A 70,575-nucleotide genomic window follows, 5' to 3' on the forward strand; every position below is an offset into this window, starting at 1 on the left:
AGCCACCGAACCACCAAGTGAGCGGTCGATACAATGGGGACTAGCGTGTTGGCAAACACGTGAACCTTGGGAGAAAAATTATCGTGTCAACCTTGTTCTTCCCATTGGTTTGCATCCCCATTACACAAGCTTGCAATTACATTTATACATATTAAGCTTGTGTAGTTGCTCTTATAATTAGTTAGCTTGTGTAGCTTACTAGTTACCTTCTTGCTTGTGTAGCATAGAAGTAGCTCCCTTACGTGGCTAATTTGGTTTGCGTAACCTTGTTAGTCACATTGCTTAGTTTATGTAGCTAAGTAATTGCGCTCTCTAATTTAGCATTGGTTGCCTTGTTATTGAGCATTGCTAGTGAGCTTAGTTGGCTTTGTGCTTCTGCTTACTAGAATGTATAGGAGCTCCTTTGTTGCTTAAAGTACTAGTGGCATAGGTTTGTGTGACCTTGCTTATAGAATTGGTTAGGAGAGCTCTAGCTAGCTCGGCACCTTTATTGCTAATTAGTATCTTTGAAAGGTGCTAGTGAATATAGATAGAGGGGTGTAGTCTTGGCTAGACCGATAGTTATAATTTCGCACTTGTTTCGGTTAGCCGACGAGATTAAGTTTTAGAAAAGACTATTCACCCCCCTCTAGTCGCCATCTCGACCCTTTCAATTGGTATCAGAGCGAGGTCTCTCATTTGTGGTCTTCATCGACCCGAGAGGATGGCATCTAATGGGCTAGATGTTTGTGAGGCACATATTTTTTATGGCACAAACTTTGCACTTTGGAAAAATCACATGCTTGATCATTTTCGTGCAAAAGGACCAAAATTTTGGTGGGTTGTCACAAGTGGTCCCACCCATGTCTTGGACCATAGAAATCTCACCAAAGCTCAAAGAGTTCTCTATGAATTTGATGCACATGCTTGTTGTTTTCTAATGGATGCTTTAAGCTTTGATTTGATGAAACAAGTAAACATCAAGTGAACCGCTCGTGAGATATGAGAGTCCATCAAGGAAACCTTCGATGATTCCTCCATATGGGATGATGGCAAATTCAAGAAGGAGGATGAGCCCAAGAAGGAGGTGCATGAGTGTGTTGAGCATAACCACAATTTGATGATTGTGGAAGATTGCTCCACCTCATGGTCAAGTGATGATGATCGATCTACTACAAGTTCACTTGACAAGGTTGATGATGATGCCATAAGTGTTGCAAGTGATGATGCTACCCCATGCACACTTGATGGTAATGATGGTTCATGCTCAAGCCATGATGAAGATGCTACTACAGCACTCCAACCACACCACATTGTCTCATGTCATAAGGTGACACCAAGGTATCAAATGATAATGTGGTCGATCATGTTGATTCATATGATAAGCTTGTTAGTAGACTTGCTAGCATGACCATGTCTTTTGAAAATGAGAAAGCTAAAACATTGAAATTAGAAAATGAAAACTCATTTCTAAAGAACTCTTGTGAAGAACATAAGAAATTACTTGATGCTTATAAATCTTCACATGATGAGCTAAAATTGAATCATGAGACACTACTTGCATCTCATGATGAATTATTAGAACAACATGCTTCTCTCATTAAAATGTTTACCAATAAACTTAAAAATAATGAGATTTCATCACATGGGTCAATTAATCAATCACATATTATTGCTAACCCTTGTGATGTAGGCAAGAAGCATGTATCCACCTCTTGTGATGATTTATTAGATATGCCATGCTCTTCATATATAGATGCTTGTTCTACTTCTATGTCTTATGAGACTAACCTTTTGAAGGAGAACAATGAGCTTAATGAACAAGTGAAGAAATTGAGCAACAAGTTAGAGAGGTGCTACAACTCTAAAGTCACCTTTGAGCACATGTTGAAGACTCAAAGAAACTATGGTGATAAGTGTGGCCTTGGCTTCAAGAAGAAGATGACAAAGGGCGAAAGAAAGAGAGAAAGAAAGATGAAGAAGCTACAACAAAGAAAGCTTTCTCATACCATGTGCTACCGGTGTCATAAAGCGGGACACCTTGCATATGGTTGCCCTAACATTGAGAAGCTCAAGAAGATAAAAGAAGATGAGAGGCTCAAGCATGTCAAGTGCTTCAAGTGCCGTACTTGGGGTCATCTTACCTCAATGTGCCCAACCAAGCAATTGGTGAAGTAACAAGTGAAGTCTCAACCAAAGCCACAAGTTGAGCAAGAGAAGACACCCTAAGTTCAAATCAAGATCAACCATGAAGATGGTGGTGTTTTGATGATAAAGAAGAAGAAAACAAGAAGGGGTGGAAAGGCAAGGCATCTAGTGCAAACTCAAGATACCAAGATGATGAGCAAGAATGAAGATAAGAAGAAAGATCATGCTCACATCAAGTGCTTCAAGTGTGGAAGTGTGGGACACTTTACCTCTAAGTGTCCTACCAAGCTTGAGAAGAAGGCTCAAGCAATCCATGAGAGGTAAGGCAATGAGAAGCACCACATGAGCAAGAAAGAGAAGGCTCAATCAAAGAGAAAGTGCTACTCATGCCAGGAAAGGAGACACATGGCACATTCATGTCCCCTAGGTAACACTCCTAAGCCTATCTCAATTGATGATGATTCTATGCTTAGAAAGGATGGTAATGGTACCTCATTGGTTGTAATTGCAAAACATCCCGCTATTCATACTAAGGCTATGCCTAAGTATGTTGCTCCTAACTTGAGAGGACCTAAACTTATTTGGGTACCATCAAAAAGTGGATAATTGTTTGTAGGTACCATTGGCATTGTATACTCGATTCAATTGATCTCACATTGTTCATCATATGTTGAATCAAGTTATGAAGCTTAGTGCACATCCGAACCCAATGCCAAGAGAAAATTGAGTGAAGTCTAAACGCTATCAACATACAAGTGCTATAATTCAAGTTGTTGGTGATTCATTAGATATATTTAATGACATGCAAATAATTGAGTTAAAGCTTGCTAGTTGGATGATCATAAGCTAACCAAGATATATCTCTTGTTGATCATTTTTATTTGGGTGCATGTGAGTTGATTGAATTGGATAAATATACAATGTTGCTTGCTATGAGATGATTGAATGGATAATTGATTAGTAGTCAAGGTTGGATTGATTTGTGTTGGATAAATTCATGAGATGACTTTTAGTAAGTGGTTTGAATGGATATATGTCTTATGAAAGTATTCAAACAAGTTAGTTTCAAGTTTGATTCATATTCGATGAAGTATAGCTCAAGTGATTAAAATCTGTCCTATATTAAAAATCTAAGTGAGCTATGATCTTAGCCATGTTTGAGTGATCAAAACTTATTGGATTGGCATGAAAATTGGTGTACATGCTCTAGACTTATGGTATGAGATTCTGTAGAAATTTTATGAGAATTGGATAAGAAATGCTTCGGTTTTGGAGTGGTTCTTGTCAGCTATAGTGCAGCAGTTTTCAGCATATAGCAGTGGTGGAAGAATTGAAATCGGGTAGTAATCTAGAAGTCAAATGAAGCTCAAATTTTTACAGCTACTAGATAACTTAGTAAAGCACATCTTCACCAAATTTAGTGATATTTGGATTTGTACTTTGGGAGATATGTTTATTTCTTTGAAGGGTACAAAATCTATCAGAAAAGTGATAAATGTTGGATTGATCTAGAGTCACTTTGATTGAAAGGTCCTCAAGTTGGAAATATGTTTACAAGTGTTTGAGGTACCTAAGTTTGGTTTTAAGATGATCTAGAAGCATGATAAGCAAAGAGTACAAGGCTATTTGATTGTGGAGTGTACTTTACACACATTCGGTACTCAAATTGAAAGATCAAGATCAAACTCAAGATGAAGTTGAAGTTTAAGTTCTAGTGACTATTGGAAATCATTTGGTAGAAAGAAAAGGACTTAAACAAGAAGAAAGAAAAGGACTTAAAGAAGGAATTAAGGTTACTCACCAAGTTAAGTCCATCACTTAGATCAATCAATCAAGTCATTTCAAGTGAGTATCAAGAATGATTCTTGGAGAGATGTCACTTCTCCCTAGTGTAGGGGCTTACCGCCTATGTATAGGTGAACCAAGTGTGGTACTTGGAAGGCTAACATGGAAGTGATGATCCGAGGAACATTTGAAATGCTTAGTTGAAGCAATCAAAAGGGTTGATCAAGAAAAGCAAGCAACACCTAAAAGAGAGCTAGTCATAATATTTCAAGTGATATTCTCACGTTGATGCTCTCATGCAAGTATTGATCAAAAGATGAAGCAAGCCAACCACAACAAGAAAGTGCACTTGATCATAAGTGGTATTCATTTCATATGGGTGAAGAATAGAATTCAACATGGTATCTATTGGTCTTCACCAAGCTTATAATGGGACTTCACATTGCTATTGGAGTAATGAATTGAAATCTATGTGACTATCCTCTACTCCAACATAGCAAAGGTATCATTATAATGTGCATGATCATTTCATCCCTTACTAGTATGCGGTTAGTGCATATAGTACATGCTTCATAGGATCATGCATAACAAATGAAATGCTTAAATTCATAGCCTACCACTATTGTTTGAATGATTACTTGATCTAGTGATTAGTACATGAATTTATTCATGAGCTAGTGAACCCAAGTACTTGACTCAATCTGGATTGCTAATAAGTGACAAGTACAACATTGGCAAGATAACCCTTGCAAGAGGTGTGAAGAAGCTTGTCATTAGTTCAAACCGGACTTGGAAGCTTAGGCAAATCAATTTAGCTCAAGTAAATCATAGAAGATCATGATAGTGATAAGAGTACAAGCACAAGACAACAATGCAAATGGATATCTAGTTTGTTTGTTTCAAATAGTATCTAGACCTAAGTATTTCATCAAGAATCTACAAATAATGTCTAGATCAACTCACAAGTGATATCCTATAAGTGGTACTCATAAAGATAGCAAATATTCAAGAAATATTTTTTATTGATAAATCCAACAAGTGGCTCCATACTAGAAAATTCCTTCAAGTGATATCATATCTACACATGGCATCAATCATGCAAGACGATGGTTCCATAAGTGATCATCAACTTTAAGTGATCATCAAATGAAGAATGCATCCCTCGCCTATAAGAGCTCAAGTGTATCAAATAGATGACCCATGCTATCACATAGGGGGAGGTGTACCACAAATTGATATCTAGATAAAAAAATCTTATGTGTGGTATCTCAAGAAGCCCTACACAAGATACAAGTGGTACAAGTTACAAGTGGTATTTACAAATGGTGTCATTCCAACAATCAAATGATGTCCATAAAAAAAGCAAGATTCAAGCCTCAACCATCTACCCCAAATGCATACCTTTGCATCAATGAGAAGCACACCTTTTATGGAAATTAATGACAAAGGAGGAGAGATTGCACAAAGATATGAAAGCTTTGAGATTGAGATTATACAAGGGGGAAAGATAAGATAGAAAAGCTCAAAGAAGTAGAGGTTGGACATAGATATGGACAAAGAGGGAGCAACATTGGAGAAAAGAGATGGATCAAAATTTTTGGACAAGAGAAGCACACAAGTAGAGGGAGCAAGCTCATAAACTTTGATTGATTGCATTTGATATGTGCATATTCATATGCTTGCTTGCATTGCATAAGCTTTCAAATTCAATATGCATGCTTGTGTGGTGTATGCTAGTTGTAGAACTTGAATAATGATTTGATAACTAGCATGCATAGGATGATAGCTAGACACTTGGTATGCTTTTCAAGTAATGCTAGTACCTTGCTTTTAATGTTGATCTCATAAGGTATCTAATGTTTTTATTTCCAAGTGATATCTAGCTAACCATGGTGCTAAGGATGAACTTAAAGGTGCAACTCCGATTGGTACATGCTTCAAAGGTTTATTCTATACACCTTAGCATCATTTTGTAGTAATTACTCTCCCACAATTTTAATCTATGTATATGTGCGGGCTTCAAAACAAACACTCTAGCATATATGTAGGGGGAGCTAATACTACTATTTTGGGTTTGTGGTACTTGTCCAAAATCATTTTCACATGGTAAAATTGCTTGGGCAAGCAACATGAATCCAAAAGAGCTTAATTTCCATATCTTTGTAGAGTTGTTATTAATTACCAAAAAGGGAGAGATTGAAAGGTCCTTGTGTGGTTTTGGTAATTGAGTGACAACCTAGGTGGACTAATTGTGTTTATGTGAGATGCACAGGTGATTAGTCCACAGGTACATATGTATGAGCAACATATGCCATGAAGCTGAAAATAGCTTATAGATGTTGCAAAGCTCACATATGTGATGATGAAGGAGCTTATTGCACATGGGACATGACATTGAGTCATGTGATCAAGGTGGAGAAGATCAAGACAAGACTTGGCTTGATGGATCGGTTGCAAGCGTGAAGGGCAGTCGGAGGCTTTGGAGCGATGGACCGCGTGGCGGTGAAGCTTGAGCAAGACTTAGCGCCGATGGACGAAGGCAATGGTGAAAAGCAAGTGATGTCAAGATCGATGAACCAATATGATCACGTGATAATATGAAGTGGATCATATTATTGTTGATCATGTTGGTGCATGTATTGCATCAACATTGGAGGAGATGGAATGGAATGCGCAAGGCAAAGGTATAACCTAGGGCATTTCATTTCACTAGTCATAGGTGTGTAGAGAAGTTTATGACCGGGTGAAAGGTCCTTGTTTGGTTTTGGTAATTGAGTGACAACCTAGGTGGACTAATTGTGTTTATGTGAGATACACAGGTGATTAGTCCACAGGTACATGTGTGTGAGCAACATATGCCATGAAGGTGAAAATGGCTTGGAGATGTTGCAAAGCTCACACATGTGATGATGAAGGAGCTTAAATGCACATGAGACATGACATTGAGTCATGTGATCAAGGTGGAGAAGATCAAGACAAGACTTGGCTTGATGGACCGGTTGCAAGCGTGAAGGGCAAGTCGAAGGCTTTGGAGTGATGGACCACGTGGCAGTGAAGCTTGAGCAAGACTTGGCGCCGATGGACAATGGCAACGGTGAAGAGCAAGTAAAGTCAAGATCGATGAACCAATATGATCATGTGATGATATGAAGTGGATCATATCATTGTTGATCATGTTGGTGCATGTGTTGCATCGACATTGAAGGAGATGGAATGGAATGCGCAAGGCAAAGGTATAACCTAGGGCATTTCATTTCACCGGTCATATGTGTGTAGAGAAGTTTATGACCGGGTTTAGGATAGATGGTCGTACTATCAAGAGGGGCAAACTTGTTTGCATATCGGTCATCTAGTGCCACTCGAGTGATCTAACTTTGCATTATCGCTAGGATCGAGTGGCGTGGCAAGTTGCGTGGCTAACATCCTTTGGGAAATGATTGTGAAAATGCTAACACACATACATATGGTGATGTACACTTGGTGGTGTTGGCACATTTACAAAGGAGGTGGTGTTTTCGGGAAAATGGAATGTCTATTTTCTATTGCGCCGGATGAAAATTCTGGTGGTTAGCTCATTGGAGCAAGGTGAAGAAGTTAGAAGTGAAAACGTGTTGGTCGCGAAGATGCTGGCATTGGTTAACTAACCGGACGCTGGATCTGAATGCACCGGACGCTGGAAGGCTGCGTCCGGTCAGGCTGACGTACGGTGACGCAGTAGCTGGAGTGTGACCGGACGCTGGCTGCGTCCGATCGCGTTCGACCGGACGCATCCGGTCATGCTCGGGAGCTTACTGGAAATGACCGGACGCTGGGGGTTCAGCGTCCGGTCAGGTCAAGTGACCATTGGAATCGGGACACGTGGTCGTCTGTGGGCGACCGGACGCTGAGGTCCAGCGTCCGGTCAACACGACCGGAGCGTCCGGTCGGCCCGACCGTTGCCCAGTGAAGGGGTAACGGCTAGTTTAGCCCTTGGGGCTATAAATAGAAGTGGCCCTCGGCCATGGCTGGTGTTGAGCACCTCAAGGGACTTAGTGTCTATGCTTGTGAGTGCTTGGGAGCCCTCCATCACACATATACTTGATAGTGATCATTCGATTATGTGAGTGAGCGATTCTAGTGCGGTTGCATCGTGAGGTTGCATTGAGTGGCACTAGGTGATCGAGTTGCAAGCCGGTAGTGCTTGTTACTCTTGGAGGTTGCCACCTCCTAGACGGCTTGGTGGTGGTCTCCGTCGAAGCGCGCAAGAAGCTTGTGCGGCGCTCCGGAGAAGTGCTTTGTGAGGGGCATTGTGCTCGCCCCGTGGGAGTCGCGAAGAGCAACTTTAGTAAAGCGTGTCATTGAGCTACCCTCACTCAAGGGGTAGGTTCTTGCGGCGCCCGACGTGCGGGCTTAGCGGGTGATGCTAATTAGCTGCCGAACCACCAAGTGAGCGGTCGACACAACGGAGACTAGCGTGTTGGCAAACACGTGAACCTCGAGAGAAAAATCATCGTGTCAACCTTATTCTTCCTGTTGGTTTGCATCCCCATTACACAAGCTTGCAATTACTTTTATACATATTAAGCTTGTGTAGTTGCTCTTGTAATTAGATAGCTTGTGTAGCTTGCTAATTACCTTCTTGCTTGTGTAGCTTAGAAGTAGCTCACTTGCGTGGCTAATTTGGTTTTAGTAACTTTGTTAGTCACATTGCTTAGTTTGTGTAGCTAAGTATTTGCGCTCTCTAATTAGGCATTGGTTGCCTTGTTATTGAGCATTGCTAGTGAGCTTAGTTAGCTTTGTGCTTTTGCTTACTAGCATGTGTAGGAGATCCCTTGTTGCTTAAAGTACTAGTGGCATAGGTTTGTGTAACCTTGCTCCTAGAATTGTTTAGGAGAGCTCTAACTAGCCCTGCACCTTTGTTGCATAATTGTTATCTTTGTAAGGTGCTAGTGAACATATATAGTGGGGTATAGTCTTGGCTAGACCAATAGTTTTAATTCCGCATTTGTATCGGTTAGCCGACGCGATTAAGTTTTAGAAAAGACTATTCACCCCCCCTCTAGTCGCCATCTCGACCCTTTACCGGGTTTAGGATAGATGGCCATACTATCAAGAGGGACAAACTTGTTTGCATATCGATCATCTAGTGCCACTCGAGTGATCTAACTTTGCATCGTCGCTAGGATCGAGTGGCGTGGCAAGTTGAGTGGCTAACACCCTTGAAAATGTTTGTGAAAATATGCTAACACATGTGCATAAGGTAATACACTTGGTGGTTGGCATATTTGAGCAAGGGTGAAGAAGATAGAGTTGAAAACGAGTTAGTCGCGCTGGTTACAGAGTGACTGGACGCGTCCGGTATGGTGATCGGACACGTCTGGTATTTGGTGACGTACTCAGTGACTGGACGCGTCCGGTCGCCACACCGGACGCGTTCGGTGTGAATCAGAAAAAGCAGTGTTTGGCAGAGCAGTCGATCGGACGTAGGCAGCGTCAGGTCCGGTGTGACCAGACGCGTCCGGTCGTCCGTGGGTGCTTACTGTACTCGACCGGACGCTGAGCTCAGTGTCCGGTCAGTTTCTAACTGTCACGTCTGATTGGCCCTGGAGGCTTACTAGACTCGACCGGACGCAGCGGCTGAGCGTCCGGTCGTCTTGTCAGAGAGCCGTTGGAGGCAACAGTGGGACACATGGCTGTCTGGCAGCTACCGGACACGTTCAGTATAGCGACCGGACACGTCTGGTATTCACGATCAGTGCGTCCGGTGCAGCGTTCGGTGCTACGTCCGGTCGACCCGAAAAACGCCCAGTGAAGGGGTAACGGCTAGTTTAGCCCATGGGGCTATAAATAGAAGTGGTGGTCGGCCTTTAGCCTAGAGCTTGGACAAGCTGAGCACACTAGAGCCTTGGTGGCTTGTGTAGTTGTGCTTGGGAGCCCTCCATCTCACATATACTTGATAGTGATCATTCGATTGTGTGTGATTCTAGTGCGATTGCATCATAAGGTTGCATCGAGTGGCACTAGGTGATCGAGTTGCAAGCTAATGGTGCTTGTTACTCTTAGAGGTTGCCACCTCCTAGATGGCTTGGTGGTGGTCTCCGTTGAAGCCCGCAAGAAGCTTGTGCGGCGCTCCGAAGAAGTGCTTTGTGAGGGGCATTGTGCTCGCCCCGCGGGAGCCGCGAAGAGCAACTTTAGTAAAGCGTGTCATTGAGCTACCCTCACCTTCGGAGTAGGTTCTTACGGTGCCCGACGTGCGGGCTTAGAGGGTGATGCTAATTAGCCACCGAACCACCAAGTGAGCGGTCGACACAATGGGGACTAGCGTGTTGGCAAACACGTGAACCTCGGGAGAAAAATCATCGTATCAACCTTGTTCTTCCCATTGGTTTGCATCCCCATTACACAAGCTTGCAATTACTTTTATACATATTAAGCTTGTGTAGTTGCTCTTGTAATTAGTTAGCTTGTGTAGCTTACTAGTTACCTTCTTGCTTGTGTAGCATAGAAGTAGCTCCCTTGCGTGGCTAATTTGGTTTGCGTAACCTTGTTAGTCATATTGCTTAGTTTATGTAGCTAAGTAATTGCGCTCTCTAATTTGGCATTGGTTGCCTTGTTATTGAGCATTGCTAATGAGCTTAGTTGATTTTGTGCTTTTGCTTACTAGCATGTGTAGGAGCTCCCTTATCGCTTAAAGTATTAGTGGCATAGGTTTATGTGACCTTGCTTATAGAATTGGTTTGGAGAGCTCTAGCTAGCCCGGCACCTTTGTTGCTATTTAGTATCTTTGAAAGGTGCTAGTGAATATAGATAGAGGGGTGTAGTCTTGGCTAGACCGATAGTTATAATTCCGCACTTGTTTCGATTAGCCGACGAGATTAAGTTTTAAAAAAGACTATTCACCCCCCTCTAGTCGCCATCTCAACCCTTTCAACGGGGGCGTAGCGTGTTGACAAGCACGTGAACCTCGGAAGAAAATCACCGTGTTAACATTGTCTTCATCATCTTCTCGGTGGTTTGCTTTCCACGCAACATAAGCTTGTATTACTTTCATATATATTCTATTTGTGTAGTTGCTCTTGTAATTAGTTAGCTTATGTCGCTTGCTAGTTACCATTTAGCTTATGTAGCATAGAAGTAGCTGCCTTGCGTGGCTAATTTGGTGTGTATAATCTTGTTAGTCACATTGCTTAGTTTGTGTAACTAAGTAACTTGCGCTCTATAATTTGGCTTGTGTAGCATTGTTATTGAGCATTGCTAATAAGCTTAGGTGGCTTTGTGCTTTTGCTTACTAGCATGTGTAGGAGCTCCATCGTTGCTTGAAGTACTAGTGGCATAGGTTTGTGTGACCTTGCTTCTAGAATTGATTAGGTGAGCTCTAGCTAGCCCGACACCTTAATTGTTTAATTTCGTATTTGTTTCGGTAAGTCGACACAATTAATTTTAGAAAAAACTATTTATCCTCCTCTAGTCCGTCATCTCGACCCTACATTAGTTCAGAAGAACAATATTCTAGATATAGAAGAATAAAATATTAGGTTCATGTGAATTATATTAAAAATTGATGAAACTTACAAATGCTATGAAATGCATAAAAAAAGTTATAATAACTTAAATAGAAGGACAAAATTAATAAAAAATAGAACAAAACATAAGAGAAAATATATAAATAATACAAAGGAAAAAGGCACTTAACAGATTAATATAAAAAATACATCAAACGAATACTACTCAAACAATTTGAAATGTACTATAGAGCATCTTACTGATACTATGTAAATAATAAAAAATATATAAATAGAAAAAATTAATAAAAGATAGAATAAAGAATAAGAAAAAACAAAAAATTAAAAAATAAGCCACATAATAGAAGGAAAAAACAAAAACAACATCACATGATATTATTTGAACAACTTATAATACGGAACAACATATAAAAATAACATCATAAAAACACATCGAACATCATATGAATATTACTATAACAACCTAAAATATACCGTAGAGTATAATGTGAATATTCAAAGATAACTATGGAACATCCCATTTGTATTGTGGACATCACAAAATAAATCATAGAACATTACATATATACTACAAGAACATCACAACAAAGCATTTGGAGAAACACAAATAATAAAAAATATATAATAAAGGTATATAAAAAATAACATTACATAAATACTACTTGAACAACCTAAAATATATCGCAGAACATTTTTAAGTATTAGTGAATATTCAAAGATAATCATGAAACATTTCATTTTATACTATGTGAACATATCAAACACATCGTAGAACATCACATAAATACTAAGCGAACATCAAATGTATCTCATAGAATATATAGAATTAAAAACTAAAAATGCAATTGAGAGAAGAAAATAATATACTAATCACACTAATAAAATATAGATAAGAAGAAAAGGAAAATAAAAAGGATAAAGAAAATGAAAAAAATCCAAATAAAACAGGAAGGAAAAAGAAACAGAAGAAAGAAAAAAGAGATTAAAAGGTACCATCATCTCATGGAATAAATAAATAAAAAGAAATAAAAAATAAAAAACAAAGAGAGGAAAATGAAACTAATAAAAAATAAAGTAAAAATAAAAAACCACAAATGAAAAGAAAAAGACTTAGCTGAACATAATTAATTAGTGTTAAAAGTTGATTTAAACAAGTTTTTAGATTACACAGTCTCGAGATTGATGAATGACGAAATAACCATAGGTGTCTCGTTGTTGATGAGGAGGTCGCCTATCACTGAAAATCCTGTAAAATTCGTTCATGGGAGTCGAACCTATGCTACTTAGACTCCTTTCGTGATTTTTGTTTTGGATCGACCTGATGGTCCAGAGTAATTAGAACTTCGGTCTAGCAAACTCACGGGCAAAACAACTGTCACGGGAACACAAGTGTCATCAAGTCAAGGGCCAAGAAGTATGGGCCGTGGGCCTAGGATTGAGAAGTTGATACCAGCCTAATGAAGGGCCTGTCTAGAGAATGGGCCAAGCTGAGATGCCTGAGCGACGCCTTCCTCCAAACAAACTTGTAATAGAGGGTGTTCGGCTGGCTGGCTGGCCAGCCAACTCACGGAAGCACTGTTTATGTGAACAGTGCTTTCAGACAGAATAGTATTTTTCTCTCACAATAATCAGCCGGAAAAGTATTTTAGCTTATTTTTTAGTCCTGCCAAATACCCTCAAGGCCCCCTTTGCATCATAGGATAGGAAACATGCAGAGATAGAAAAAACATAGGAATTGATGTGCTAGATTCCTCCAATCCTAGGGTTCAAAAACACAGGAAAGCAAATAAGGAGCTCTTTGGCAACACCAAAGGAAAAAACACAGGAATTCTGAACAGGTTTGAGAAGCTAGACTGTACACGTTTGAGAAGCTCTTTGGCTAGCCATTGCATTCACAACAGAAAACTTGCCGTTACATGTGCTTATACATATATGCAACAGCATACAAACACAGCCTTCTCATTTGCATCCTGAAGAGACCAACAACTAGCTCATCCCTAAATCTGCTCAGATCAGTCACAAAGCATTGCAACAAAACCTTCTTGACATACAGCTAGCTCCTCCCCAAATCTGCTTAGTCATCGTCAGCATCATCAAGCATATGCAGTTGAGTAGTACCACGGCATCTTTCCCAAATCAAAGATAGAACATACATTCTCAGATTGGAAAAAAAGGAAAGTGCATGGCTCAGATGGGAAAAAGAAAGTGTGCGGAAGATACAGAAGAAGCTTACAGATAACTTGCAAGATGTGGATCCGTGATTGACGATGTGGATTCGGGAGGGTGCCGTGGAACTGATGTCGCGTGGCCGGCGTAGGGAGGGTCGCTGGCGTTGAGGAGGCTCGCGTCGTCTCGCCGGTGGGTGGATGTCATGCGGTCGGCGGCAGGGCGTCACTTGGCTAGCGATGGGGGCGATCCCGTCTCCCTGTGCGAGGACGGCAGCGACCCCCTCTCCCTCTGTTCTTGTTGTTTTGGTTCTCTAGAAGCCGCGCAAGGCAAAAAAAAAAAAAAAAATTTGCACGAACAGACGCGGAAGAGCGCGCGAGTGGTTTCGTTTCGCGCCAAGAAACTTTCTATAAAGTCCGAGCTCTTATTTACTTTCCTGTGAAACTGAACCATAGGAATCCAATCCTGAATATTTCCTTTGTATTTCCTGTGAACCAAAGACAAGTGTACGAAAAAATCCAAAGGAATCCAAATCCTACAAAATTCCTTTACCAATTCTACCCTCTAAAGGGCCTAAAGATCGTACCCCCTACTCTGTGACGATCCAACAACATTTTTTTTGACGCGAGGAATCTCCCCATTTCCATTGCAACAACGACGATCCAACAACATGACCTTCAGAAGTTCAGATCAGTATATCACTCAGTCCTAAGAAGAACCTGCACGAAATGTAAGGATCCACTCGAAGCATGAAAAAACTAGAGGCCCTTCTGCTTGGAGCCACTCCATCATGGCATCATGCATCCATGCACGTTGGTGGTAGATATCAGGAGCAAACTTACAAGCAAGGTAAAGGCAGCTCGATCAGCTCCAGGTCGGCGAAGGGAAAAGTTCACCTATTCTTTTTTTCTTTGAATGAAAAAAAGAGTTCACCTATGAGCTGCAGAGGAAAGGAAACCCGTTGCTTACTGCAAATGCAAAGGGATCGATCGACCGGATCTCAACGCAAGGACACGGCAGGCGGCAGGCGCCTGCTCTGCTCATCGGATGATGATGATGACGTGACGATTGCGACCGACGATAAGGAGATATCACATGCATGCACGCATGGCCCTGGGCCCCGGACCCTCCGGTTGGTGGGGCGGGCGGAGAGCCGGAGACGGAGGAGGGTTCCCAGACGGAGAACCCCTGGTACGGTGATGGCCTGATGGGCAAACCCTACGTGCCCTACCAGATTTCAGGGAATCCAAGTAGCGCGGCAAAAGCGACAAGGCCCTAACCGTAGGCGAACGTGCGTGCTCGTGGGCCGCGGCCGATGACGCACGCGTTTTTCCACGCGATGGCGACGACGCTTCCATTCAAGCAAGTACCTGTTGTACCCTCCATGGATAAGTGGAGCCGACGAGCCGTGCTTTCGTACTCCTCCTAAAATAAAGGAGAGGCGGGCGGGCCGGCACCGGTTGGTTGCAGTGCGCAGGAACCAGCAGCAGCACTGCTCACGGCTGAGCCGAGCATCAGCTGGCACGTGTGGCCGCGGCGACGTACGGGCGGAGCGAGCCGCCGGCCGATCGAGCAGGGGAGGGGGCGGACGCAACGCGAACGAACAAGCCGCCCGCCGGCCGCGTGCGTGCGAGTGCGGTGGAAGTGTAATGTAACCGCAGCGGAAAGCAGGCGGCTCACATGCCCGATGCGGGAGCCTGGGGGCAACAACGCACACGCACTCGATCGCACGACGCGACGCACACGTACGAGACCCCAGCCTCGGGGGTGCCGGCGCCTGGCGGGCGACGCACGCGGGCAACTGGGCAACGGCATCGGCAAAGCCAGCCGGCGGGCCGGCAGCCGAGCGAGTCACCGAGCGAGACGGTCGTTTTCTCCGGTCGTCGCGGGGGCAAAACGCGCGCGCGGTCAAAACTGGATAGGCCGCGGATTGCCCTTGGGCGATTCCGCGAAGTGGAGTGGGTGCGTGCGTTTCCGAAAGAGAAAGGAAGCAGCCGTTGTTGTGATATTGCCGTTCCGTGCAGCCGTGGTGACGGCCGAGAGCGACGCCCGCCGACCGCCCCGCGTGCGCACCGGATGCCACAAGCCCAGAGCCCAGTGCCGGTGCGGTGCTTGCTCCGCTCCGTTTTGCTCGCTGGCAAATAGCCGCCCCCGCCCCGCTGCCGCGTGCCCGCGCGTGCGCTCGCCTCGGCTGCCGCTGTCTCCTCCCACTCCCCCACCCGCACCGCACCCGGGCCGGGTCTCCGCAATAAAAATAGCAAGGCCACGACGCCAGTGCTCTCTCTCTCGTCTTGCTCTCGCCCGCTAGCTCCACCCCGCCTGCCTGCCCCAACCTTCCCCTCTCCGCTCTCCGCGCGGCGCCAGATCTGCGGCGGCCGCGCGTGCCGGCGACGCTGACGGTGAGTGGCGCTCCACTGCCCAGTCCCCGCGCTCGCGCGGTTCGAATTCGAATTCCGACCGCAGCTCACGCTCACGCCCCGTCCTTGTCTCTTGCGCGTGCAGTGAGGCGGATCCTGCCCGGCCGTGCCAGCCCGGTGATGAGAGCGTAGGCGGGCGGCGGACGACCGCACGCGCGCCCCCCTGCCCCCTGCCCACAGCCCCCGAGGTACCTACCAGCTGCGCCTGCCTCTGTTGCCGCGTTCGGTTCTCGGCCCGGCCGATCCGCCGCTTCTGCACGCTGCCAGAGCGCGCGGCGAGCGGCGGCGGAAGGGAGGGACGGGTGGCGATCGGAGCTTCCAATCTCCTTCATTTTCTTTCTTTTTTTCTTTCTTTATTATTATCGGTGGCGGTGCTCCATGCTCCGCCTCCGCGTCGGACGATCTTAGCTCGGGGAGTCGCGTCCGATTATGCCGGAGTCCAATCGAGGCTGCCATGGGAATTGGCGCTCCAGCCACGTTGGGAGTGGATTAGGAGTGCGTCTGTCGTGGTCAAATGCATGCTCCCTCGCACATGCACCCAGCACCCCCGAACAAAAACTGATTTGTTAGACACACAAGACAGACTCTATGGCCAAATGGATTAGGGATGCCTCTGTTTTCGTTTTAAGTTGTTCTTGAGAGTTTGGGGGTTACAATATGTTATCAAAGTGGGACGCCTAGGAAGTATGCTTTTCAAAAAGTCCAACGAGTCAAAAAAACACAGCAATATTTTTTCGTCCCAATTTCTTCGTTGCATCAATTGCAAAGATCATACTTCTTTCTTTTTGCGATGAGCAAAGTCACGCTACCAACAAAAATAAGAAATCTGCACTACTTCACTCGGTTAATCGGTTTGTAGGACTTGACTGGGTGTGCACTGTGTATAGTAGTATTAGGAAAGTTACTGGAACTTTGCCTTTTGGTTTCTTATAATTTTATCTCCCACTAAATTATTGGCATGTGCTCCTTGGCAGAAAATGGCAATGATGGTGGATCCCCCCAATGGCATGGCGAGTCAAGGAAAGCATTACTATACTATGTGGCAGACACTATTTGAGATCGACACCAAGTATGTGCCAATCAAGCCCATCGGAAGAGGAGCTTACGGAATCGTTTGCTCATCTGTTAACCGTGAGACCAATGAAAAAGTTGCAATAAAAAAGATAAACAACGTCTTTGACAACCGTGTGGATGCGCTAAGGACGCTGAGGGAGCTGAAGCTTCTTCGGCACCTAAGGCATGAGAATGTTATCGCTCTCAAGGATATAATGATGCCAGCGCATAGAAGGAGCTTCAAGGATGTTTACTTGGTTTATGAGCTCATGGACACTGATCTGCATCAGATAATTAAGTCATCTCAACCACTTTCCAATGATCACTGCCAGTATTTCCTTTTTCAGGTAAGTTTTGCAAGGGTCCTGTTTTCAGATAGTTATGTCCTTACTCTTGTAGCTTTATTGATGACTCCAGCATGAACAGAAACACAACAATATTTTGCCACCTTGACATAGGATGTTTGTCATAAAAGGTAGCCACTAAGTAACCCAATGCTTGCACTTGTTTGTCTGCGCCTTATGCTCTATCTTGATGCCATGCTTAGGAATTGCTGGCATATCCTATCGAAATATGAGATGCTTGTCCTTATGCAGATCAGAAAATAGGGTCGAGAATTTGCAGCCTTGTCATAAGCTATGCTAGTCATAAATGGTATACACAATCTGCCAGTGGTGTGCTAGATACTGTTTAATTTAATTATTCTGTTTGGCTAGTTTACCAGAAGTACATATGTGGTTGGGCAGTATTGGTTTCCTTAGTCTGATTCGGGTCTGCAACCATTTAATGGATCAAACATCTTTTTCATCGATGTACTTTGGCTGATATGAGAAGGACAGGCGCTTGACACAGTGGCAGAGTCTCTCCACTTGTGGCCTGGAGGTCCTGGGTTTGAACCAGCATTTTTGCAAAATTAAGCAAGGGTTAAGGTTGTCTAGAAATTCAAATTCCCTTCTCCTGATCCCACCTTTGCTGGAGCTTTTAGCACTAGGTATGCTCTTATCAGTTATCACTTTGGCTGATACGAGGTTATTCTTGTTGAGTTCAACTCATTAGATTGGCATTTCAGGACAAACCAAATATGGGCATGGCCGCATGGGAATCTGTTCCATTCACCGTTTCTCTTTCTGGTTAAGGTGGGAATGAGTCATGTTGGCTTTTCAGCATGATGTTTTTATGGTCATTGGGAAGGTACCAAGATACCGAAATTGGTACCTCCCTAGTCCCTAGTCTCTAGTTATAATTGGTGGCATCTCTTGGTACTTCTTCAAGGAGGATTAAAAAGCTCTTTCAACTCAGTCAGTAGTCATTTGGCTGGTCAGCTTTCCTGGTTCAGACAAAGGCACAAGTGGGCCAATATCCATTTGAAAGCGCAGCTTTTAGAACTTTTGACTTTTGAGATATCATCACCTGTTGCCTTGTTAATACATCAGCCATGCTCTAATTTCATACTGTCTTCCAGAGTTCTATTATTTCTTAGTAGTTTGTCTTACTTATGTGTAAAACTGCACAGAATTTATAATTCTAGACTAGTGGACTGACAATTGAGCATGCGGTTACATTTTTCTGAAATTCTGAAGTGAACTTGTATTTACATTTCCAGAACATTAACCATCTCAGAAGTTTGGCCCAAATTAGACATGGCAGCATTTGAAACTGCTGTCTTTTTCTTCTTCTCAAATACGGAGAGCTGAGTATCATTTCATTAAACAGAAAAAAGAACCAAGTACAGCCCCACCACCACACCACACCTGATAGGATTTCGGATCCTACCGGCGATTGGACGGAGGTTGTAAGGATGAGAGATCTGGAATCAAGGCTTAAACCGCGATGGAGCACGGCGGGGCGCCGTGATCTCGCGAAGGGAGATGGTGGCGGCGCTACAGTACCGGCGCTACAGTACCGCGGTACTGTTCACGGAGAGAGAGAAGGCGGCTAGGGTTTCTCCCGGCTCCCTGAGGAAGCCGGAAACAATAATATGTTTCTGCTTACCAAAATAGTCCCTGATCACAAGTATTTATCTCGTCTATTGAAATATGAAAATAACCCCCTGATTCTATAGAAATTATCTAGACTTAGCCACTAATACCCTTTCGCCGGCCATAATGCACGCCGGTCATAACATCTCTCCCCGCCTGCGCAAACAGCTCGTCCTCGAGCTGAAAGTCGGGGAAGTGAACACGGAAATCCTCCAAGGGCTCCCAAGTAGCGTCGTCGTCCGGAAGCCCACGCCACTTGATCAACACATGCCAGACTCCACGGCGCTGCTGCGCCCGTAACGCCCGAGCCGGCTCCGGAGACAGCCGGCCATCGGCGGTCGGCGGCAGCGCGCCTGGCAGTGCTGGTGGCTCCCCCCGATGGCGCTTTAGGAGGCTCACATGAAAGACATTGTGGAGCCGCGCACCCTCAGGAAGCTCCAGGCGGTACGCAACAGCGCCCACGCGTTCCAGGACCCGGAACGGCCCGGCGTAACGCGGCCCGAGCTTGTGCTTGGCGCGGGGGTCCAGCGACTGCGTAGTGCGGTGAAGTAGGCGCAGCCAGACCCAATCGTCGACGGCGAACTCGATATCGCGGTGGCCAGCGTCGTAGTACCGCTTGGCGAGCTGCTGGGCCTGTAGTAGACGTTGACGAACCTCCGCGAGAATCTCGTCGCGGCCACGGAGGAGGGCGTCAGCAACCTCCGTGCGCGCCGTCCCCGGCTGGTACGGCACCATGGGTGGTGGCGGTCGGCCGTAGACGACCTCGAACGGCGACGCGCGAAGGGCGGTGTGGAAGGAAGTATTATAACAATACTCCGCCCACGAGAGCCAGTCCACCCATGCGCGAGGACGATCACCTGTAACACAGCGCAAGTACATAGCAATCACCTTGTTAACCACCTCGGACTGGCCGTCGGTCTGCGGGTGGAACGCCGTGCTGAGGCGCAGCTTGACGCCCGCCATCCGGAATAGATCACGCCAGACATGCCCGGTAAACACCGGATCCCGATCACTGACGATGGATATGGGAAACCCGTGCAACCGGACGATGCCGTCGAAGAATGCCCGAGCGACGGAGGTGGCCGTATATGGGTGGCCCAGCGCAATGAAATGCGCATACTTCGAGAAGCGATCCACCACCGTCAAGATGACCGACTTGCCGCCCACCTTGGGGAGGCCCTCGATGAAATCCATGGAGACGTCCGCCCACACTTGGGACGGCACCTCCAAGGGCTGCAGCAGCCCGGCAGGCCGTAGAGACTCCGTCTTGTTGCGCTGGCACACCTCACAGGACCGCACCCAGTCTTGCACCAGGGTGCGATCGCCGGGAACGAAGAAGTCGGAGCGAAGGCGATGGAGAGTCTTCTGGACGCCCTCGTGGCCAGCGGAGTGGGCCAGCGAGAGCACCTGGTGGCGCAGATCACCGTGGTCGGGCACGAAGATGCGGCGCCCGTGGAGAAGCAGCCCGGCGTCCGAGCGCCAGGGCGCCTGCAGCTCGCCGGCCGCCAACTGCTGTTTGCAGCAGCTGCGCATCAGCCGCCGTCACAGTCACGCGGCGGATGTCATCGATGAAAGCGAAGGAGGGGCCCGAGATGGCGCACGCACTGGCGCCCCCTTCCCCGTCCGAATCGGCCACTGACTCGGTGTCGCGGCGGGACAGGGCGTCAGCCACCGTGTTCAGCCGGCCAGGGCGGTATTCGACTGTGAAGTCGAACCCAAACAGCTTGCTGATCCATTGGTGCTGGGGTACCGTCGACAGGCGCTGGTCCAACAAAAACTTCAAACTGTAATGGTCAGTGCGGATGAGAAAATGACGACCCCAGAGGTACGGCCGCCAGTGGCGCACCGCTTGCACCAAACCAATCAATTCGCGCTCATACGCCGCCAGCTTTGGAATTCTGTTTACTCACTTTAAATTGAGTATCCGTTTCCCTCCTTTTCCCGCTAGGACCGGAAATCCTGTATTTTCCATATCCATACGATCGAGTCCTTAGGTTTCCGAAATAGTGTAATGGAAAAAGAAGTGCTTCGAATCATTGCTATTTGACTCGGACCTGTTCTGAAAAAGTCGAGGTATTTCGAATTGTTTGTTGACACGGACAAAGTAAGGGAAAACCTCTAAAAGAATTTCCAGGGCTTGACATGCCGCGAATCCTCTTGAAAGAGAGGGGTGCCCTCGGGAACGCGGACACAGGTGGTGCATGGCTGTCGTCAGCTCGTGCCGTAAGGTGTTGGGTTAAGTCTCGCAACGAGCGCAACCCTCGTGTTTAGTTGCCACTATGAGTTTGGAACCCTGAACCACCGCCGCCCATATTGCCGTACAAGCCGGGGACGGCTCGCACCGAGGCCGCCGCCGACATACTCCGCAGCCGCGATGAGATGCTCGCTGAGGTCCGTCAGCGGCTCCTTCAAGCCCAGCAGCTCTCCAAACGCTACTACGACGCCAACCACAGGGATGTGGAGTTCGAGGTGGGGTCGTGGGTCTGGCTGCGTCTCCTTCACCGCACCACGCAGCAGTCCCTCGACCCTCGCTCCAAGCGCAAGTTGGGGCCGCGCTAGGCGGGACCGTTTCGCGTGCTTGAGCGCATCGGTTGCGTCGCCTACCGCCTCCAGCTGCCCGATGACGCCCACATCCACGATGTTTTCCATGTGGGCCTCCTGAAGCAGCACCGCAGCGATCCCCCCACCGCCGCCGGCGTCCTACCACCGGCTTTGGATGGCCGGGTCCTGCCAGGTCCGGAACGCGCCCTGCGCGCTCAGCAGCGCCGGGGTGTTTGGAAGCTCTTGATCAAGTGGCGCGGTCTACCAGCAGATGATGCCACGTGGGAGTCACTCGAGGATTTCCGCGCCGAGCACCCCGATTTCCAGCTCGAGGACGAGCTGTTTTTGCAGGCGGGGAGAGATGTTATGACCGGCATCCCCTACAGCCGTCGCAGTCCAGCTAGGGGCTAGGAGGGGAGCCGGCCATCAAAGGGCTATGGCCCATATAATTGTCGCAATTATAGTATTTCTAGAGGGTTATTTTATAATTATCGCTATTAGAGAGACATATAAATATTTGTAAGACTCTATTTGGGAAATTAAGCAGAAACATATTATTGTTTCCGGCTTCCTCAGGGAGCCGGGAGAAACCCTAGCCGCCTCTACTGTTCACGCGTGGGTTAGGGCTACAGCCGCCGCCGCCCATCCTCCACCACGGCGTCCAGCCGCCAGCAGCGAGGTTCCCAGCCTGCTCCACCTCCCTCTCACCCCTACAGACTCCGTGATCTACGCGGTAGGATCCGTAATTCTATCGCCGGCCATAATGCACGCCGGTCATAACAACACCACACTAAAACAGCATTTGAAACTACTATCTGAAGCTGAGCTGTTGGAAAATGATACTATACGGTCCTAACAGGAGAGATCATATGAAAAAATGTAGGCAGGCTTCAAACTTGGACAACAAATCTTAGGGGAGTGGTTGAGAGAAGATATGATTTGTTAGCAACCCAGACAAGTTATTATTTGGGGACAAGAATAAACTTGGACCACATATCACCAGAGGCTAGGAAATAATATTATTTAGTTGGTCTTGATTGGGATGTGCTGGACAGGTTCTTGTTTTTCCTCTGAAATAGCATGTTTGTTATTCGAAAAGACGCAAAGTGAACCTTAGCATGGCAAGTGGAAGCTTCTATTACTGCATAGAGGTTCCTTTTGCTGGAAACATCTCAGCATGGCAAATAGATTTGCATAGATGTGAATTATTTGAGGAGAACTTCTCTAGGTGAATTGTAACTTAGGCATCTGATGGTGGACCAAGAACTTAGTGTTCACTATGTTTCCAGATCCCTTTTTTTTTGTTGCTGTCAGTTCTTGAGGTTCCTTTTGCTGAAGTATATATATATATATATATAGATAGATAGATAGATATATATTTTGCCAGTCAGATAATATCTAAGCTGCCACTTTTCTCTTGATTGTAGCTGCTCCGAGGCCTGAAGTACCTTCATTCAGCTGGGATACTCCATAGAGACCTAAAGCCAGGGAACCTCCTGGTTAATGCAAATTGTGATCTGAAGATATGTGATTTTGGGCTTGCCCGCACAAACAACACCAAAGGTCAGTTTATGACAGAATATGTTGTCACCCGCTGGTACAGGGCCCCTGAGCTGCTGCTATGCTGTGACAACTACGGTACCTCCATAGATGTCTGGTCAGTTGGCTGCATATTTGCAGAGCTACTTGGCCGCAAGCCGATTTTTCCAGGAACTGAGTGCCTCAATCAACTTAAGCTCATTGTCAATGTTCTTGGCACCATGAGCGAGGCTGACCTTGAGTTCATTGACAACCCGAAAGCCCGCAAGTATATCAAGTCCCTTCCATACACCCCAGGCATTCCCCTCACCAGCATGTACCCACAAGTGCACCCTCTTGCCATCGACCTGTTGCAGAAGATGCTTGTCTTTGATCCCTCCAAAAGAATTAGCGTCACTGAGGCTTTGGAGCACCCGTACATGTCTCCGCTCTACGATCCGAGTGCAAACCCACCTGCTCAAGTGCCAATCGATCTTGACATAGATGAAAATCTCGGCGTAGATATGATCCGGGAAATTATGTGGCAGGAGACGATCCACTACCACCCCGAGGTCCTCACAAGAATGACCATGTGATAGGCAGCAATGAACATGTGGCAGAGGTCTGCTGCACCAGGATCATATCATGTTCACCTTTCTTATGAGCTTACTGTGATTACAGCACGAGTCAAGTTATCACTATATGTATCGGACCGTGATCTCTTGTGTAAATATGCGCTCAATAAGATGTGTGCCAATCTCTTGTTTTTGTAGTACATGGACTACGTTGTTGTATGAGTATGTGAAGTGGAACTCGGTACTTAAGACTTGTAATTTAGACCCTAATCTGTTGTATGGAAATCTCAAGGCCTTGATTCTATCTATTTGGTTTCTGAGATATGCGTAAGTGCAGTTTCCTATTACATTTGTTTCCATTTACATTTTTTAGGACTGTAGAACTGCATTATGGATATTGTTTGCCCGTCTCCCATCAATTGGCACTTACAATGACATATGCTGAAAATGGGTACTGCTGCAAAGTTAGTTTCAAGTTCTCAGATGCCATTACAAGACAGCTGATTGTACTGAAAAAATGAAGTTCAATGAAATTTGGAATCAGGTACATGCTGGCACTGCTAGTGCTTTCAGTTGAAACCCTGAAATAAAGCTCATAACCTAGTGTCTCGTACTCAAGCGGAATTTCCATGGGGCAATGACGGAGGTGCAGGTGATACACATGATCAACTTTTATTGATGTACTGATGATATGTATTGGCGGACTGAGCTGGATGATTGGACGCAGCAACCATCGTCTTCAATTCTGCTGGAGTTGTCTTAGAATGTGGATCCGTTGAAGCCAAAGTTGGATCTCTATAGCACAGACAAAGTTAAGTGTTAGGAATACAGAATTAATCCTTATTAAGACATGTAAATGTAATGGTGAGCACTGGATGCTGGATTTTGAGGCAGTGCAAGCAGCTAAGGCAACTAAGCAGTGTAATGGCTGAAGCCATTAAACATAAAAGCACACTAAAACTGCAGGAAACTAAGCTCAGAGAGCACTGGATGCTGGATCTTGACACAGCAACACAGGTCAGGCGAGCTGAAGCCTGAAGCACATGGTAAGGTTGTGGGTAGGAGTACCTGCACGTCATCGAATTTGATGTAGAATCTGGACCTGCTGACGGAGAGCTTGGTCTCGAGGACCTCAGCGAAGGCGGCGCTCAGCTTCCCGTTGACGCCGGGGCCGATGCCGCCGATGGACACGAGCTCGCCGTACGCCGCCGGCTCTTCACTGGCCGCGAACGACATGGGCACCGACCCGTTGATCGACACCATGACATACTGCAGCGCAGCACGGCGGGGGGAAATGTTTCACTCATCAGGACACTGAACCAACCAAACTGCCCAAGGCGCTCCAGTCCAGCGACCAGGAGCCTGCATTAATAAAGAGAAGGAACGGGCGACCGAGGCATTGCGCCGAACGGGTGGGGTGCGTGACGTACGGATTCAGGCTTGCCGATGATCCTGGCGACGGCCTTGGAGCAGTCCTTGAGGATGTCGGCGGCGACCACCGCGTCCACCGGCACGTTTGTGCTCAGGTTCAGCGTCGGCATCCTGGTCGCGCTGCGGTTGGTCGGCCTCGCTTCCGCTGCGCTGCTGCGGTGGCTCGCTCGTGGCGTGGATAGGGGAAAGGGCGAGCGGGTGGAGGAGGCTGGCAAGTACAGTAGCAAGGGAAGAGGGAGAGCCCGCGCCGCGCGTACGGACAGACGGGCTCAGAGGCCGGACGATGGGGCGGAGGCCCTTAGGATCCGGGGTTGCCGGGCGCTGCTGGGCCTTTCAGCCTGAGAATGGAGCTCGATGACGCCACGTCAGCCCATAACTCCAAGGCCACAACTCATCATGCAGCCCATAATCATAAAACTCGAGTGCTGAAGCCCCATCAGTACCATGCCAGGCTCCCCTCCAAAAAAAAAAGTACCATATCAGGCACAAATGAGAAGGAACGGGCACAGATTATATGCGCCATTACGTTCTATGTAAGTACAAGTCATTAAGATGATGAACAGAACTTGACCATAATCCCGTGCAGAACTACTCAGCAAAAGAGCATCGACAGGCAGCGTTTGACGTGAAGGGAAGACCCAGAATTCAGACTCTTTGCTTCATGTTACAAAAACTCTTGCTGCACTTATAGCACAGTACTCGTACTAACTAAGGGTTTGTTTGGATGCACTCGGATCCACCTAAATCCATGAGTGTCGGAGTGAACCCACATGGATTGAGGTTTATACGGGTGCCAAACAAGGCCTAAGAATATCCACAAGAAAACATCGTGTGAATACATAGATAAAAAAATTGGAAAATTTAAGAAAAGGAACTAATAAGTTAGAGAAACACGCAATGTGAGTTCATAGGCATCCTCCTCTAATCCACCATCATGGCATCAGGCTAGTCTCTACATTAAGGTTAATAATGAATTGCATACAGGCAAGTATTATCTTTTAGGTTAGTGAACCTCATAGTGCAAAATCATGGGCAAACGTTTAGGGTTGAAAATGAACATGACAAATCTCGTACTGACCGATATCGTATTTTATATCATGATATCATTTATGATCGTTATTCAATTTAGCAAAATATAAAACTTGTCGTTTTCAACTGGTTTCACAACCGTTTCCGATTGTTTATTAGCTCCTGAGATTATGAACATCTGAAAGAGATTATGAACATTCGAAGCAGTCGATATGTCTACCTCTGTATTTAGGCTTCTATTGAACGTATGGAACAATTTCTGGCATGCAATCCATATGAAATAAACCTTTTGTTCAAAAGGTTGGACACTTGGACCAAACAAAAAAAGGACACATGCACACCAAAAAGTTGCATCACTATGTTCAAAAGATCCACACTAAGTCACTAACATAGGAGGAATGGAAAAAATCCATAAAGAAACCTTTTGTTCAAAAGGTTGGAGCAAAGTAGAAAAGGACACATGCACACCAAAAAGTTGCATCAGTATGTTCAAAAGATCCACACTAACATAAGAGGAATGAAACAAAAATGCCAGTGTACTAGTATTTTTTACAACTTAGTGAACTTACAAATACATAAGTCAATGTTTTTGATGTTGAATTGGGTTTGGAGGGTGAAGGCAACTATACAACAGGGCGTGGTAGTATGTTACATGCTGAATTGGGTTTGGAGGGTGAAGGCAACTATACAACAGGGCGTGGTAGTATGTTACATGCATGGTTTTACCTTGCCATTCTGTATCCGAAAAATCCATACATTCCAATGCCTGCAAAATGATGAGAGCTGCTAGGCAGATCCTTGAATTGAGAGAAACTGGAAAAGCTACTCTCTATCCTGATGGGTTCCACCCCTTTTGAAGGGCGAGGACCCAGAGTAGTTAGATCTACTACAGAACCATAAGCCTTACATGCCTCCAGTACAGTGTCATATGACTTTGCAGGAAGTTGAAGACCTTGGCTGCAGGCCTTCATGTACATCTCATAAGCAAGTCTTGGTTTGCCATCTTGCACAAGGGCTTCAATCAACATCTGGTATGTAATTTCATTCGGCTCAATGCCCTTCATTTTCATCCTGTGAAACCACTCAAAGGCATTTCCACCCATATTGTTCCTCACGCAAGCGCTGATTATTGCATTGAATGTGACAACAGTCGGCTTGATCTGTTTCGATAGCATGTCATGAAGTACAGCATCCACCATAGCATGGTTGCCCTTGCCGATGTAAATCGACACCAAGATCGTATACGCGTAGAGGTTCGGTTTGATGCCAACCTTGCACATGTGTTCCCAGACCCTCAATGCCTCATCATACAGCTTGCCTTTCTCAAGTGCACTCAGCAATGCTCCATAGGAAACCACATCTGGCTTCAGCCCTTCATCTACCATCTTCTTGAAGATATCCACCGCCGCCGATGCTTTGGATGCCTTTGAACACGCGAGGAGGACAGCGTTCCACTCCTTGCTTCCGGGCTTCAATCCCTTCTCCTGCATCTTGTTGAGCAGCCTAACACCCCACCTCCAAATTCCCCTTCTCTTGGCAGCATCCAGCAGAATGTTGAAGTGTGACATGATCAGCTCATGAGACAGATTGTTCGGCTTGGGACCTTTGTCCAGCAAATCCTCATAGATCTCGAGAGCCGCCCACCATTTCTTCGCCTTGCCCATCAGCCAAATCAGATGGTTGCAGACGGACAGGCTGATCTCGCCCCCATCGCCAATCTCACGAATCCTCTGGTACAGCTCCTTGCCAATGGCGTAATGCTCCTCCCCCGTGCACGCCCAGACGAGCCGCTCGTAGTCGCTCCTCTCCGGCCGGACACCGGCTTCGTCCATGGCGAGGAGGACCTTCAGCACCTCGCCAACCGGATTCTTCCCCCCGACAAGTGACCGCCGCATCGACATGTAGCACGCCCGGACAGTCAGCTTCTCGAACTTGACGAACTCCTGCTCCCAGTCACCACGGCTCCCCATCACCAGCTCCCCGTTCCCGTACCTGCCCCTGAGCATGGCGAAGAACTCGATGGCCGCGAACGCGTCCCCCGCCTTCTTGTAGGCGGACATCACCGTGGAGTTGGTCGCGGCGGTCGGCACGAGCCCGCGCTCCTGGACGTCGGCGTACACCCTGAGGACGTCCTCGACCCTGCCCTGCTGCACGTAGATCGACATCAGCGTGTTGAAGGTGACGATGTTCGGGGACACCCCCTGCGCCTCCATGTCGTCGAGGGCGGCCTGGATCCGGCCGAACTCGCCGCAGCTCTTGACGGCGCCGAGGAGGCAGTTGTACACGAACTGGTTCAGCACGGCCCCTCTCCGCTTGAGGTGCTCGACGACGGCGAACGCGGCGTCCGGGCGGTTGTCCTTCCCGAGCCCACGGATGACGCATGTGTACACCTGGAGGGGCAGGAGCCGGGCCTCGCCGCCGCCGCCGTCGTCGTTGTCGTGGTTCAAGAAGGCATTTATCGAGGACTCCACGTCGTCGGCCGTTCTGGCGTCGCGCAGCGCCGCGGCGACCGCGGCGACGTCAATGCCCACTCCTCGCCTCGCCCTGCCACCGCCGGCGGACGTGCCAGCCCCGCCGGTCGCGAACTGCGAGGTTCTAGAACGGGACGCGTCACAACACTCCGAAGTAAAAGTAAAGTAAAGGCTGTTTTTTTTAGTGGAGCACGCGCGTACAAAATCCGAACGTGCGTACCTCGGCGGCGACCCAGCGGGAGCGGCGGCGGAGCGGCAGGCGGAGGAGGGAGGAGGCGCGCGTGAGGGCGGCAGTCCTCTGACGTCGAGGGTGTGGGAGATGGCTGGCGGCAGGGGAGTGGAGGGCGGCCAGGGAGGGAGCCATGGCGGCGAGGCCGGGGCGCGAGCGTCCAGGCGCTGGTGGCCTCCGAAAATGAAAGAGACGAAGGTTATCTGTTTGTGGCGTTGATTGCTTTGCTGAGGAGCTGCCACGGCCCACGAGCGAGACCAGCAGCTTGTGGCTGCCGGCATCCTTGCCTCCGTGGCTCCCTGGCAAGCATTCCAGGCCTTGTTTAGATCACCTCCAAATTTCAAGTTTTTTCACTCTCTCTTCGTCACATCAATTTTTAGACATATGTATGAAGTATTAAATATAGGTAAAAAAAACTAATTACACAGTTTGGTTGTAAATCACGAGACGAATCTTTTGAGCCTAGTTAGCCCATGATCAAATAAAATTTATCAAATACAAACGAAACGTGCTATAGTGTTCAGATTATAAAAATTTACGATCTAAACAAGGCCCCAGAGGAAAAAACCGTACGTATAAGCGCCCGTGGAGTCTATCTCAGCGGCAGTGGTTCTCTCGATATCTGCGCCGGTCCCGCATCTGCATGACACTTTTGGTTTGTTTATTCAGATGGGCCCGACGTTGGTCAACTCTACCAGGCCTCACGTGGTTCTCGGTTCGATTTCTCGGTTTTTAAAGAAATTCGGTTCTTATAAAATAGGAATCGATCCGCTCTAAAAAAAAATTCTCGAAACCGGCCATTTTAATTTTCGGTTATTTCAGTTTAGTTTCGGTTCTAATCGAATTAACAGAATTTTTTGAGAAGACCTTAAGACAACAATAAATATACTTGTTGCAAGACAAATTTATGCAACACTATATTAATTTTTAATAATAATAATTTATAAGAAAACAATAGCAATATAGTAACACAAATATATAGCAGGTCAAATATAAAACACCACACATAAACCAAATATAATCTTACAAAATACAAGTAATTGAAGTATAATTCATGTAATTCGTTTTTTCGGTTAATTTGGTTACCCGAGAGTAGGAACCAAATTTTCTTCGGTTATTTTGGTTCCTTAATATCAGGAACCGAATAAGGACCGAATTTTTCGGTTCCGGTTCTTTCGATTTCTGTTTCGGTTATTATGGTTTGGTTTTCGGTTCAGTTAATTTTGCCCAAGGCTACTCACCTGAATCTGAAAATGCCAGGATGCCTCCGTTGTGCCTAATGTCCCAGGCAGTTTTTTTTTGTCTGCTTCATGTCTTCGCCTGCGAGGATTTGAAACGCACGCGAGCTCGTTTCAACACTTCTGCTCCAAATCCGATGCTCAAGCCAAAGGTTATTTGTTCAAAAGCTTCTGATGTTTGCATTAGATCGAGACAGGCATCATGTCCCCTAAGTTTGTTTGCATGATGATCTAAATTATTTAATTGCTCGTATGATTGAAGGTCTAGTTTTCTTTAACTTTACTGAAAATGCACATTATTGAATTATTGCTTATTTTACTGAAATGTAAACTGAAGCTGTGATCATGGTGTCTTCTGGTTGGTTACATGTATCGTGTATGTGTCACTGATATATACTTGAGATGAAAAATACCACTATATATCCTAAATCTTGAAACTAAAAATAGTAACGGCATCGCAATCCAAAACGAAGCCTGATTACTTTAGCTATCATCATAAAGCAGACGATGAAAAAGATTGGTGCTAGTATAGACTATAATACCCTGTTCGGTTTACCCTATATTCGGCTTGTTCGGCTTCTTTTTTTAGCCGGAACAGTGTTTTTCTCTCACAACAATTCAGCCGGAACCGTGTTTTTCAGCCAGTTTCAGCCAAGTTTCAGACCAGCGAACGGAGCGGTGCTAGTACAGATGCAGCTAGCAAGCATATCCAACGCACTCAGGTGTGGAGTCCCTGTTACAAAAGCGATTTAATTCAGACACGTCCAGGCAGGCTAAGGTTTTAGTTGTACTCTAGTTACATCATTTCACATGTGATCGGGTGGATTAGGGGTGAGAAATTCATTGAGTTTTCTTTCACCCTAATTCACCTTAATGCATGTACCAAATTGAAATGGATACATGTGTACCTAAATAAGGTTTAATTGAGATCACTTGTGCATTTACTCTAATATTGAGCAACCCTTAAATTTTCATGTAATAAATTATCCAATTATGTCTTTTATATAAAAATAATTTAAGTAACCCCTAAAATTTGCATCCAAATTAGTCACATATACTATTATTAAAAACAATTTGAATATCCTCTCAAATCTACATTTAAATTATCAGCATCTACTATCTCAAAAAAAACCATGAAATATGCCTAATTATGTTTCAAAGGATCGAAAGGGTCAAATCCACACAAAAAATTAGGAGCGATTATTATTAAAATATTAAATAAAAAAAGATTAAAACTAAAAAAATGGGGCTGGTGCACGATTCACGGTCTTCCAAATGAGGCTTACACTAAAAATTGGCGAGCTTATTTAGGAAAGGAAGGAATCGGCCGCGTGCATACGTGGTATTTCGGACAGCTGCCGAAACAAACAAGAGAATTACCAGGCGATTTTCTTGATATATTCTGCGGAGATCAAAATAGGAAGTTGTACAGCGTCAAACTAAAGAGTAAAGAGTATGAATCCAGCAAGAGTCCAAGCAAAGCATGATGTTGATCAATGGTCAAAGAAGCAAAGAAGGAGACAGAAAAGAAAATATATTTTAATTGACCAGGCTACACAAGGTGTATCATCTACGTGCAAGGGAGGAAAGGAAATATTCTGTATATTTTGGGACAAACGCTTGACGTCTAGGAAGCTCTTCACCTGAGAAGCCTCATGTCCAAGAATTCTTCACGTAAAGATAAGGAAAAAGTGAAGGAAAGCTAGAAGATTAGAGATATGCCTGCACACGTGAATACTAAACTTGCATGTTGGGTTTATCCATACATACATACATAGCCAAATATGATAGGCCGTGCATGAGTAATGTGTTGCATGAAGATTATATATTTTTTGTTTGCGCTGGAGTTCACGTGGGAGAAGGCAACCAAGGAGAAAATCATACAAGGTTATCAGAGTTGTTGGTCGAATCTATTAATATTTTATTAGGCTTCATGCACGAAAGAATTAATTTAGTACATACATATATAGGACTTTTATATAGTTGCCGACCTTGCCATATACCAGCCATCCCTATAAATATAAAGGGTTGCGGCCAATTGTAATCTGTCCACGTATCAATCAAGATCAGTCTTTATTTTTTTTTTGCTTCACGCCACCCCTTAGGAGTAGGAGTAATGTAGATCTTGACGAGTCCTTCAACAAGCAGTGCTGCATCGGCTGATTGACCTCCAACTTGTCTGTGAGTACCGTCACGACTTGTATTATCGTTTGTAACGCTGCATCAGCCGTTTGATCTCTTATGAATTATAATATAAGTTAGTTATTGATTCGTATCATTGTTTGCGAGGCTGCATCATCTGATTGATCTCTTGTAGATACTGATATCGATCAAAGTTATCGATCTTGTATTAATTGCAAGGTCACTAGTTACCGAATTTGACTAAGATTAGTAAGATTCTTCTTCCTGTTTTCGGTCAATTCATCCAGTTATCGATCTTATTATAATTAATATTTCGTTAGTTATAATAATATCACAATTTATTCGGTTAAGATCGAGATAGATCGACATCATATCATGTCAATTGGTCGTCTTTTGGCTTTGTCACGATCAGATCTTAAATTTGATGACTCGTTCTGCTAAGATCGGCTGTTTTATCTCGATCTGAACCATACATAATACGATTTTAAAGGCATGAATTAATTTTAGATAGATTCATTAATCGATAAAGTTCGATTTATCGTTATTACCATAGCTGCATCGATCCGGTCGAACCTCACCGGTGGAACTTTAGATTGAGATTTATTAATTAATGAGTTTGTTTATGGTTAAGACATGTGCTTTGTTTGTTTACTATGTTTGAAATCGGCTATTTTAGCCGATTGCGTATACTTTCACACTATAGCTTGTACCATGAAACTATCGAAAATATGAATAGATCTATAAGCTTTTTTATTTTAGTTTATTGTCATTACTATAGTTGCATTGATCCGGTCAAATCTCACTGATAATGGTAATAGATTAGATCTAGTTTGTTTAGAAATTTATTCTTATTAGATATTTGATTGCATACATGTTATAATCTCCCTTTTAATCTGAATCGACCGTTTAGCCGATAGCTTGTGCTTTCAAAGATGAAATCATTAATCATTATAATTGGGTGTATTGTACTTATTTTTGTCTCGATTAATTAGTCACCATGAATCTGCCATGATCCATGAGCATCGGTTATTTTGATTCACGTCATTATCATTTAATATTGGCCGATCATACTTGATTTAAATATCTTCCTTTTATGGATATGCTGGATATCGATTATTTAGTCGATGGTCTTATTTATTGGCTTCAAAGTCGTATATTTGAAACTATCCGGTGCAACACCGGCATGTTTCACCTTAAAATATTGATTATTTTCTCCTTGTCAATTGTCTGATCAAATTAACTTGCACGCATTCGGCCTCGAAGCCGACCGGTCCTGTGTTTGAAGCCAAACGGATCTTCAGTCTTGCTCAATCAAGCAGATTCTTCCTATTTGCTATGTGTTAGATCACATTGTCATATTTTTGTGTCAACGGCCTCTGTAAGGTCCGACTCCAACACATGAACGAATTTGATGGCTAGGGTGTTGGCTTGTAGTTGTTGGATCCATCGATTCAACTCGCCGGCGACTAGGCTTTCAATCAAACAAAAGAAAAGGTCGCCGACTAGCGATCCCCGCCGCCGGTTTGTTACTCATGACGTTGTGTTCGGAGCTGCTGCAGATCTCCCTCGACGGATGGGCCGCGTCTCGCGCCGCCCGCTACCCCGCGGCGTCCGCGTCCCGCGCCGCGCGAGCCTCCGCCCGCTCGAACGCGCCGGGCGCATCCCGCGCCGCGCGCTCGGGCGCATCTCGTTCCGCCCGCTCGGCGGCGGCCGCCGACGCGGCTGAGGCCGCCCGCGGAGCCTCGAGCATCAGATGGCACGACTATCCGGAGGAGGACGAGGAGGAGCGACGGCGCATCCGCACCGGCACCGCGCCACCACGGGCACCACGTACGTAAGCCAATGCCAATCCCGGCCCGGCCCGGCCTCCCTCCCTCCTTGCAGCAGCCAACTTGCAAGCGAGCGATTCGTCAATTGATGATTGTTGTTGTGAGCTCGTGCCAGGAGTGGACGTGACGGACAAGGACATGGAGTCCGACGAGGCCACATGGGCGTTGTACGAGCAGTGGTGCAAGGCTTTCAACAAGGTGCGTGACCGCTCCGAGATGGAGCGCCGGTTCCACATGTTCAAGCGCACCGCGGGGTCTGTGCTCTCCTGCAACGAGGCTCGCGAGGGGATGCCAGGAAACTACGCGTGTTTAGGCCTTTACGCTGATGGGTTCGATGCGCAAGACATTGCCGAGAGCAAAGCAGTAATTGAAGCGGCTGGATGTGGTCACCTTCTCAGCCTCATAGACAGCTTGTACCCCCCAGATATTATAAATTAATTAGAAAGGTGTGTTTGGTTTAATTACAAGGAACTACCTCCGATCCTTCGGTAAACTCTGTATAATGTTCATAGGAGCGCATTATCAGACAATAATTGATATATACTTCACTTGCTACATCTTTTGAAAGTGGATTGCCCTCATGTCCGGTGCTAATAATAACAAGATTGTTTGTCAGACCATTTGCTTCTATATGTACGTACATGTTGGTTTATACCACTTACTACGGCCTTGTTTGTTTCGCTGAAATTTAGCTTATATTGATGCTTATGCTAATTTATTGTGAGAGAAAAATATTATTTATTCAGCTAGAGTAGTTCACGCGAACAGACCCGCACAGTAGGCGCAACTCTAAAATCACAAAGACCAAGGAAAAGTTTAATTACCACGCGGTTCTACGGGAGTCTGTTCGGTTCCGCCTCCAAACAATTACAGCTCACGCTTCTCCGTCACGAGACGTTAAGGAGCCGTCAACGAACAAAAACAAGGCCATATCCAAGTTTAATTTACACACACTGTAAATGATTGATTGTCGTCTCAATGGCAAGGAAGAGGTAAATTATTTGTCCATAGCCCCTATAAGGTGCGATGTGACCATGCTTCGTCATTGACAAAATTTCCTTTTTAAGCCTCCCGTAGGGTTAGTTTCGTTACGTTAGATTTCTTAGGACTCAATCAAGTCAAGATCACCAGATCGGGTACATAGAATAGGAATACATGTTCAAGATTTACAGAGAGGCAGAGAGAAGGGGAGTGAGAGGTAACAGACCATCGAAGGCCGTAGTGGTCGAAGCACCGGCCGGGATCTCGTTGGCGGACGCCATCTGCGCGCCGGCAGCGATGTTCGGTGGAGAGAGAGGAGTCGGTGCAGTGGCGTCCTTGGCGGCGGCGTGTGCGTCGGGGTGGCGTTGCCGGCGTCGGTGGTGCTTCCCGTCGCTGGCAGCGCCCCTTCTCAAGATCGGGTTAGGGTTAGGATGTCGGTGGGGTGACTGGCGGCGCGGTGAACCTCGTACTGCGAGCCCCGGCCCCCACCTTTCCTTTATAGCGCTGTGCGACGGGGGCCCACCAACCATGTAGGGTTGGGCGCCCCCGATCAGGGCGCGAGAACAAGGCCCAAAAGGCCGTTGGGCCTAACTGCGTGGGAGATCAAACCTAACATTCTCCCCCTTGATCTCTCATCTATTCTTCGTTCTTTAATTTCATACTCAAAACTTTCAATTCATATTTTTCTTGCTTCCATCCTATTTCATCACAGATTAGTGCATAGAACTGTCCCATCGTCACAGCAATTAGTGCCGTTAGACTAACAGCCACAATACACTTCTTCCGTTTTGAAATGTAAACTTTCTTTGGGCCCTTCGTATGTTCGGGAATCATAGGCTTTCCCTTAAACCCATGCCGGCTACGTGTTCTCTGAACACGTTGGGTGGTAAGCCCTTTGTGAGCGGATCCGCGAGCATTTTCTCTGTACTTATATGCTCAAGATTTATTATATGATCCCGAACTTTATCTTTCACAACATAGTACTTTATGTCAATGTGTTTGGCAGCACCACTTGACCTATTGTTGTGAGCGTACTGTACCGCTGGATTGTTATCACAATACAATCTCAGTGGTTCATTTATATCATCAATCACTTTCAATCCGGGTATGAATTTCTTCAGCCAATTCACCTGCCCCGTTGCCTCATAGCATGCTACAAACTCGACATACATTGTCGAGGATGTAGTTACGGTTTGTTTGGAGCTTTTCCACGATATAGCCCCTCCTGCGAGAGTAAATACATATCCTGACGTGGATTTTCTTTCATCTCCCGCATAATCAGAATCTGAATACCCCTCTATCTGCAGGGAATCAGATCTTCTATACGTAAGCATGAGGCCTTTCGTACCCTGCAAATAACGCAGGACTTTCTTCACTAATTTCCAATGTTCAATTCCTGGATTCTTTTGATATCTGCCAAGTAACCCGGTAACAAAAGCTAAGTCAGGGCGTGTACACACTTGAGCATATTGTAAACTTCCAACAGCTGAAGCATACGGTACCGCTTTCATTCGGTCAATTTCATATTGGTTCTTGGGACACTGATGTTCCCCAAACCTATCGCCCTTGACTATAGGAGCAGGTGAAGGACTGCACGCATGCATACTAAATTTCTTCAGGACCTTTTCTATGTATGCCTTTTGCGATAATCCTAGAACCCCTTTTCTCCTGTCTCGGTGAATCTCTATTCCCAAAACGAACGAGGCCTCACCGAGATCTTTCATATCAAAGTTTGAGGACAAGAATTTCTTCGTTTCCATTAGTAGATTGATATCACTACTAGCAAGCAAGATATCATCCACATACAAAATTAGGAATATGTACTTTCCATTCTTGAACTTTGCATAAACGCAATTGTCCTCAACATTTTCTTCAAACCCAAAACCTTTTATCGTTCTATCAAACTTCAAATACCACTGTCTTGAAGCTTGCTTCAATCCGTAGATTGATTTCTTCAGGCGGCATCCCATATTTTCCTTTCCTTTTACGACAAAACCTTTCGGTTGTGCCATATAAACATTTTCTTCCAAATCCCCGTTTAGGAAAGCCGTCTTTACATCCATTTGATGTAACTCCAAATCATAGTGGGCTACAAGTGCCATTATAATTCTGAAGGAATCTTTACATGAGACTGGAGAAAACGTCTCATTGTAATCAATCCCTTCTCTTTGCGTGAAGCCTTTCGCCACAAGTCGCGCTTTAAATCTTTCTATATTCCCTTGGGAGTCATATTTCGTTTTGTAGACCCATTTACAGCCTACTGTTTTGGCTCCTTTAGGAATATTTTCTAAGTCCCAAACTTTATTGGTACTCATTGATTTCAATTCATCTTCCATGGCCTTAAGCCACTTTGATGAGTAGGTCGCTTCTCATGGCTTCTTCAAATGAGGTGGGATCATCCCCCATCTGACATTCTTCTATTTCATAAACTTCATAGTCATCAGTAATAGCTGATCTTCTTATTCTTTGAGACCTTCTAGGTGCCTCCGGCACTTGTTCCACATTGGGCTGTTGTTGTTCTTCCTCATGTGCAACATTTGGTTCTATAGGTTCCTCAAGGATAGGTTCCTCAAGGACAGGTTCCTCATGTTCATTCATTGTCGCCACGGGAGAACTTGCAACAGGTGTTGGCACTACAGTGTCCTGCACTGTCGGTGCAACAGCAGCAGGTAGCGTGAAGAATGGTTCTTCAACCATCGGAGTGGGTACATGTACCCGCTTCTCCTGTAGGCTGATTTCTCGTGCTACCATGCTCCCCCTGATCATGTTATCCTCCAAGAACACAGCGTGTCTTGTTTCTACAATCTTCGTATGTCTGTCAGGACAATAGAAATGATATCCTTTTGATCTTTCTGGATAGCCAATAAAATGGCAGCTGACTGTCTTGGAGTCTAACTTTCCTATGTTTGGGTTAAACACTTTTGCCTCAGCCGGACAGCCCCACACACGCAAATGGTTAAGTGAGGGTTCCCTTCCTGTCCATAATTCATACGGTGTTTTAGGCACCGATTTACTTGGTACTCGATTAAGTATGTGAATGGTGGTTTTCAGTGCCTCCATCCATAAACTAATCGGTAATGTGGAGTAACTCATCATGCTTCTTACCATATCCATTAAGGTACGGTTACGTCTTTCAGCCACTCCATTCTGCTGAGGCTCCCCCGGTGTGGAGTACTGAGCAACTATGCCATTTTCCTGTAGGAACCTTGCAAATGGTCTAGGAATTTGGCCATATGGGAGTATGTCGCCCATAGTACTCTCCACCTCGGTCTGATCGTACTATCTTGATTTTCTTATTGTGCTGATTTTCAACTTCAGCTTTAAATATTTTGAATTTATCCAATGCTTCCGATCTTTCTTTAATTGGATAAATATTGCCATAACGAGAGTAGTCGTCTGTGAATGTTATAAACGAGTCATAACCATCCACACTTTTCACAGGAAAAGGACCACATATGTCTGTGTGGATTATTTCTAAAATTCCTGTGCTTCGTTTGGCATCTTTCTTAATTTTCTTGACATACTTTCCTTTGATACAATCAACACATTGTTCTAAATCTGAAAATTCTAAGTGCGGGAGAATTGATTCCTTAACCAATCGTTCTATTCTCCCCCTCGAAATATGGCCCAAGCGACAATGCCATAATTTCGAAGAGACATAATCAATTCTCTTCCGCTTCTTAGTTACATTCACAGATGGGGAATCATTCACATTCTCATCGCATACATTGTTCGCATTCTCAGCAAGAGATAATAAATAAAGCTTGTCTTGTCGGAAGGCAAGACCAACACATTTATTATCAACCAGTATCTTACACTTGCCATCACCAAAATGGCAATCAATTCCATCATCATCAAGTTTCGAAACGCTTATCAAATTTCTACGCAAAGAGGGAACATAAAGTACTTCTTTAAGTCTAAGTACAAAACCATTATTCAATTCTAAAGAAAAAACTCCAATGGCTTCAACATTGGCTTGCACTCCATTTGCAACTTTAATCGTTCTTTCTCCTCTTTGCAAGGTTCTCGTCCCACTTAACCCCTGTAAGGAATTTGCAACATGAGTAGTTGCACCTGAATCAACCCACCAAGTGGATTTATCATAACATAAATACAGGGATTCATCTACAAATGTAATAAATTCATCACCTTTCTTTAGCAGAGATTTTAGGAAGTCTGGACAATCCCTCTTGTAGTGTCCCTTCTTGAAGCAGTGCTTGCACTGATCTTTTTCAGCTCCACCATACTGCTGATTCTCAGAATCCTGGGGTTTCTTTCCCTGTGAATTGGAGGAAGAGGCCTTATCCCACTTAGGTTTTCCTTATGGTTTAGAATTCTTGCCATTAAAGTTCTTTCTTTTGTTATCCTTCACAAAATGAGCAGATTCACCTTGTGAGGACTTTATCATCTCCTCTTCTTGAGCACACATTGAGATGAGTCTTTCTATGCCCCATCTTTCAGGCTGCATATTGTAATTCACAATGAAGGTGTCATATTCTTTTGGCAAAGAAGCAAAAATCAAATGAATCAGGAAATCCTCCTCCTTCAAATTCATTTCCTTTAGCTTAGATACCGTAGTGTTCATCTTCAAAATGTGCTCTCTTATGCTACCACCAGTGAATTTCTCATTCACAAGCTTCTTAATCAGTGAACTTGCTGTGGCCTTGGTAGACCCAGTAAACTGACTCTTGATTTTCTCAAGATATTCTTTAGCAGTAGCACATTCAGGGATTGAGCCCCTTATCTGTTCTTCTATGGTGGCCTTGGCCACCAACAGGCACTTGCGGTTGGAGAGAGTCCATTGCCTATGTTCAAGGTCATATTTCATTCTTATTTCAGCATGATCACGCTTTCGAGCAGCGAAATCAGCAGTCAGATTCATTTTCACCTCTCACCGGGTCCTCTGGCTCAGTAGGATACGGTGAGGTGATGGACAAAATTGACCTCTCCCAACGCAAGTTCCAATTCATACTTCTCCCGCCACACACGGTGATTGGTCCCATTGAGTGTCGGGATGTTGGCAATGTTCACAATGCATTTGCCTCCTGAAATCACACCAGAGTAAGTAAGAAACATTTATACATAAAATTTCATGCTTTAACTCAACGTTGGTCAAATTAAAACTTATAATTCATCCATGCAAACATTTTACATCACCGTTGGGCAGAAGTAAAATTAATGCATAATTTCTCATGGATCAAAATTATAATATTGTTATTAACAACGTTGGTCAGAAAATAACAACATCATAATCTCATCAAAATTATCAGAAATTCATTTCTCTTAAAATTAAATTATCCCGTTGGTTCAAATTTAATCAAAGAGAACAATAATTATCATGCACAGCGGAAACTTAATAATCTTTCATATTATTATTTTCTAGAAGCACTAAAAAAATCACTGTTTTCTGAGCAAAATATCGTTGGATAAAATTTGCACAGAAAAATTGTATCAAAATCATTCAAATTCATCAAAAATATGCATTAAAATTGCTCCTGGAAAATAATAACGAAATTTTTTCTTTCATTTCAGCCCAGCGCGGCCCAAGACGGCAAAAGCCGGCTCGGCCCAGTCCTCCGCGCGCGCGCAGGCCGCACCGAGGCCGCAACCTGGGCCTGGGCCGGCAAAGTGCCGCGCGCGCTCGCGCCTGCCTGGGCCGGCGACGGCCCGAGCATCCGTGGCCGTTGGTTCTGATCGGACGGTCGCGCACCGTCTGCGGGCGAACAAAAACGGCATCTGGCCGCGTCCTCCCGAACCCTAGAGCCATTCGCTCGCTGCTTCTCTCTCTCTCTTCTTCGCCGCGCTCTCTCTTCTCTCTTCAGCCGCAGCAGCGAGACGAGCGCAACCGAAGGCGGAGGAGCAGGCGATCCATGGCGCCGTCGCCGGCCCCCTCGCCGGCGCGCGTGCTCCCCAACGGGTGAGCACGCCGCCGTCGAGCGGCCTGGCCGCGGCGCCCCTTGGCAGAGCCCAGCGAGCAGCGCCCCGAATCGGCTCTTCTTCTCCCGCGTCGGCGAAGAGCCGGTTCGGCTCTTCTTCTCCCGCGCCGGCGAAGGTGAGTCCGCCCCCTTTTTACCTTCTTCCCCGTCCTTTCTCTCTTCTGGGATTAACCCGTGGTGGGGATGGGGAAAAAATTAGGGTTAGCGTTCGATTTTGCCGATTCGGTTTTCTGTACTTTCGATTTATTTTCTTTTTCGTTCATCCGAATGGGAAACTAGGGTTAGGGTTAGGGTTAGGGTTCCGACCCTTCTTTTCTTTCTTCTTCCCCTTCTTCCCTCTTTCGGATTTGGGTCTAGGGTTTCTCTTATCCGAAAGGATTTAGGTCTAGGGTTCTTCTTTCTATTTTCTTTCCCGATCCGGTTTCTTCTCTAACCTAGCTCCGGTACCATTGTTAGATTTCTTAGGACTCAATCGAGTCAAGTTCACCAGATCGGGTATATAGAATAGGAATACATGTTCAAGATTTACAGAGAGGCAGAGAGAAGGGGAGTGAGAGGTAGCAGACCATCGAAGGCCGTAGTGGTCGAAGCACCGGCCGGGATCTCGTTGGCGGACGCCATCTGCGCGCCGGCAGCGATGTTCGGTGGAGAGAGAGGAGTCGGTGCAGTGGCGTCCTTGGCGGCGGCGTGTGCGTCGGGGTGGCGTTGCCGGCGTCGGTGGTGCTTCCCGTCGCTGGCAGCGCCCCTTCTCAAGATCGGGTTAGGGTTAGGATGTCGGTGGGGTGACTGGCGGCGCGGTGAACCTCGTACTGCGAGCCCCGGCCCCCACCTTTCCTTTATAGCGCTGTGCGACGGGGGCCCACCAACCATGTAGGGTTGGGACGCCCCCGATCAGGGCGCGAGAACAAGGCCCAAAAGGCCGTTGGGCCTAACTGGTGGGAGATCAAACCTAACAAGTTTGACACTACTTACTGAAACCTTGAGCTTACAAATGCGCCACTCTGGCCTCATCCTGAAGACCTCAACAACGTAGGCCTGTGAACTGAAGTTCTCGTCAGCCTGATGCTTGACGTTTGGTTAGGAGCCCTGATGCTTGAAGTTCTCGCCAGCACACGGTCGTTAGCTTAAATTCAGGCACCAATCCCCCCTCTTCCTCTGTTTCTCCAACATGTTCGACCCTAGCGGCGTAGTACCGTGCAGACGTGCATGATTGGAAGGTCTTAAAACAAGCCATGGACGAAGAAGGGCTGGGCTTACTTGAAACATATATATCTGTTTGCATTTAAAATTGTCTAAGACTTTGTCAAATCATCGATTGGACTTCACTATTGCTCACCTCTCGTTAAGACGATCAAAATACATACATGTAACATCCAATTTGGAATTCGGGTGACAGAATTACGGCCGCACGGGGATCCATGCTCGTGGAAATCGGCTAGGCCGATTTTGACGGCCTAATACGACACCCTGTTCACTTGAACTGCTTATCGTACGGTATTTTTCTCTCACAATAAATCAGCATCAGCCAGCTTATTAGCCGCAGAAACCATCAGCGGACAGCACCTTAAGAGTTGTATTTTCGCACAAAATCTACAATACCTTCGGCTCCTAACAGAGTAAGACCTCTCCACATTATAAATATAAAGGACCATGGCTGATTGAAGAAATTCAATCGACTTATCCTTTTTACCTTTGAAAAACCTAATCTCTTGCAACACCCTAATTGGTTGCTCTTCCTTTGTCTTGATGGTGATTGAAGCCTTGAAGGTGCGGTGACCTTGATGACTCTAACGTAACCGACCTGATCGGTTTTGCACTGGGTGCTACAGAGAGTGCCTTTGCATGTTTGCACATGGCGTGCTCACGTATTTGGCGCATCTAAGTGCCAACACTGACAAACAGTTGTAAAATTAATTATTTTCGTGCATCAAGATTCGTACTAATTTTGTGCAAGGAGCACTGGAGCATCTCTCAAGTCATCACTATGATATACAGAGGCCCTTAAAACACATCAATTGCAGTTGCAGCCGGTTAATAAAAGAGTTGAAATTTAGATTCACAACTACGGAGTAATAAACTTCTTAACTGAGTCGTCAGGTTTCAGGCAAGAGTTTAACTGTTTATCATCATGTCAAAACTTGAGGCTCGCCGCCTCGCCTCGAGTTGAGTCCAGGGACATGATGTGCGTCACCAGCTTGTCAATGGCGAGGCACGACGACCCGCCCTTGCCGATGCACTCCGCCGCCGCCTTCTTCAGCTCGCCGGCCCTGGCCCTCATCTCGGCGCCGTCCGCACTGGTCATGAGCCGGCGGATGGCCTCCTTGACGGTGCCCCTCTCGAGCTCGCCGCCGACCTCGAAGCCCACCCGCCACACGTGCTCGACGTACCGCACGTTCCCCGGCTGGTCGCCGAAGTAGGGGCGGCACAGCATGGGCACCCCCTCGCAGACGCTCTCCATCGTGGAGTTCCAGCCGTTGTGCGTCCAGAACCCGCCGACGGCGCGGTGGCGCAGCACGTCCTCCTGCGGCGCCCACGCCACCACCATGCCGCGCCCGAAAGTCGCGGCCTCGAACCCCTCCGGGAGCTGCTGCTGGTTGTGGTGCTGGCTCTGGCACGCCCCGCGGACGAGGCCCGGCCGGACGACCCAGAGGAACGGCACGCCGCTGCCGGCGATGCCCCACGCCGTCTCCGCCAGGTCCCGCGGGGTCATGCAGGCCAGGCTGCCGAAGCTCACGTAGAGCACGGAGTCCCGCGGCTGCGCGTCCAGCCACTCCAGGCACGCCCGGTCCTGCCGCAGTAGGCTGCTGTCGTCGCCGGCGGCGGCGGGGGAGAGCTTGTGGAGCGGGCCGACGTCGAACACCGGCACAGCCGCGGCGAGGTCCAGCCGGATGCCTGCCAGCTCGCCGTGCTCCAGCGCGTCGAACGTGTTGAGGATGAGCCCCGACGAGGCTTCCACGGCCGCCACGGCGCGCGCCAGCAGCTCCCGTATCAGGCCGTGCCCGCCCTTGCCCAGCTGCATCAGGTCCCGCACCCGGTACGGCGGCAGCTCTGGCACCAGCATGTCCAGCTCCGAATCTGCATCGAATCGACGAACGAGACGCGAGCAATCTTACCTTGTTGGTCCAACAATACTGGGAACGAATCAATGAACGCATCCATCATGTCATGTATACGAACTAGCTCGAGAAAATGAAGCAGATGGACAGGAGATCGATCGACGTGCCTTGCACGGGGAGGTAGCCTCTGTCGCAGAGCATCGGGTAGGCGGCGAAGCACGCGTAGGAGGCGGCGCTGCCGGTGCGCAGCGCGAGCGCGGGCAGGGCCATGCTCGTGGCCACCTGGAACACGGGCAGCAGGTGCGCGTCGGCGACGAGGCACGCGACGGCGTCCCCGGACCTGGAGTACTCGTCCAGGACGGCGGCGAGGCGGTCCCGGAAGGCGGGCTCGCACGCGGGGCCGAGCGCGATGATGCGCGCCACGACGTCCTCGATGGCGACGGGGGCCGGGCCGGAAATGCCGTCGGGCACGGGCACGAAGCGGTACTGCGGGTGGCGCGCCGGGTCCGGGGCGTTGAAGCTGGTGTGGAAGACGGTGATGGCGAACCCGCGGGCGTGGAGCACGCCGGCGAGCCGGAACATCGGGTTGATGTGGCCCTGGTACGGCAGCGGGAACAGTAGCACGTGGCGGCGGCGGGGGTGTGGTCCTGCTGGGTGGACGGCGGCGGTGACAGCGGCACCATTGTTGCTCTCCGCGGCCATGGGTGGCGGCGCCATGGCTGTACTGTACTGACTGCTACGACGCTCTCAGTTAGTCCCACTTGTCGTTCTGTTCTGTCGAAAAGTGGCTCGGTCCCTGGCCATATATATATATATATATATATATATATATATATATATATATATATATATATATATATATATATATATATATATATATATATATATATATCTATATATATATATATATATATATATAGCGTTAGGGCCTGTTTGGCACTACTCTGCTCTACCTTTTTCAGCTCTGCTCCACCAACTCCACCACACAGCAGTTTCACTATGGAGTTTCTGAAGCAAGTGGACTTGTTTGACACGCAGTTTAGCTCTAGCTTTGGAAATATGAGGTTTCTATAGGAAAGATCTACTATGCCTCTGATTGATGTTTGGTGTATGTTCTGTTGTATGTAGAGCATGTGTAATTGAATATTTTTTTTACCAATTCAAATATGGTGTAAATATTATAATCTCATTTAATTTATTGGAGAAAAGTAAAAAACAAATATTTCGGCCAAGTAAAAAACAAATATTATAATCTCATTTAATTTATTGGAGAAAAGTAAAAAACAAATATTTCGGCCAAGTAAAAAACAAATATTATAATCTCATTTAATTTATTGGTGTTGATATTTCGGATATAAATAATTGTCCATACGTGACTAATGATAAATAAGATAACAAAGTCCATCATTCTAATAGAAATAGTTATCCATAGATAAATGCTCCAATGGTACCCTAAATGCAATCTCTTTCTATGAAATAGACAATGCACCTAAAATGAAAGCGGGCTGTGTAACTCTGATTTTTCAAACTTATGACAGTAGGAGGGGCATGCCATGTGGCCCATTGGTAAGGCCCCAACGTGTATCAGAGACAATCACTCATGTAACTCATAATCAACAAGGCACCATGTGATGCTACAAACATGGTCAATGGTACAACAACCAATTCGAAGGTCCCCCACAAGTAATAAACACTAGAGTACTTCCGTCAACTTTGTCAGCATTATTCAGAGAAAACTCAATCTGGGTTGCCTGATGATAAGAGGAAAGATCAGTCTATCTGTACCTTCCAAGAGTGCATCCCTCAGTTGCTCCTTGGAAACTCCCAATGCCCCCACAATCATCCCGATGCCATGACACCTGAGGGCACCGAGCAAACACACCTGAGGGCAGAGAGAGGCAACCTCAGATATCAAATCGAATCCGCATGCAGAAGAAGAAGGAGGGAACAAGAAGGTTTGGTCTTACTGCAAAGAGCCAGGCTTGAGCTTGTCCGAATGCAAAGGCCGCGACTTGCGCAGGTCCATCATCTGATCAGAGTCACCGTCATCTGACGAAGCAACTGCTGGTCGCGGCGGCAGCGGCACGAAGGGGTTCCACGCGTGCGCCGCCACGGGCTCCGCAGCACCCTTGGGCGGCGACGGCCTCCGTTTAGGCGGCGAGGGATTTGGGGCTCGGCCACGCGGCTGCGGGATGGACGGCGGGCGAAAATGGACGGGGCTGGAGCCGAGCGTGGCTGAGGAAGCCGACGGCGAGGAGGGAGAGAGCGAGGAGGACGAGGTGTCGGCAGCGGCGGCGGGAGGCACGGTGCTCGGGTCGGAGGCCGAGCTGCGGGATGCGAACTCGCCTGACGGCGGTCCGACGCGCGGAAGCGGCGGCAGAGGGCGGAGCTCTGGCGAGCCAGGACGCAGATTAGAACTGGTGCCGGGGTGCTGCGGTCCCGACGGCGGCGGGGTGGCGAGGGTGCTGCGGTCCCGACGGCGGTGAGGGGCGACGGGAGGAAACAGGAATAGAACGAAACGGTATTTGTGTAACGAGTAGCAATTGCGGGTAATTACCTCTAACTCCACGAGGACATACGAAACACTGGTTCGTGGAGTACCCTCTGAGGAGCTCCGTGAAAAACATGGAGTTAGACCAAAACTCCATCTTTTTTTTAGAGCAGAGTTTATAAAGTTTAACCTATTTAATAGAAAAATTTAAGAGCAAAGCTACAAATGAAGCAGAGCAGTCTCAAACAGGCCTTAAAACAGCCGACCGGCGCTCCGTGACACGAAAAATGATCCTATATATGATACGCATGCAGAATGGCCCGCATCTCTGTGATACGCCAGTATTTTAGTGTGAAGCAACGCTGTGGAGTTTGCGTTTTGTGCTGTACCGTAGTGTCAAACGGTCGGAACGCGATCGGGCACATGCAGACATGGTCGGATCTGCATGGACCATGTGGCCTGACGCTGTCTAGTGGTCCCGGTGTCCGGAAGCCGTATGCCCGCGACGTCGTCCAGCCAGAGCCCGTGGGATGCTGCTTTGGAGATTGGAATCTGCATGGACCATGTGGCCTAACGCTGGGGACTCCTTGGTGCTTGGATGTCGCCAGCTACGTCGGGGACTACTTCGGTGCTCGGACATCGTCAGCTATGCCGGAGACTCTTTGTGCTCAGACATCGCCAGCTACGCCGGGGACTACTTCGGTGCTCGAACATCGCCGGCTACGCCGGAGACTTCTCGGTACTCGGACATCACCAGCTACGCCGGGAACTCCTCGGTGCTCGGACATCGCTAGCTACGCCGGGGACTCCTTGGTGCTCGGACATCGCCAGCAACGCCGGGGACTACTTCGGTGCTCAGACATCGCCAACTACGCTGGGAACTCCTCGGTGCTCGGACGTCGCTAGCTACGTCAGGGACTCCTCGGTGCTCGGACATCTCCAGCTACGCCGGCGACTCCTCGATGCTCGGACATCGCTAGCTACACCGGAGACTACTTTGGTGCTCGGACATCGCAAGCTACGCTGGGAACTCCTCGGTACTCGGATATCGCCAGCTACGCTGGGGACTCCTCGGTGCCCGGACATCGCCAGCTACGTCGGAGACTCCTCGGTGCTCGGACGTCGCCAGCTACGCCGGGGACTCCCTCGATGGTTGGATCTTGCTACACCTCATCGGTGTGCTATCAAGCTGCTCCATGCTGTTCGGATCAGGGTGCTGATCTTCGACAGCACGTCTGGGGTCTTCATACGCGCATATCAGACGACGTCGGCAAGCTTTCAGACTTCTTTTTCTTTGACCCTGCTACAAGATTTATTCTTCATCTTTCAGCAGGCTCGAGGACTAAGTGGGCACATTTCACCTTGCGGTGAATGTGTACTTTTCGATTCAAGGCTCCGCCCGTGGACTAGTTGCCTGCTCGGCCGGTCTTCTGCCTTTCTTCTACTTTCTGACCCTGGCACCACGTCACTACGTCACCTACTGTCAGGGTCGGGGACTAGCTGTGGGGGTATGGCCCCCGGTATCCACAAGACAAGACATGGGCTACACCATAAGATGTGGCCCAACCCACAAGATCAAGGCGTGCACGGCACTGGTCGACGTGCACCGCAAGATATTGTATAGTACCAAATATGATACTTTCCCTGTAACCCTACCCCTGCAGAGTATATAAGGAGAGGCAGGGGTCCTCTAGTCGACATATACATACATCTCATATTCAATACAATACACCAAAGACACAGAACGTAGGGTATTACGTCGATCAGACGGCCCGAACCTATCTAAATTGTTGTCTCTACGCCTTGTGTCACCATCTGGTTCCTATCACGCGCACCTCCACCGATCAATCTACCTTCGTAGGATACCCCTCGAAGGACTGCCGAACATCTTTTGTCGACAGTTGGCACGCCAGGTAGGAGAGTGCGTGCTGATCTATGGCGAACCAAATGGCGTAACTCAAGATCAACATCCTTCGCGATAACTCGGCGGATCACATCGACATCCTTCAACAACCACGGCGCACGTCTTTGTACGTGGATTGACACCGCCAATCTCCGGCTATGTCTGTCCTACTTCAACACGAGATCAACTTCATTCTGCCATCAAGAGAGCCGTTAAGCGAGCTGGCCGCGTCACCGACCAGATAACGTCATATGCCGCTGACCAGACATTCTGTCTAAAGCTCAGTCACGCTTTAATATTCTTCTAAATATTCTCCAATCTCCGTATATCGCCATAATGTCTCTCCGAGCTGTTTTCTCCATGTTTGCTCTCCAAATATATTTCTGAACCCCCGACCAGTCATGTTGACGCTCGGATGTCTCCAGAGACGGCCTTGTCTCCAGCTCCTCCCTACACGTGCACGAGCGTCTGCCATCTATGTTATGGGTGGTCGGCAGTGGCTCCTTAGTGACGCTTTGTTCTTCCTACACGCACACGAACTCCGTGCTCCGCGTTATGGTTAACGGGCTAGCTAGGGCTAGAGACTCAGCTACACACTAACTGGTCGGGCGGTTTATATTAAATATAAATACATCTTCACACCAACTGATCGCCGAGCTACATACGCTATTTCTTCTCTGGAGTTCATATATTTCTACATCAAGTACTACCCGTTCTACATATTTGTGTTGCAGGATTGTCATCCAGGTGATCGGACCACCTAGAGCTCGGACTTCTCCACCGATCAACTGGTCAGACCACTAGGTTCATGGACTTCGTCGCCGACCAGTTGATCGAACTGTTCGCCGGTTGTTTCTACTCAATGCTCACTTCGCCGTTGACCAGTTGATCAGACTGTTCGTCAGTCGCTTCTACTCAATGCTCACTTCGCCGCTGACTAGTTGATCAGACTATTCGCCGGTCGCTTCTACTTAATGCTCACTTTGCCACCGACGAGTTGACTGGACTGTTCATCGCTCGTGCTTCATCGCCAGCTATGTCGGGGGCCCTCGGTGCTCGGACATCGCCAGCTACGCTGGGTACTCCTCGGCGCTCGGATTCTTCGTGCTCAGGGGACTAAGTGGGCACATTTCACCCCACTTCACCTTGCGGATATCGCCAGCTACGCTGGGGACCCTTCGGTGCTCAGACATCACCAGCTACACCAGGGACTCTTCGATGCTCGAACATCGCCAGCTACGCCGGAGACTCCTCGGTGCTCGAACATCGCCAGCTACGTCGGGAACTCCTCGGTGCTCAGACGTCGCCAACTACGCCAGGGACTCCTCAGTGCTCGAACGTCACCAGCTACGCCGTGGACTACTTCGGTGCTCGAACATCGCTAGCTACGCCGGAGACTCCTCGGTGCTCGGACATCTCCAACTACGCCAGGGACTCCTCCATGCTCGGACATCGCCAGCTACGCCAGGGACTACTTCGGTGCTCGAACATCGCCAGCTACGCTGGGAACTCCTCGGCGCTCGGACGTCGCCAGCTACGCTGGGGACTCTCTCGATGATTGGATCTTGCTACGCCTCATTGGTGTGCTATCAAGCTGCTCCATGCTATTCAGATCAGGGTGCTGATCTTGGGCAGCACGGCTAGGGTCTTGATACACGCATGTCAGACGACGTCGACAAGCTTTTAGACTTCTTTTTCTTTGACCCTGCTACAAGATTCATTCTTCATCTTCCAGCAGGTTCGGGGACTAAGTGGGCACAATAACTCTAGTGTACGACTGAAGATGCAATTTGTATACTATCGAGTTGGAACTAGTATGCCAGAGTTGGAACTCAGCCCGTCAGCCGATTGCATCTTCAGTCGTACACAAATTGCAACTCTGGTGGTAGACCAGTTGCGACTCGTGTGACAGACCAGTTGCATTCCGTGCAACGAGTGCACAAACCCTCTCTAACACTACGGTCCACGCCCCTCTCTAACACTACGGTCCACGCCAGCGCACGCCCGCGGGAGACTCCCCACATTTTCCTACCAAACCTGCGCTCGTGCATGCAAAATTAAATGGACACAACCAACCATGTGACGTCACCTCACAGGTGAATCCACCCACCAGGAAGCATGCATGGATGAAATCTTTTCTTGATTCGATTTGAAAAAAATGTGTTGGCGTGGGAGAGGGCAGAGGTGTGTGGCGCGCCTGATTAGTGGGTTAGTTGGGCCAGTTGCCCAGACAAGGCGCGCCGGTTGGCCTGGGTTGCACCCAGGTGCATTGTAGCAAAACAGTGTGTATATATATATAAGAAACATTATTATTATAATATAGATAATTGTAGAACAAGTACATGTTTATAGTTAAATTGCAAAGATAGTCCATCAGGACTTTCATGCTGGGTGCACCCAATTCCTGTGCACCCCCACGGTGGATTGTTGACACATGTACGGGAAACCAAATCGTATGTCTAGCAAAATCTGTAACACCTGAGTCCCTACATGTTGTTATTGGCTTTCTAAATTTAGCCGCCACGCATGATGCCTAATGTCCCGTGTGATATTTTGTTCTGCCATACGTTGATCATCTACTATGCGGGTGTACAGGAATTAGGTGCACCTAGGATCCACCCAATTTAATTCCAGCCGCAACGGTGAGTTAAGACGACCTGCCTACAGGAGTCCACATATGAGAGAGAGTGGAAGAGAGAGAAAAATTGGCAATGCTCACTCCAGCTTCTTTAGGTTGTACCGTAGCTAGTCCTGCAAACAGCCACAGTGGCGGCCTAATAAGGTCCTATTTGCGTACTCTTAAACCCGGCTTGATTCGCTTATTTTTTTCATCCGGAACAGTGTTTTTCTCTCATAAATTTCTCCAGCATTTCTCCAAACCATCCAGATTCCTTCAAAATTCAGACAAGCGAACAGGCTCTTAAGTTGCAGCAAGTATGCCAAGTCAAAGTACTGTTCGTTTGTATAGGGAAAATCATTAATCTCAGTGCCCCAGCTATAAAGGTTGCTGCAGTACCATGGTTTTTTTGAAAGAAAACTGAAACATATACGATTATATTTATAAAGGGAAAAGAACATGAACACCTTTGAAGAAGGTGTAATATATAGACACACTAAGTAATACTGTCGGGTACCATAAAAAGGAGTCCCCTAAGCAAGAACCGAAAAAATTGTTTAGACCTTATAAAAATCGAAGCAAAGAGACAACCACCGGCAAACCCCCCACCTTATCCGAGGCTCGGCTGGACCACCCGGCCCACCTCGAACAATATCCGGGCTCACCTGAAGCGGGCTCGGCCTAGAACGAAACCACGAGGCCTCGGACGAGGTACCGATTCTCCGACTCGCCCGAGGCCCCGCCCGTAAGGCCTCGAACGAGGTACCGATTCTTCGACTCGCCCGAGGCCCCGCACGTAAGGCCTCGGACGAGGTACCGATTCTCCGACTCGCCCGAGGCCCCACGCGTAAGGCCTCGGACGAGGTACCGATTCTCCGCCTCGCCCGAGGCCCCGCCCGTAAGGCCTCGGACGAGGTACCGATTCTCCGCCTCGCTCGAGGCCAGCTCGACAACAACCCCGTCGCCTCCGCCTTGACCGACTTCTCTGATAGGACGTCATGTCCAACTAACGCGTTCAACCACTCCCGCGACGTCAGCCGAACGACGGCTCGATACAGTGGAGTGGCCGATGAGATGGGAGTCACATCGACGCCATGCCGTCCGGGACAGGACGGGGCAGGGGTTACCGGCCGCTGTGCTCGGCACTGTGCCCATGACTGACACCCGTGCTGCACTGTGCTGCCTAACCCCTGCTCCGAGGACAGCGCGGCGTGAAGAGTCAAGTCTGGGTCCCTATAGCCTCGGAATCGACGTACAAGACCTACTGCTCCCTCCGAGCCTCGGCTATCCGCTTTCGGGCCCCTGTAGCCTCGGGACTCGCGCCCACCGAGCCCCCCCACAATGGTTCAGCCTCTGCACCGACTGGGCCTCGGCTCTCTACATTGTCAACATACAGTGACCAGCACGCCTCCAGCAGAAGAAGGCGTGCATGCCACCACAGGAGCTCCCACGTCGCACAGGATCAGGCGTGACCAGCGCGTCACTCCAATGCATCGAGGACAAGGCCGCTCCACCAACCATACCGCCACAGTGACGAGCTATAGGGCTCGGACATGCCACCTCTGCTCACAAAATGCCACGTAGCAAATCCATGTACTGCTCCTGTGCCTCTCTTCGACTATAAAAGGGAGTGACCGGGGCCGCTCCTAGAAAGAAGGACTGACACAGGTGCAAGCAACGCACAACGCTCTATAACACACACGCTTCCTCATTGCAAGAGATCAACATCTCAAGCAACCCACGTCAGTCCACGTAGAGACCTGGGACTAGCTCCCTCTCTCGCTCAGCTTGTAAGCCCCTACTACAAGCACCTCGGTGCAAGGAATACGAGATTGCTCTCTCAGACTGGATGTAGTGCACCTATTGCCTGAACCAGTATAAACCTTGTGTCTCTTTGCATCACCATCCAAGATTAGGGGCACGCAGTACACTTTCACTAGTCGGTTGAGGACCCGCCGGGCCCAAAACACCGACAAATACCATACAACCAACACTAACCACTGTTCGTCTAAATATTCATTTAGTCTATTTAAACACTATCGTGGAGAGGGTGCCAAAGTGTTGACCATGTCGAGGTCACCGAGCTTTGCGCCATAGGAATTGCCACCGGTGATGTTTGGGTGGCTGGACCTCCACTATGGTGGTAAGGATGGGATTGAGTCACTAGCGTTGCCCATCACCTTTGTCGGAAGAGATTTTTTATGAGGATGCAAGCGAAGTGCTGTGGCAAAACCATTCGAAATAGCACACTTTCAGAGGCGTCCGTCTTCTATCAGACACTAAGCACCCCGAAAGCAAGCTACATCGGACGGTTCCATCGAGCACACCCCAAGGGAGAACTCGAACAATCCACGTTTTTCATCCAAGATCCATTAATGAGTACGAGTTTATAATACTTAGTCCATTTCTTACCATAAGAGTTTTTAGAAATACATTATTACAGTATCAAGTTCAGAGTGCGGAATTTAAATAGCGGAATTACAATAAACATATACGATAAGATACAAGGATCCATCTATGCCCACCAGAAGAATCCTCCATACAACAGCTACTCGTCAAGCTGCACCTGCAACAGGGGTAAATAAACTCTGAGTACACAATGTACTCGCAAGACTTACCCGACTAGTGGGAATAATTTCCCGACTCCAAAGGATATGGTAAGCTTTATGGTTTGCTGGGTTTCCTTTTTGTGCAAAGCAATACTAGTAGTGAATCCTTATGCATGTTTATTATTAGCAGTCATGATTAGTTCATTATCTAACCATTATATATAAGCACATGTTCTACTTTTAAACAAGAGTTGAGCAAATAGATCCATTTTACCATCTTTCATCTTTTAGTTCTTACTATGGTGCTAGACTGTAGACAAGTCATACCGGATTACCTAGCGATTCATGAATCAATGTGCTCAGCTGGGTACCCCGAAACACATGCCCTGCTTGTACCCCAGGCACAAGCAGCACCAACCCACCACTCTCCTGTCAAGGGGTCTAAGTCCCCATCCAAACTTGGACTCCAAGTCCCCACACATGAGTCTCAGACTCAGTGTGGTGCTTAAACCTCCACCATCCTCGCCTCCCATCAGTCGGTCCGAAAAGAGCCGGAACCCATGATAAGAGAGCAACGATCCTTCCCTACTCCCATAAATAAGTATGTGCTCAGGATAATAAGTCTGTCACTTGCCTAGAACCCAATGCAACGGTCGGTCCTTAACCGAACAGAGAAAATAGTGTAACCAAGCTATGCCCCGTTGGCCGCGGGACACAACCTCTTACACCCACCAATACCCATACCACATCCCTGTCCGGCCTTCATTTTCTTTCACCATTTTATCATGGGAGTGATAATGATCACCTATTATGAGTAACGACAGGTTACTCACGCTACGGAAAAACCTAAGCATAGCAGATACTCGACCTAAACTAGTAGGACTCATAGGTAGGTATATCTATGCATGTAGTTTCAATATAAATCCTATAATATAAATGCACATCATATATATATTTCCAGTGATTATTCAAAATAAGGGTTATGCACCGGGGCTTGCCTTGGGCAGGCGGGGTATCAGCTCAGTTAGTCAGTGGCGGCTCCGTGACCTCCTCCTGCATGAGAATCTCCTCCTCGTACTCTTCAATCACCTCCTCGTACTTCTACTCGCCCGCTGTCATGAACTCCACCAACTTCGTTCTCTACATGTATGAAATGACGATGCAACACTCAATATTAAGGCAACAACCGTTCTTAAAATAAGAATACATCTACTAAGCCACTAAGCTAGCTCTAATGACTAGGATACCGAGCTAATCATCATTCCCATCAAACCAACAGGGTTTCGCCTACAAGTGCTACATAGCAACTAAAATATATTCTTACTCTTATTAACGATTTCCTATATACTACAACAAGGAGTACTTAGCTACCATATTTCTCAACCTATTCTAAGGCTACAAAAATTACAGTGACTACATAATAATACACTGAACCTACTGTAAAAATTTCATGGTCAAAGCTATAACCAATTTGCCACAAAAATTCCTACAAATACTAATCTAAATAATACTAAACACTCGCAAATGATTTAATAGCCACTGGTATCAACAAATATATATATGAACTAAATACACTAACATATAGAGCATAATTTTAGGAACCTAACAAAATTGGTTTCATAATTTTTGGACATCTATAGAATTTGCTATAATTTTTCAAAGATCAGTTCAAAACTAAATTAGAAAGCATTTGCTAATTCGCTGAAAAAAAAGAAAAACCAATTCTCGCGCGGCCCATCCGCGCGGCCCACAGGCACGGCCCACGCGCAAGGCGGCCCGCGACGGGACAATCCCGCGCTCGTCGGCATCTTCGCAAAAACACCCTTGAGCTACCGGCAATTCAACCCGAGGTCCACAACACTATTCCTACAGACTGCTCCTATGCAAATAAGTCCTTCCCCTTTCTCTCCTTTACAACGGCTCGGTCCTCCAACCACCCCCGCGCGCGTCGGTGCGGCGACGATGGCATTGGACGGCCACGCCGGCCAACTGGGACCCATGCTAGCCCCACTAACGGGCCAACCCCCATCTACAACCTTAGCGCCTACACTAGCCTAGGTTACAGGAGCGGCGAAGCTCACGGAAGGGGTGACCACAGCACGCGCCCATGCGCGATAGTGGCGCGGCCATGCCGACCACCCTAAGCCACCGCGTAGTGAACTAGCTAGCGCTATACCATCACTATCTTACCCTGGTTGCAGCTGCGGTGGTGGTTTGGCCGAAGGTTCCCCGAACAGGGCTGGCCACGTGTGGGTGGTGGAATGCAGCGACGGTCCATGACGACGCGGCCACGTTAGTGGCTATGGCGAGGCGGACAGGTGTACGTGGGGGCGTAGGGCGAGGTGGGGATGGAGGCTAAACTATAGGCGTAGCTGGATTAGCCTGGAACGGTGAGCTGGAGGCTACCCCTAGCCGCGGCCTTACGTGGCCAAAAATGGTGCGGTGGAGAGGAAGCTCCCAAATTGGGGCTCGTCGCGATGCAAATCAAAGCGGTGAGGTGGCGGTTGAGATGCTGGCGACCGGGCGCACCCACGAGCGTGAAGAATTGATGGCTGGTGCCTGCGCTCGAGCCCTCGGTGGCCGTGATGTGACCGCGGCGGTAGAGGTGCAACATGGGAAATTACTGCGGCGGCAGTGGCGCGGCTGTGCGCCCTGGCGGGACGCGTATGTCGCGACCGAGTGCTTCTGCCCAAGGCGCAAACGACGAGCGTGCCCTTCACAACCGACCACATGCGCGCGTGAGACGGACAGGCGTGGCATGGCCCGCGTGGCCGTAGTGCCATTAAGGCGAGGCGATGACGTGAGCACAACGGAAGCACCCTACGTGCACGCTAGCAACGCGCGGCAGCGGCGCAGCGAGGCAGAGCGGACGCAGCGGGCAGCAACACAGCAGTAGGGCAGCACGGTGTAGCGAGGTGATGGGACGGTGGCGCAGAGGCACTGGCAGACGCGACGGTAGCGTGCTGTGGCGCGACGAGCAACATCACTGCAGTGAGATGGGGCAGCTGCGCACCAGTGCTGTCGGCCACAGCGACCAGCCGAGCGCGGCCAGGCGCACACGCGCGCGCCAGCGCGTCGACATCGTGGCTCAGGGACGCGGTGACCGCGCCTACGCGAGGAAACCGACCGAGGACGTGCCATGCATGCTTTTTAAAGCGTCCAAAACAACTAATCGGTTGGCCAAACACACAAACCATTTTCACCATACTTTAGAGGATACATTAGGCTACTAAAACAGACTATGACACCACTTTTTCTATAAAAATTGATGAACAAAGCAATGTCTACTCTTTCCAAAATTCTAGAATTTTTCTAAGTTTTAATTGGATTTCTATTTCTAGTTGCATTTTCAAGCTATTGAAATTTGTACTTAACCCAATTATTTCTCTACACCAAATATTTCATTGCCGACTACAAAGTTTGCACTTCAGACTTTATTAAGTATCACATACATGTTTCATAGCATTTTTGCTTAATAAAAATTGGTTTTAAATCCTAAGTGATATAACATAACTATCAAATCAACTTTCGTTTTCCATTTCTGACGATCGTTTTGAGTTACGGAGATTGATTTACACACTTTATTACATGCATTAACACATAACATGATGCTCATGACATGTTTTTAGTAATTGATATACAGTGTAACACCGTGCATATGATAATGAGGTGTAAGGTTGGACCTCCACTGTCCATCACTGCTGAAAAAATACTGCTAAAATAGTGCTAATTGTCGCTGGTGCAACTACTGCTATTTCACGTCTTTCTGTGTCAAAACAGGTCCATACCATGTCAAAGTGCAAAACCAAGTCTTCTCTTCTTGAAGCTAAAGGAAGACATTGATTAAAAAACTAACAGTTAGGTACCACAAATGTTTTGGACAGTGTGTAAACGTACGTGAGCTGTTGTAGGACTTATCTTCTGTGTGATACTTTCTGTTGACGTGGAGCTGCCACGTAAACCTTGTAGCATGGTATTGCCAATAACTTGCTCAACCATCAGTCTAACGGTCTAACCTAGCAAGCCGTTTAGCACCACCTAAATTAGGTACAGTCCACATCGCGTCCAACGGTTGATATTTTGAGCCTGACCATTTTTTCAATCTCTGGCTTTCACTCCGTCCAACCGTTCTACTTCGGTGGTGGACAGAGTAGAGAGTGCTGCACGGGGAGGGAGAAGAGAGAGTCACGCACGAGAGGGAGGAGCAGGCAGGCCGCTGGCAGTTGCGAGATCACCGTCACTCTACCGCCGCGGCTCTGCTCTTCATCGTTTCGTTAACTTAAGGTAAAGGCAATGAGCATTGTTTTCTCAACAATGTAATATTTAGTGACGTACTAACGTAGGTTTTGCAGGTAATGACTAGATGTAGGTTTAGAGGCATTTTCTATTTTGCAACTTAATATTTAAATATCATTTATAACAATAATGGTTTATAATAAGGCAATGTAGTACTGAAATTGAAAAATGTAGTATTAAAAAGTTTAGTTTGTTAGGAATTTAGGCATCTAGCAATGAGAGGCACATGAGGATTACACGAACAAGTGAAATTTCTTATGTCGATGGCGTTAAAGCGGAGATATTACAAAGGGAAGCTGGCTTGTCAAGCTCCATCTGCTCCTCGCTGGTGGTCAACACTTTTGGGAGAAGTCAATGGTACGGTGTACCTATACCAAACTCCCTCTATTCCAAATTTTAAGAAACGGAAGGAGTAAAATTTATAGATTTGCTAATTGATAACCGCATGTTTTGGAGTCCCAGAATATACGGTTTCTAGGCCTTTGGACCCAACCTCCTGGATCGACGGCCTCAGCTCTCCCCCATTCTTCTCTGCCCGCATCGCCCGCATTACGAGACCTCCGCCCGACCACCTACCCACCTCCGTCCGACTCACCTTGCAACGGAGAAGGCCCAGGGCATGATGGGCAGCTGCTTGGTGGCCCTGACCTCGCCGCAGGGGTCCTCGACGAAGCCGCCAGCCACCGTCACCTCATCCATCTCTGTCTCCATCTCCGTCTCCGTCTCCGCGGCAGAGCCCGTCCTGTTCCTGAAGCTGACCGGCCTCGTTGTTCCTCCACGCTGGAGTGGCCATCGCCGCCGTGGAGATCCTAGAGCCACATGAGTCGCCACACCACGAGGTCGAGCTCGCTGTCGTCATCTCCTGGTGCGGATGCGACGTTCCTCAGGCGTCCGCCATGGACTTCTTAAATAGAGAATGATTTTTTGAAATTTGTATTTTTCTAAAATTTGTTAATAATTTATGAACAATTTGATGACATCTGTGAACAAATTGACATATATTTCTCTGGTATCTGAAATCCATAGAAAATTTTTGAAAATTTTGGCATATATTTGTTTGAGATATGTAATTATCCCAAATTACATCACTCTGTCCAATAAATTACACTAAAGAAATCATTGTAAATATAGTAATAAGACGATGTAAATATAGCTATAAGACAGTGTAAATGCATGGGAAAAATCTGGTTGTTGAGAGGGGCTAAAACAACTAGTTATTGACTAGACAGATTCAAAATTTAAGGTGGGGCCGTGGGGGATGAACTGTAATGCTAGGTGATTGTATTATCTTAGAGCACACAGAAAGTGACACCTAATTAATTTGTATTGCATTCACAAATACAAGGACATGTTATTATTTTGCTAGACTTCTTCGTTTGTTTTATTTGACATACCATTACGATGATCATGCTTCCCTAGCATGCATATATTGTCTTGCAATAGAACCGATTTTTATTCTTCGAACCATGCCACATATATGAATAATCGCTATGTTCATTTTGCTAAAATTTGGCTTATGCTAATTTGTTGTGAGAGAAAAATAATGTTCATTCGCTGAAAAGTACTGGTGAAGTAGTGAAAGTGCATATAGCCATTTAGTGGGTTTTGGATGATTGAATGACAACGTGATTAAAGGTCTAACCAGTTTGCTAAGTGTGGACAGGCAATAGGTCATCTCACAGGTACTTAATGAAAGCCAAAATAATATGTTGTTGTATAAACAATCTAGTTTAAGCACAAGACAACAATGCAAATGGAATTCATACAAAGGCTTATTTATTGTGGGATTTCTATGTACAATATGAAAGCAAGCTCGTAAGAATTAATTAATGAGACATGAGGGATTACATATGGAATGGTCTCATATTTGAAGCTTGCTAAATTGAAATAAAAAATATAACAATACAAATGAATGGATGATTCAACACAAGATGTGACTTGATGGCTTGAGATGATGAAGATAGAAAGGAAAGACTTCGAGGTACTAAGCAAGGGTGAAGGGCAAGCAACGGCTTGGTGGCCGAAGAACCTAGCTAGGGTGAAGAAGGAAGTACTTGCATTTAGTTGAGGTACTAATCAAGCTATGATGTTCATGTCTATGTGGAGGATCAAATCACTATTGGAGTGTTTGATGGAAGTGACTTGATACATTCGAGATTATTCAAATTTAATGAATGGAATCAAGTCACGTGCTCAAGTGAAAAGATCAATATCAACATGTTGGCACCCTCGCTTGATGAAGAGTGGAATACATGGCTTCGATTGAAAGAGATCAACTCAAAAGGTTTGAATTCGTTATACTTTTAAATTTGAGTTAATAGAAATGTCGTACTATTAAGAGGGATGCATCATGTTGATAGATAATGTTTCATAAGTGCTTAAGCCAACCCATGTGAGTTTTTAGAGTATTTAAGAGACAAAAGAGCTAACTGATTTTTGCTGGTCTGGCAATACCGGACATGTCCAGTATTTGCCCAGCAGTGACAATATTGTTGATCTCGGGTTGGTTTGTCGGGAGTTTCGACGTGAGTCGGAAGTTCCAACGGTCGGGAGTTCCGACAATGATCGAGAGTTCCAACATCTCGTGCTTAACTGACTTAGAGAGTTCACTGTGGTGGTCATACCGGACGTGTCCGGTACGGACGGCCAGAAGCCAATGGCTATTTTTCAAATGCCTTGAGGGTCGGGAGTTCCGACGTGAGTCAGAAGTTCCGACGGTCGGAAGTTTCGGCATGAGTCGAGAGTTCCAACATCTCACATACTTTAACTCAGTTACCATAGTTTTCAAATGTGTTGAGGGTCGGGAGTTCCGACGGTCGGAAGTTCCGGCACTCATCGGGAGTTTCGATGCCTCACAACGTTACTGTAACTCAGTTACCGTTGGCGCAGTGTAAGTCATACCGGACACCGAATGTGTCTGGTATAGCAACGGCTATATAACGGCTAGTTTTTCCAAGGGGGCTATAAATACTGCCAAGCCTCCACCTTTGGAGGCTGCTGATTCTGCTTGTTTCTATACACGTTTTTGAGCCTTGCCAATTCTCCCAAACCCTCTCTTAGTGAGTGTGTGATCCAAATAGCAAAATCCATTTGTGGATTAAGAGATAATTTGAAAAAGAGAGCAAGCCATCACTTAAGCATTTATGCATATTGTCTATTTCATGATTCGCATTTGTTACTCTTGGACTCTTCGGTCCTAGACGGTTAGGTGTCGCCGGAGAGCACCCGAGAGATTGTGGTGTGCCTCGAAAAATTTGTAACGGTCGATTTTGTCGCCTCGGAATCAACTAGTGGAAGGAGAAAAATGAGTTGGAAAAGACTCCGGCTATAGTGACCTTCGTGGTATCCTCTAGGGCTGACCTTCGCTGGGTCGCCTGTAGCCCCCTCAACGGAGAGTATGACTCGAACGAGTCCGAACTTCGGTAAAACAAATATCGTGTCTTAATTCGCATTTCATTCGATATTTTTGTTGCTCTTGCTTTTGTGCAGGTTATCTGTGTATATTGTCATATCTAGTAGGTACTTGCAATTTGATTTGAAGTTAGAAATCGAAAGAAGCAAGTTTAGGGGTGTTCCATTGAAACCGTGTAATACCGGACACGTCCGGTATTGATCACTATAACAGGCTGTTCTGCTGAACACGTGCATACCGGACACGTCCGATATTTCCTGCATGTGCTGAATATATTCATTCTCTGTTATAACTTTGTGTTGCAGGGTTGTAGCTTCTAGATATATTCTTTATACCTTGTATACTATGGCCCCGTTCGCTTGTCTTAAAAATGGCTTGTTCGGCTTCTTTTTTCAACCGGAACAGTGTTTTTCTCTCATAACAATTCAGCCGGAACAGTGTTTTTCAGCCAGTTTCAGCCAAGTTTTAGACCAGCGAACGGGGCCTATATGGCTAACTTGTGAGGGATGGTACTACTCTTTATTTGAAGTTTTTATTGAAAACTCTCTTTACTAATCGTTTTCGTATTTAAAGGCGTTAATTATCAGAAACGTCTATTCATCCTCTTTAAACAGCATCCTAGGTCCTTGTGGGGCAGATCAGGGCAATAATGCATCGAAACTAAGTAACCCAGTCAAAGGATTATCCAAAGCATATCTTGGTACACCGTACACGTCGTGGTTGTTCTTGACCCTTTTTCGGGAACGCAACCAGCATATTTGTCGGCGATTTGCAGCATTTACCTCTTGACTGGACCCAATTTTCTTTCACGTCTAATTATCCACGGCACAACGGCCCAATCTTTAGACTACAGGCCCATCAGCTTCAGCTCACTGCTCACAGTCACACACTGTGTTTACCTAATTTTTTACAATTTGATCTTTTTTTTAAGAAAATTTACGTTTGACTCCCGAGAGACTTAAACTCATCTTTGGATCCTGAGGGTCGATGCCAGGACTCATGGTGCCGAGATAACACTTCTCGGCGCCACAGATCTTAGCGTCGAGTTACTTAGCCATACACAGTAGTACATCCTAGGTGACGTTATGTGTCTGGTACCTCGACGTTAAAATATATAGTGCCGAGCTCGAAGCCGCTTATGTTGACGCCGAGGTCGGAGGCACGTATTCGGGCGAGGTGTGCTCAGAGTCATCTCCGTCCTCAGAGGTCAGAGCCCAGAGGCACGCTGCTGGCATCGGCGGACGGGACGGCAGCGCCAGAGTGCAGTCAACTCAGGCCTAGCCCATGCATCAGCATCTAGCTACAGTATTCTCTCTGGCCTACTGTAGAGTATACATGTAGCAGCAGACAGAAGCACGACCCTTTGCCTCTTTGACGGGCTCCAGCGGCTCCAGCTCCCGCACCTATTCACCTGTTGGGCTCTCGCACCTATCGGACTATGGGCGGCCGACAGGTGCGCGCCGCCCCAACCCTACCAAAGAGGCCTTCACTGGATGCAGTACCGCTCTTTCAGGCATGAAGCGCCGCAGACCAAGTAGCTGGCTCAGCTAGGCGCCTATGCCGTAGGCAGGGCAGCACAGCACAGCATGCGACTGCTGGCTCCGGCCACATCCTCTCACCTCGGCCCCTGTGTGATCACGGGGCGCCTGCCATGCATATCTGTCTCTTCCCGTTCCTGTAGGCAAGCTGCGAGCTCCCTCCCGGCTTACACGGCGCCCCCCGGTCCATCTGGGACAAATCCGGGAGTTCGAACGGGCAGATGACACCGAACGGGGAGCACCGAACGGGCAGATGACAACCGAACTGCCGCTTTGCATTGGCCGGTGGAGGCGGCTCGCGTCCGCGTGCTGAAACGGTGCCCGTGCTGGCGTACAGCATTCAGGGCACGCCCACTGCTTATTTTATTTTATTTATTTTTTGTGTTAGTTGTTTCCTATACTAGTAGACTAGTAGTACTACTGTTTTGTACTTTATGTTTGCTGCACGTTCAGGAATTGGGTTACTCAGGACAGAGTTCATCAGTTCACAGATGGTGCGTGGCGGGCACTAGTTTCAGGAGGGAGCTCGCAGCTGCCTAGTGTCTACAGGAACGGGAAGAGACAGATATGCATGGAAGGCGCCCCGTGATCACACGGAATCAGATCCTCTAAAGTTGGCCTCCTGGACTTGTCTCTGCAGTTGATCATCATAGCCATCCATTTAAGATCCAACCATGAGACTCCAAAACTATTGAACGAACAAATTTAACTGGCCTGCAGCCGGCCCATGTTAGCCCAAGCAAGCGACTTCCCCTGCGCAACTCGTACGGGTGTTCGTTCGTCGTCTCCGCCGCCGTTGCTGGTCGCCAGATCGACGCGCCCGTCCTCACCAGGCCGTCAGCGCGACGCTCGGCAGTTCCCCACCTCGCCGGCGCTCCCCTCCCCTCCCTGCAAGATCTGGTGGCATGGGGCTTCAGCTGCTTCTCCACATCGCCGGTGCGGGCGGCGCGCCACTGTGCATGAGCTTCATCGCCGCGGAAGCTGCCGTCCCGTGGCCGGTCGCGTTGGCGGCGCTCCTCACCACGCCGGCGATTCCTCTCCGCCACCGCGACGACCGGCTTCGTGCTAGCAACCTATACAAATTGTGACCGTAAAGGAATTGTAAAGATTGCAATTGTGCAAGTGTGATAATTGTTATGTAATACTATTGTCAATGGAATGCACAAAAGGTATTGCTGATAATTGCAACTTCAGAGGCTGCATCCAGTTTCAAGTGTATATGACATTACTGCTGAATATTACAATCTCCCACCACTAAAAAGAAATAAACTAAGATCGTCGGTAGTCGTGCGACATTAGTTTAGTACGTCGCTCTGCCTTCGTCGTGCGATCCCGCGACTCCGCGATGCCGATTGTTTCGTCGCCGCCAGGTGGGCGTGGAGTACATCCTGGTGAGAGTCTCCACCGGCTGGCAGTGGCACGACGTCTCCATCGACGCCACCACCGCAACCTTCGGTACGTCCGTCGCCGTCTACTCCATGCTCCGCGGCACCGCATTAGTGCCGGGACGCCAAGAGCTTCTTCCCCCTCACTCGACCGCCCCCTCACTCGACCGCCGGCTTCCAATTTCAATCCGTCGTCCTCGCCATCGGGCAGCGTGGCCGCCCTAGCCTGTCACCCGTCGCAGTTGCAGTGGATGGGGCTTGACAGGCCGAGCGACTCCAGCAACGAGCCCCCTGACCGGAGTGCAGGCACCTGAGTCGGTGGCTTTTTTCTATTTCTTGCTGTTTGATTATTGGTACGTATATGCAATGAGTGGGTTGGTAGTGGTTTCTTATAAGAGTTGTAGTGGTTTCTTATAAGAGCGTGCCTGGGCATGGAGTGGCATCGCCTGCAACCACGAATCCGGTCATCGCAGTGGCGGAGAGGAATCGCCGGCATGGTGAGGAGCGCCGCCAACGCGACCGGCCACGGGACGGCAGCTTCCGCGGCAATGAAGCTCATGCACAGTGGCGCGCAGGGGAGCGCCGCCCGCACCGGCGATGTGGAGAAGCAGCTGAAGCCCCATGCCACCAGATCTTGCAGGGAGTGGAGGGGAGCGCCGGCGAGGTGGGGAACTGCCGAGCGTCGCGCTCACGGCCTGGCGAGGACGGGCGCATCGATCTGGCGACCAACAACGGCGGCGGAGACGACGAACGAACGCCCGTACGAGTTGCGCAGGGGAAGTCGCTTGCTTGGGCTAACATGGGCCGGCTGCAGGCCAGTTAAATTTGTTCGTTCAATAGTTTTGGAGTCTCATGGTTGGATCTTAAATGGACGGCTATGATGATCAACTGCAGAGACAAGTCCAGGAGGCCAACTTCAGAGGATCTACGGAATCAGATCCTCTAAAGTTGGCCTCCTGGACTTGTCTTTGCAGTTGATCATCATAGCCGTCCATTTAAGATCCAACCATGAGACTCCAAAACTATTGAACGAACAAATTTAACTGGCCTGCAGCCGGCCCATGTTAGCCCAAGCAAGCGACTTCCCCTGCGCAACTCGTACGGGCGTTCGTTCGTCGTCTCCGCCGCCGTTGCTGGTCGCCAGATCAACGCGCCCGTCCTCACCAGGCCGTCAGCGCGACGCTCGGCAGTTCCCCACCTCGCTGGCGCTCCCCTCCACTCCCTGCAAGATCTAGTGGCATGGGGCTTCAGCTGCTTCTCCACGTCGCCGGTGCGGGCGGCGCGCCACTGTGCATGAGCTTCATCGCCGCGGAAGCTGCCGTCCCGTGGCCGGTCGCGTTGGCGGCGCTCCTCACCACGCCGGCGATTCCTCTCCGCCACCGCGACGACCGGCTTCGTGCTAGCAACCTATACAAATTGTGACCGTAAAGGAATTGTAAAGATTGCAATTGTGCAAGTGTGATAATTGTTATGTAATACTATTGTCAATGGAATGCACAAAAGGTATTGCTGATAATTGCAACTTCAGAGGCTGCATCCAGTTTCAAGTGTATATGACATTACTGCTGAATATTACAATCTCCCACCACTAAAAAGAAATAAACTAAGATCGTCGGTAGTCGTGCGACATTAGTTTAGTATGTCGCTCTGCCTTCGTCGTGCGATCCCGCGACTCCGCGATGTCGATTGTTTCGTCGCCGCCAGGTGGGCGTGGAGTACATCCTGGTGAGAGTCTCCACCGGCTGGCAGTGGCACGACGTCTCCATCGATGCCACCACCGCAACCTTCGGTACGTCCGTCGCCGTCTACTCCATGCTCCGCGGCACCGCATTAGTGCCGGGACGCCAAGAGCTTCTTCATCGACGACCGGCAGCGCCACGACTGCCCCCTCACTCGACCGCTGGCTTCCAATTTCAATCCGTCGTCCTCGCCATCGCGCAGCGTGGCCGCCCTAGCCTGTCACCCGTCGCAGTTGCAGTGGATGGGGCTTGACAGGCCGAGCGACTCCAGCAACGAGCCCCCTGACCGGAGTGCAGGCACCTGAGTCGGTGGCTTTTTTCTATTTCTTGCGGTTTGATTATTGGTACGTATATGCAATGAGTGGGTTGGTAGTGGTTTCTTATAAGAGTTGTAGTGGTTTCTTATAAGAGCATGCCTGGGCATGGAGTGGCATCGCCTGCAACCACGAATCCGGTCATCGCAGTGGCGGAGAGGAATCGCCGGCGTGGTGAGGAGCGCCGCCAACGCGACCGGCCACGGGACGGCAGCTTCCGCGGCAATGAAGCTCATGCACAGTGGCGCGCAGGGGAGCGCCGCCCGCACCGGCGATGTGGAGAAGCAGCTGAAGCCCCATGCCACCAGATCTTGCAGGGAGTGGAGGGGAGCGCCGGCGAGGTGGGGAACTGTCGAGCGTCGCGCTGACGGCCTGGCGAGGACGGGCGCATCGATCTGGCGACCAGCAACGGCGGCGCAGACGACGAACGAACGCCCGTACGAGTTGCGCAGGGGAACTCGCTTGCTTGGGCTAACATGGGCCGGCTGCAGGCCAGTTAAATTTGTTCGTTCAATAGTTTTGGAGTCTCATGGTTGGATCTTAAATGGACGGCTATGATGATCAACTGTAGAGACAAGTCCAGGAGGCCAACTTCAGAGGATCTACGGAATCAGATCCTCTAAAGTTGGCCTCCTGGACTTGTCTCTGCAGTTGATCATCATAGCCATCCATTTAAGATCCAACCATGAGACTCCAAAACTATTGAACGAACAAATTTAACTGGCCTGCAGCCGGCCCATGTTAGCCCAAGCAAGCGACTTCCCCTGTGCAACTCGTACGGGCATTCGTTCGTCGTCTTCGCCGCCATTGCTGGTCGCCAGATCGACGCGCCCGTCCTCACCAGGCCGTCAGCGCGACGCTCGGCAGTTCCCCACCTCGTCGGCGCTCCCCTCCACTCCCTGCAAGATCTGGTGGCATGGGGCTTCAGCTGCTTCTCCACATCGCCGGTGCGGGCGGCGCGCCACTGTGCATGAGCTTCATCGCCGCGGAAGCTACCGTCCCGTGGCCGGTCGCGTTGGCGGTGCTCCTCACCACGCCGGCGATTCCTCTCCGCCACCGCGACGACCGGCTTCGTGCTAGCAACCTATACAAATTGTGACCGTAAAGGAATTGTAAAGATTGCAATTGTGCAAGTGTGATAATTGTTATGTAATACTATTGTCAATGGAATGCACAAAAGGTATTGCTGATAATTGCAACTTCAGAGGCTGCATCCAGTTTCAAGTGTATTTGACATTACTGCTGAATATTACAATCTCCCACCACTAAAAAGAAATAAACTAAGATCGTCGGTAGTCATGCGACATTAGTTTAGTACGTCGCTCTGCCTTTGTCGTGCGATCCCGCGACTCCGCGATGCCGATTGTTTCGTCGCCGCCAGGTGGGTGTGGAGTACATCCTGGTGAGAGTCTCCACCGGCTGGCAGTGGCACGACGTCTCCATCGACGCCACCACCGCAACCTTCGGTACGTCCGTCGCCGTCTACTCCATGCTCCGCGGCACCGCATTAGTGTCGGGACGCCAAGAGCTTCTTCATCGACGACCGGCAGCGCCACGACTGCCCCCTCACTCGACCGCCGGCTTCCAATTTCAATCCGTCGTCCTCGCCATCGCGCAGCGTGGCCGCCCTAGCCTGTCACCCGTCGCAGTTGCAGTGGATGGGGCTTGACAGGCCGAGCGACTCTAGCAACGAGCACCCTGACCGGAGTGCAGGCACCTGAGTCGGTGGCTTTTTTCTATTTCTTGCGGTTTGATTATTGGTACGTATATGCAATGAGTGGGTTGGTAGTGGTTTCTTATAAGAGTTGTAGTGGTTTCTTATAAGAGCGTGCCTGGGCATGGAGTGGCATCGCCTGCAACCACGAAGCCGGTCATCGCAGTGGCGGAGAGGAATCGCCGACGTGGTGAGGAGCGCCGCCAACGCGACCGGCCACGGGATGGCAGCTTCCGCGGCAATGAAGCTCATGCACAGTGGTGCGCAGGGGAGCGCCGCCCGCACCGGCGATGTGGAGAAGCAGCTGAAGCCCCATGCCACCAGATCTTGCAGGGAGTGGAGGGGAGCGCCGGCGAGGTGGGGAACTGCCGAGCGTCGCGCTGACGGCCTGGCGAGGACGGGCGCATCGATCTGGCGACCAGCAACGGTGGCGGAGACGACGAACGAACGCCCATACGAGTTGCGCAGGGGAAGTCGCTTGCTTGGGCTAACATGGGCCGGCTGCAGGCCAGTTAAATTTGTTTGTTCAATAGTTTTGGAGTCTCATGGTTGGATCTTAAATGGACGGCTATGATGATCAACTGCAGAGACAAGTCCAGGAGGCTAACTTCAGAGGATCTGATTCCGATCACACTTTGCGTGTGCAGCAGCAGTAGCCCAAGCAAACAGCCTGTTATGCCAAAACATTTGGAAACATAAGAGCGTCTCCAAGAGTTTGCCAAATTCACTTGGTATCCTTCTTTTTTTTGGCAAAACTAGAAAATTGACCCTCCAACGGTTTGGCAAATGACTTGGCATTTTTTGGCAACTTGGCATCGAGCAGCACCGCACGCGCATATTTGCGCGCGGCCAAGTCACTTGCCATCGCGATTTTGGCCTCCGCCGCCTCCTCTCCCGCGCGCGCCAGGACACTTCATGTGCTCGTTCCCGCGCGACCCAGGACTCGTAGCGGCGATAAATCCCCGCGCGCCCCTGGACTCTATATATGGCCATCGGGCCGGCCCGGCTCGGCACGGCCCGGGCACGGGCCAGGCATGGCCCGCTGGTGTCGGGCCGGCACGGCACGCCGTGCCCCCCGTGCCGTGCCTTACCGGGCCTCGTGCCCCGTTGACAGCCCAAGCACGGCCCCTCGGGCTGAAATTCGGGCCGTGCCGCCCGCACAGCCCGGCCAAAACTTGCGGGCCGTGCCAGCCCACAACCCAAATTGTAGAAAACCGCTCATCAGATTCTTAATCAACAGCATATTCATAATTTTGACAAGTCATTCACAGAATCACAAAAACAACTTAACTATTTAACAACTTAACAGCAAGACTCAAACACAACAAAAGACAGAGATTTAAAGATAGAAATGAGCTGTGTGCAATACTGCCTCATTAAAAACCTTTTTGGGTAAAACTCACCCTTGTGAGAAACCCCAAAAAGGGAAAAAGAGTGCAGCACAGCTCTTATAATGTTCAAATGTTCACAATACAAATACCAGATACAAGCATTATGTCTCAACTCTCAAGCCTCACAGGTCTCAATCTCAACTCTCTCAAACTGAACTCTCAACTCTCAGCTCTCAGGTAGCAGCAGAAGCAGAAGCAACAGAAGCACTTGCAGATGTGCTAGCAGAAGGAGGCCTAGATCCATCTTTAGGAACATCAAGATACAGATTCTCAAAGGACTCTGCCAGCTCTTGGTTGTCAGCAGAATGTTGAAGTCTTCTATCACCCAGCTCCTAGTCCTTGATGCAAGCAAGCATCTCCACATGTTCAGGCAGAAGTCTTCGGCGCCGCTCCTCAATAATCCTTCCTGTTAAACTGAAACATGATTCTGAAGAGACAGTAGAAACAGGAACAGCCATAATATCTCTTGCCATTATAGAAAGAACATGATAGGTTAGTTTGTGGTCACGCCACCAGAGAAGCAAATCAAAATCATCCTCATATGCAGTGACATTGTCACTATCCAGATAAGTTGTGAGCTCACAAGCAACAGAGGCAGCAGATTGAGTTGAAGTGGAGACAGAGGCAGGGGGAGGATGACCAACAACAGCTGATGATCCAGGGCCGCCAAAGATCCTTCCCCATGCTTGTTTCCTCTTACCTGAGTTGACTGCAGGATGTACAGGCCTTTGAGACCTTGTAGAACCATACTTGCTGTCATACTTGGCAAATAACTTGTAAATTTCAGTTTTAACATCAGCATAATATTTATTGTAATCAACACCAATGTTCTCTTTAAGTATTACCAGCACATTAAACAAACCTCTCAACTTAGCTCTAGGATCAAGAATGAAAGCAATAGAATATAACAAAGGTATATTTTCCCAATACTTAAGATATTTAAGCTTCATAGGATAGACAACAGCCATTAGATTTTGATCTTTTTCACTTTCATGCAAATGATGAACAATGTCAAGCATATGGTGCAGAATTAGTGGACTAGTTGGATAGTAAACACCAAATAGAACACATGTTGATTCATAAAATAATTCTAGGAACTCCAATATCTTGGCAGCAATGAGCCAATGTCTTGGAGTCAACAATGTGCAGCCAAAATTTGCATTAATGAACACAGAAAAAACCTCCTTGTAAGGTAGCAAGTGTTTAAGCAAAAGGTATGTA

At 47.8% G+C, this 70,575-nt stretch overlaps 5 protein-coding genes across 6 annotated transcripts; 1 reads left to right on the top strand and 4 right to left on the bottom strand.

The window, feature by feature from the left end:
- The first annotated feature begins 15,732 nt into the window (after positions 1-15,732).
- On the top strand, positions 15,733-23,969 carry LOC136520184 (mitogen-activated protein kinase 4-like). Of its 2 annotated transcripts, XM_066513623.1 has the most exons (4): positions 15,736-15,979; positions 16,083-16,185; positions 16,972-17,397; positions 22,998-23,969. In XM_066513623.1, the coding sequence occupies exons 3-4, from the start codon at positions 16,975-16,977 to the stop codon at positions 23,682-23,684; spliced, it is 1,110 nt and encodes a 369-aa protein (XP_066369720.1). In that variant the 5' UTR covers positions 15,736-15,979; positions 16,083-16,185; positions 16,972-16,974; the 3' UTR covers positions 23,685-23,969. The 2 variants fall into 2 exon arrangements, with proteins under 2 accessions (XP_066369721.1, XP_066369720.1); XM_066513624.1 differs by lacking the exon at positions 16,083-16,185 and having other exon boundaries at positions 15,733-15,979.
- Positions 23,970-24,128: 159 nt separating this feature from the next.
- On the bottom strand, positions 24,129-25,358 carry LOC136520185 (uncharacterized). The gene is made up of 3 exons (XM_066513625.1): positions 25,094-25,358; positions 24,732-24,932; positions 24,129-24,458 (listed from the first exon to the last, which is right to left on the bottom strand). Exons 1-3 carry the CDS (start codon positions 25,202-25,204, stop codon positions 24,423-24,425), a joined length of 348 nt encoding a protein of 115 aa, XP_066369722.1. The 5' UTR covers positions 25,205-25,358; the 3' UTR covers positions 24,129-24,422.
- Positions 25,359-25,744: 386 nt separating this feature from the next.
- LOC136520183 (protein LOW PHOTOSYNTHETIC EFFICIENCY 1, chloroplastic-like) lies at positions 25,745-29,053 on the bottom strand. Its single transcript, XM_066513622.1, has 2 exons — positions 28,815-29,053; positions 25,745-28,708 (listed from the first exon to the last, which is right to left on the bottom strand). The coding sequence occupies exons 1-2, from the start codon at positions 28,956-28,958 to the stop codon at positions 26,846-26,848; spliced, it is 2,007 nt and encodes a 668-aa protein (XP_066369719.1). The 5' UTR covers positions 28,959-29,053; the 3' UTR covers positions 25,745-26,845.
- Positions 29,054-42,889: 13,836 nt separating this feature from the next.
- Positions 42,890-44,790, bottom strand: LOC136520960 (DIMBOA UDP-glucosyltransferase BX8-like). The gene is made up of 2 exons (XM_066514670.1): positions 44,173-44,790; positions 42,890-44,024 (listed from the first exon to the last, which is right to left on the bottom strand). The coding sequence occupies exons 1-2, from the start codon at positions 44,720-44,722 to the stop codon at positions 43,081-43,083; spliced, it is 1,494 nt and encodes a 497-aa protein (XP_066370767.1). The 5' UTR covers positions 44,723-44,790; the 3' UTR covers positions 42,890-43,080.
- A 541-nt stretch (positions 44,791-45,331) lies between these two features.
- LOC136524591 (formin-like protein 14) lies at positions 45,332-58,572 on the bottom strand. The gene is made up of 3 exons (XM_066517902.1): positions 58,457-58,572; positions 45,973-46,686; positions 45,332-45,887 (listed from the first exon to the last, which is right to left on the bottom strand). The coding sequence occupies exons 1-3, from the start codon at positions 58,570-58,572 to the stop codon at positions 45,845-45,847; spliced, it is 873 nt and encodes a 290-aa protein (XP_066373999.1). The 3' UTR covers positions 45,332-45,844.
- Between the last annotated feature and the right edge of the window lie 12,003 nt (positions 58,573-70,575).

Source organism: Miscanthus floridulus, chromosome 18 (assembly GCF_019320115.1).
Source record: "Miscanthus floridulus cultivar M001 chromosome 18, ASM1932011v1, whole genome shotgun sequence".
Lineage (NCBI taxonomy): Eukaryota > Viridiplantae > Streptophyta > Magnoliopsida > Poales > Poaceae > Miscanthus > Miscanthus floridulus.

Bases quoted from the DNA above. Each gene is read 5' to 3' on its own strand.
- LOC136520184 (XM_066513624.1), top strand. From the start codon at position 16,975: ATGGCAATGATGGTGGATCCCCCCAATGGCATGGCGAGTCAAGGAAAG. The intron at 17,398-22,997 runs GTAAGTTTTGCA...TCTTGATTGTAG, and splicing joins GCCAGTATTTCCTTTTTCAG to CTGCTCCGAGGCCTGAAGTA.
- LOC136520185 (XM_066513625.1), bottom strand. From the start codon at position 25,204: ATGCCGACGCTGAACCTGAGCACAAACGTGCCGGTGGACGCGGTGGTC. The intron at 24,933-25,093 runs GTACGTCACGCA...GCTGCGCTGCAG, and splicing joins TCATCGGCAAGCCTGAATCC to TATGTCATGGTGTCGATCAA. The intron at 24,459-24,731 runs GTACTCCTACCC...TCTGTGCTATAG, and splicing joins TCAAATTCGATGACGTGCAG to AGATCCAACTTTGGCTTCAA.
- LOC136520183 (XM_066513622.1), bottom strand. From the start codon at position 28,958: ATGGCTCCCTCCCTGGCCGCCCTCCACTCCCCTGCCGCCAGCCATCTC. The intron at 28,709-28,814 runs GTACGCACGTTC...AGAACCTCGCAG, and splicing joins CCCGCTGGGTCGCCGCCGAG to TTCGCGACCGGCGGGGCTGG.
- LOC136520960 (XM_066514670.1), bottom strand. From the start codon at position 44,722: ATGGCGCCGCCACCCATGGCCGCGGAGAGCAACAATGGTGCCGCTGTC. The intron at 44,025-44,172 runs GCACGTCGATCG...GATTCGATGCAG, and splicing joins AGGCTACCTCCCCGTGCAAG to ATTCGGAGCTGGACATGCTG.
- LOC136524591 (XM_066517902.1), bottom strand. From the start codon at position 58,572: ATGGAGACAGAGATGGATGAGGTGACGGTGGCTGGCGGCTTCGTCGAG. The intron at 46,687-58,456 runs GTGAGTCGGACG...TCTATTAAATAG, and splicing joins TGGGCCTTCTCCGTTGCAAG to GTTAAACTTTATAAACTCTG. The intron at 45,888-45,972 runs GTAAGACCAAAC...CTCTGCCCTCAG, and splicing joins CTCAAGCCTGGCTCTTTGCA to GTGTGTTTGCTCGGTGCCCT.